Here is a 72,089-nt window from a genome sequence, read left to right as displayed (position 1 = left end):
GCTGTCTTGCTTTTGCTCCCCTCCATACACGTGTATGGAGGGATCTCCCTCTTATGAGGCTTGTCTTGTAAGCTTTACAAGACAAAAAGCTTCTATAAAGAGAGGGGCTCTCTCTTGTTGCTGGGGTTAGAGACTTGAAACACTTGAGAGATATTTAGACAGCCATTTTTAGGGTTTTGAGTTCTAGGGTTAGAATCCATACACCTTCTATCTCTATATCTCCCTCTTGTGTATGTTTTAGTGTGTTTAGTCCATACTATTGCACACAAACACATAGTGTTTCACCTTCCTCTAGCTACTGAGGTTCTGAGAGGTTGTTCTTGGTGTTCTTGAGTGGTTTTTAGCTTGAAAAACCAGCTGGTCCATCATTTGTGAAGAAAGTCTTCAAGGGTAACGATTTCGACTTTATATTCCCCATTTTTGCATTGATTTTCTACCTATCTTAGAGTGGTTTTTGTGCTTATTTTATAACATAAAAAAGTTCTGTTTTTAAGCCCTCTTGACTGTTTATTAAGAGTGTTTTGTGGTTTGGAGGTGTTTGACCCCTCCTAGGCCTTGAAAGGCCTCATTTTGTGCTATTTTGTGCTAGTTTCGAGACTTTGGTGTTTGGGCCTCTTCACCACTGAAATCTTGAGGGATTTCAGTGGTGAAGATGGTGCCTTGAAGTCTCCAAAAGGAGAGGGCCACCCCCTCCCTTTGTTGTCCTTGAAATGGACCATTTTTGGCCTCTTGAGGGAGCCTATGTTTGAGTGTGTGTTGAGCATGTATAGACTGTTTTTCATGCTTATATTTCCATAATATAATATGATTTTAAATTGGTTTTGGTACACCATGCATGTTTAGCATACCTACCTTGTAACGCCATGTTTATGCCTTAATGTGCCTTAGGTTGTTAGCCTTTGTTCAAGCATGTTTTAGGCCTAATCTTGTGAAGGTTTTGTGCATATTTTGCCATGTTTTAGGTCTGTCCATGGTTGTTTGGGCCGGATTTGGCATGCTTAGTATAGCCCCTTTGCATTCCGGCTTGTTGGCCTTGAGTATATGCATGTATAGCATGACATTCTTGTCTTGATTTAGTGGTTTAGAGTCATCCACCATGTCATTTCAGACCTTATAGTATGCTTGTATGCTTGCTTTAGTTACCCCTTTGATGCTTTGAAAGCATGTGTTGCATGCTCCGTGTTTTGACCATTGTGCATGCCTCTAAATTGGAGCCACTTAGATGCCATCTAAGTAGTCCTTTAGCCTTGTTTTAACATGCTAAAAATCTGTTTTTAGTTGTTTAATGCATGCCGTGATTGTTATGCTAAATGTGTTTCAAAGCTTCATGACTTGCCTCGAGTATTTGGACCATGCTTGCATGCATTTGCCTATCTTGTTTAACATGATTTGGCATCATTTGACATGATTTTCAATGCTTATGTCGCATGCTATATGTCCATGATTACCTTCTTTCAAATGTGTTTGAGAGTTGTCCAATTTGTGCCTAAGTGTTGGCCTTTCAACATGTACATGTGTGTATGTGTTTTGGTCTTTTGTTTTGGTCGTTTTAGCCACTGTCTTAGGCCTTATTAGAGCTGCCTAAACCATGCCTAAGTCCACCTTGACATTGATTGGCATTGCCTCATGTTTGCTTGTATGCTTGCATAAGTTTGTTGCCATGCCATGTTGCATCCTTAGCTTGTATGCCTAGGTTGCATAACATCTTGCATGCATGCCTTATTCCTTGACTTGGTGATAGGAATTGGGTCTTGTTTGTTTGATTGGTTTGCATTTCATTTGACATGAAAATTGCATACTTGATTCCTTGGGCCATCATGCATGAAAATGCGTGATCGGTGGTCCGAGAATCGAGGCACATGTCCTTTTGAGTCACAAACATGATAAGGGGCATGAGTGGTGTATATATGCCTTGAATTGTGCTGCCATGCTTTGCTTTGCCCTCTGTTGCTGTGAGTTACAGATTCTGCAGGAATACTCTGCCGACCGGCAGTGTTAAGTGCCGACCGGCAATAATTTCCCTGCCGACAGCGTCATTTTGTGCCGGTGGCCACACCACACTGCCGGTGGAAATTCCATTCAGCCGGTGGCACTCCCCGATGTCCAAGGATGCAATCCTGAGGTTTTGGCAACCTCCAGAAGAGTAAAAGAAGGAAAACAGAGGCAGCCTATGCATGGCGGCGCATTTCCGAGCGGGACCGGGCATGCATTGCATCGAGCCCTCCTCCCGAGGCGGTTTACTGTTTTTCTAACTTTAGTTAATTGCTTAGTTGATTAGGCAATTTGTAATATTTAATTAGCTTGCGTAGTTAATTATTTGTAATATTTATTTGGTCCCTCCGAGTGAGGGAAAATCTGTAATAAGTGTGTGTGAGTGGTGTGTATGTCTTCCAATCCCCACTTCTTTCTTCCCTTGTATTTACCTGCTTACGATGGTAGATTAGGGCACGTTTAATTTAGCATACCTTATGCTATGCATGCGTGCATCCATGCATTGGTATTGCATGCATTAGGTTCGGTACATCACGCTAATTGCATTTGTACTTCAATTCAAAAATTGAATATGTGATAGTTGATCGCATTTCATATACCATGCTTAGGTTAGCCGAGTCTATCTAATTGCATCCTGTATGTGTTATATTAGGCAATTTAACATGAACTAGGACACGCATGTTTGCTAACTAGTTTCTTGTTTTGGCACGGAGTACTATGTAAGTATTTCCGCTTTAGCATATCGCATGAGTGTGAATGTTGCCATGATAGCATGCTTAACATGTGGCTAGATGCTTATGTGTTATAAACTGTTTGGATGCCTGTGGGTGATGGTTGGATTGTTTGAGTTGGAAAGACTCGTTGAAATCCATATTTTAGCCTACTTGTGAGTAGCAAATTCCAAAGCACTTTTCAAAACAAACGGATATACAATGCTTATTTCCAAATTAGGCAATCTAGTCTATACTTGTTTGTTGCGCGCATAACATAGTAATTCTAGGCTAACAATTGGTATAAGAACACATAACGTTTTCCAAAATGGATATCACGGTTAGTAGAGGCCGGTCTTCGGACCGGGCGAAAGGGGGTGCTCATAGCTGACCTTCCCCGATCGTACCCAAGCTCCCGAGCCGAGACAACTCCGGTGATGACGGACATGTGGCCTTCGGCACCGAGTCAGGGTTTCCTAAATTCTCCCATTTTAAAATATTTAGGTGGCGACTCTGTATCTGGCAAAGCAGTCCATGTTTGGCACTACTTTTTCAAAAATCTGTTTCTCAAAACGATTTGCTAGATTTGGACTCTTTGGTTCAGATTTAGAACCGTGACACAAATCGAGTCCGAACTGTAGTGACCCCCAGATGAACGGAACGGGACTCACCCTCCCGGAAGCGTTCGGGGGACGTCTACACATTCCATATTAACATTCATATCGAGTGTTGGTTAGTTTGTAGGTGGACACACCCCACCTATAGGTTTTAATGAAGCTTTGATTTCTTATGATTCAAAAAACTATGTACTAACAAATCTCGTAGTCCACACCATTCTGAACTAGTGAGGTTGCCCACAATTTCTTCATGGTATATGTGCGCCCGCATGATGTAACATACTGCAGGTCCGCAGTCCACTTTGTAAATGTGAAATGGTTTTGATTAGCAGTTGACATGTATGTTTGCATAATGGTTATGGAGGATTTGTAAAAAATGTAGTGAGGCTTATGAGTCGTCGCCTTGCTGAGGACAGACATCAACTGCTGTGATTGGTTGTGATGGATTTTGGCCTGTTAACTTAGTGCATAGTGGTGATGACTCGCCAATAACGCGCACAATATGTTCGGTGTACTTCCTCTGTGTAGGAAATTTCAAATTAGGCACCAACAAACATATGTGTGTGTACAGTCATTTAATGCATGAGAACAAGTCATACTTGTGTTTAAAAATAGCCACTTACAACTTCCTGTACTTGGTCAATATGCGGGTCATGTTTGCCTGTCCTTAGGCGCAATGAGTTGTAATGCCTACACAAATTGTCTTTAGCATCATACACAACTATCGTCCAGTGGTACTCATGATACAATGAGAATAGTAGGTATCTCTCTCCTTGGTAGTTTTTGACATGTGCATCAATGTGTTTACTCCTTTTGCGAGGATGGTACTCTCATATCACTTTCTGTACACATTGAACAAATAATTGATGGATTGTGAAGTTTCACATTCACATTAGAAATACCGGAATGATAGATTTTACCAAACACATGCTCGTGAAGATGAATGACGCTTCATCCGAAGTTGGGTTGATCACCTCTTGTTGTTCATGTAATAGTTCGGCATATGCATCTATGAGCTATACAAACATGGGGTCATATTATATTATTTGTGGTGGGTGAATAATGTGTGTCTGTAGCTGTGGGTGTGTGTGTGTCTCTGTGCGTATATGCATGAAGAGTGAATCATCTTTGTAATGGCATACATTGCTGTGTATCGATTCCTCCTTGATAAGGTTGACAATGTCATCAAAATACACATGTGTAGCCTTTGAATCTCCTTTCCACACCAGCAGCCTGTGCATTATGAACAAACCAATGTGAATATTTACATTGCACAGATCTGAACAAACCAAAAAAATAAGCACAGTGATGAATATTGACAATTATGGAATGTGAATGCTAACATTAGGTGTTTGTACAGTCACTTACTCATCGCCTTCACTCTTTTGTAAAGCTTGGACCTTTTGCTTGTCTTGTTTGGACATCTTGCTCCAGACTTTGAACTTGTTGCTAAAGGTTAATTTTTTTGGCTGCTTTGCTGGTGGGTGTTTCTCCACATTTTCAACCATTTCAACTGTATGGAGCTGCTTTTGGCCAGGTAAGTCTGGGTACTGGAAGTCAGGTAAGCGATGTTCTTTTTGATCTTTTTCCTTTATACACTTCACCCTAGAAGGTGGGCTGATATTGTGTTGCATTGGGCTAGGGGGTTGCTTCTGTGCCACAACCTGTGTGACAATGTGGATTGACTGGTCATCGTAAAGGTCCTGAAGAATTATTTTCTCGCATTCTAAGTCGATGACCAGCTGCGTTAAGCATTTTATTTCTTCATCCTTTTGCTCCATGCACTTTTTTTTATTTCGGTATTCATGTTAGGTAGGTTGGACTTGTTGAACAATTTATGTTCAAGATCAGCTATGACTCTTGCCCTTAACTCCCATGAAAATTGAAGGTGTTTGTACTTTGCTTCCCATTGCCTTATGACGCCCCAAGCCTTCCGATTTTCTTTGATAAGCACATCAATAAAATCAGGTTGGTTTGTGTTTGGAATGACAATAGCTCTGTCATCATGTGGGATGCTAAATGGAATGTGAATGTCCTCATTACTGTCCTTTAGCTCCACTTCATCCCCAGAAAAGTGGGAGTTGCTGCCATTGTGTTGTTCTTCCTTGATGTCAGATAGGTTGGGAGATGTTGTGGCTGGTTCATAAATTTCAGGCTCCACCTTCAATGTTTTACGCTTGAACTTTTGTAATTCTGTTGGGATTGCAAAGAGTTTACCAGCATTAACCTGAAAATGAAAAAATTATGTTACTTAACGTATATATTTGGGTGGTGTTATAATGTGAATGTTTTGATCAGTAGTTGAAGGCCCTACCTCATTAAAATCCAAATCGGCCAAAGAGGTGGTTTTCATCTTCTTTTGTAAAGTAGTCAGATCCCACTTCACACAACGAGGAAAAGCATTGGGCTTGTGAGGTTGTAGGATGATTGTGTGCTCACGCAACCAATACTTCAATAAAACAACAAACACATATTGTTATTTAGCATTTGCATAGTAATGTCAACATATGTGAACATTAATAACAGTGGCATTGTTGTGAACATCACAGTAGTATATTATGAGTGAATGTGAACATTCACATCAATGGTTCAGATGTGAACATTCACATCTGTGAAACATAAGTGCCTATGGACATTCACATCAGTGGCACTGTTGTGAACATTCACAGTAGTATATTACGAGTGAATGTGAACTTTCGCATCAGTGGTTCAGATGTGAACATTCACATCTGTGAAACATAAGTGCCTATGGACATTCACGTCAGTGGCACTGTTGTGAACATTCATAGTAGTATATTATGAGTGAATGTGAACATTCGCATCAGTGATTCCGATGTGAACATTCATATCTGTGAAACATAATTGCCTATGGACATTCACATCAGTGGTACAGATGTGAATGTTCACAGTTGGCTTAGATGAATAACACTGAAGGACATGTGAATGTTATTATTTGACAACATGGGTACTTACCATCAATAACATGACACAGCCGATGACTTTTGCTGGCTTTTTGTCATTTTGGGAAATGGACGATGTCAACATTGTTCTAATTTGCTTGGCCCAATCATATTCTTGCATGCTTTCCAATGGGACCATATGTGCGTAGTAGCCCCATCCTATTGTCTCTCTGCTTGTTGAGAAAAAAAGCTTTTGGCAAGCATACATGCACACTAGTCGAGCGACTTTTTCGTTGTCATCTTTCCTTTTGCCTTTCAATGCCTCGGTCAAAAGGGTGCGTATCCATTTTGAAGTCAACCGGCTGATATTTTTGCATCTTTTGTTTATAATGCCAGTCTTTGGTTTCGCACCATATGATATGTCCATCGGCTTGCTGCCACAGCCCATACCAAAAATTAGCTTGATGTCGCTGTTATGTATGTTCAACTTCTTCTCCCCAATGCAGAAGGCATCTTTTGAAGCTTTGTACATTTGTAGGACATGCACAACAACATCATCATACTTCATGCATTTGTCAAGGTCGATCTCATTGTTTCTCAATGCATCAAACAAATTCCAAAAAGGTGTTTGTTGCAGGCAGCCAAGCTGTGCTTGTGTGAACTTGGTGCTTTTCATTAATTTCACCAGTCCGGTCATGTTAGATCTGTAGTTCACATGGCGCATGTCGACATTGGTGCTAGTATTTGTTTGTGGGGTTTCTTCCTTGACGTGATACTCATCTCTCTCTTTCTCTTTGAGGTTTTCTTTTGTGCAAGATCTGCAAAATGAAGCATTTTAAAAAAATTAAGTCAAGGCTCATGTGATTAGCATAGTGGAACAGATGTGAACATTCATAGCATTGCCACTGATGTGCATGTTCACAGTTGTGTGCATGGGTGTGAATGACCAGAGTTTGTGTATGGATGTTCACATCTGTACATGGATGCGTATGTTGACTGTGTTAGCACAAACACAATGTACATATTGTGTGACTGTGTGAAATACAATATATTTTTATATAACCATGAACACCATTGAAGAACATGTGAATGTTAACACAAACATATAAAATGATGGATCAACTTATTGGATCACCATTAACAATCAACAATACCAACAAGGCAAACATTCACAATAGAGGGAAAAAAATCTAAATATCTTTATTCATTGGCCCAACATTTTCAATCCATGTGAATGTTCACAGCATAGAACAACAGTACCAATAATATCTGATTATCCAAAAGATTTCAGTCAATGTGAATGTATCTTTCAACAACGAGAACAACAACAGAATTGGCCAAACATTTTCAATCTATGTGAATGTTCACAGCATAAAATAACAACACCATTAATACCTGATTACCCAAACATTTTCACTCAATGTGAATGTTTACATCTTTTATCAACAACAATAAAAACAGAATTGGCCAAAACATTTTCAAACCATGTGAATGTTCACAGCATTGAACAACAACCGAATAACATCTGGAATAATTTGATTATCTAACCATTTTCAATCAATGTGAATGTTCATAGCTTTCAACAACAACAACTACAACAGAAACATTTTGGAATGTTCACAGTTGTGAATACAATGTAATGGCAACTGTAATGTTTTTGACTGAAAAAATATAATTAGGGATTACGATTGAGGGGTTCAGATTAAATGTTAGGGTATGAACAATATGGACTCCTATATATTGTATGCATAGAAACAGGGGATATTTGTAAAAGTTCACAATGTTGGTTGTTGATAAAGAGGTTTAGGGTTTAAATACACGAATGAGTAGAATGCTTATGTTTTTTGCCCATTTCGACGAAAAAGATGATGAGACGATGGGACAATGCGACGAAAGAACGAAGACAGTCTTCTGGGCGTTGGGACGACGAAGAAGATGATGAGACGATGCGACAATGGAACGAAGACAGTCTTTTCGGCGTATGGACGACGGAGAAGATAATGAGACGATGCGATGATGAAACGAAGACAGCCTTCTGGGCGTTGAGGCGATGTGGAATATGGATTTGGATTTTTGAACTATAGAGATACTGTGCGTGACTTCCTGCGCAAGAATAGAGAGGGGAAGAGAGACGGTTATTAGATTTAAAGAGAGAGAGGCGCATGTTTGTTTGAGGTTTTTTTTTGGTCTTTTTGTATGAAATGGACCTAATGGAATATTATAAAACACTATGGGTCTTATGGAATAACATTCTTAGATAATGAATTTACTGAAAAAGCACCCATTTTTCTTTATTCACTTTAATTTTTTTTAAATTTTTTTTTAATTAAAATATAATGTGAAAGAATTAACATATTTAGAATAATTTTTTTAATTTTTATAAAAAAATATGTAAAAAATAAATAAAAAGATAATTTTGACTTTTTTTTTTGTTGTTATTGTTGTTGTTGTATAGGGTCTAGGATGCTTGCTGTGCTAGGTACATAGCAGGCTTTACGGGTTCATTTTGGGGTTCGATTTGATAATTTGAACCGTTCACATTTTAAAGTATGTCAATTAGAACATGCATATAAAAAATCAAGTTAATCGGATATCGTTAACTCTTTTATCTACTCACATTTGTATTCATTTTAATACTTTAAATCACAATGTCATTTATTTTTGTAAATACAAATGTGAATAGATGAAAGGGTTAATGATATCAGATTAACTTGATTTTTTATAGGTATGTTTTACTTGATATACTTTAAAATATGAATGGTTTGGATTATCAAACCAGATCCCGAAACGAGCTCATAAGGCAGCATAGCAGGCACTCCAGATCCTATTGTATAGCTTGTTAATTTTTGTCAATTTAGTAATTTTTTTTGAATCCTAGGCTATTTTGTTAACTTCCCAAACAAGTCCTCTCAAAAAAAAAAAAAAAATGAAAAAAAGAAAAAATCATTAAAGGCAAGTTTGGATACCTATTTAAGTTGTTAAAAAGTCCCTATAAAAAGTTATTTTTTTATTACTTTTCTACACGTGTTTTTGTAAAAAACAAAATAATTAGTTTTCAAAAAAATCATTAATTAATAATTAGTAGGAAGAATAAGGAAGTGAGAATTATTTGTTTATTTATTTTTACGCATTTTGATAGTGTATGGACAAAATACACATGTATGTAGTTCATTTAGGTTGGAATTTAAAAAAAATTTAATACCGAATCAAATCTTTTAATTTTGTTAGTTGAAGAAGTGAAACTGACTTTGTCATCATTTCGATTTTGGTTAAATAGGGGTGTAACAACCCTCATACTGTTTACCGACTTATGACTGATTGATTACCGATAACCATCGATTACCGTTAAACTGAATTGAATATGACTGATAATTGAACTGATTAAAGTACTGAACTGACTGACCGAACTTTAAACTGAATTAAATGAATACATCTGTTTGAATTGCATTCTATCTGTTTGACTGTATGATTATCTGTTCATGCTTCTATGTTTAAACTGCTAATTGAAGGCCCTATCGGCGGCCGAATCCGGAATTGATTAATGTTTTATGACCGTCATAATTAATGTAATTTTATGGTATAATTATCTGAAAACCGATTAGGTATGCTTACATTAGATTAAATAAGCTAATTTAAGAGTTGGACTTATTTACCAAACTAGCCTTGTAGTGGGCCACTACCTCGAACCTTTTGAGGCTTATTACACTTAATGCGTTTGATTAAAACCAACATTTCATCAGCCTTTGTGTTGCCTCTAACCGACCAAGAAGAGAGTTAGAGAGAGAGGGAATTGTTCTTGTTGATTTAGCTTGAGAATCTTGAAGAATTGAAGGAGTTTTGTACAATTGAGCTTCCCTATCCTAAATACAAGACTTAAGGTAGCTCCATTGTCTTCTTGTTCATGTTTTGAGTGGATTCTTGCATGGTTCATGTCATATTGATGGAGTTTAGAGCCAATCATGGGTTAGATGTTGAATTGTAGCTTGATTGTTGCATGCATGTTGCCATTCTTGAGCTTTGAGGTTGTAAGTTCATGTTTCCTCACAAGCATGTCCATAATTTTGTAATGGTCCATGATTTCATCATGTTTTGGAAACAATTAGCTGCTTAGAGTATCAAATTGAAGCTTTGAATTGATTTGAATTCATGCATGTTTGCATGTTCATATTGTTCATGAAATTGGTTTGAATTGAGTTTGAATTAAACACCCTTGGGCTTTGATTTCTTAAAATTGAGCTTTGAAACATGTTATTCTATGTGTTTATAAGAGTTTTCCAGAAAAATGAGCCCAGGAGGATCGGTTTTGAGTTGTTAACAACTTGGTTTTGAGCTTGGAGGTGCAACCTGGAATTTCCAGATTCTGCACTTCCGCTCGAGCGGGGGAAATGCCGCTCGAGCGTGGAATGCGAGCATCCAGCATCTCTCTGCACTGTTTTACAGTACGCTCGAGCGGAGGATTAGGCGCTCGAGCGGAGTCATGTCTCAAGCTCGAGCGGGCGTCGAGCGGGGATTTCACCCATCCAGTACTTTTACAGTACGCTCGAGCGGGAAAGTTTACGCTCGAGCGTGTACCTTTGTTTGCCTGTACGCTCGAGCGGGGAAACCTGCGCTCGAGCGGGACTCTGTTTTTCTGAAAATCCTGAAAATGCTTTTAAATGTGCATCTTTGCATCCTCATCCCATTCTAGGCATTATTAGGCCTAGTTTAAGGCATCTTGTTGAGGATATAGATGTAGAACACACCGAGGCAAATTAGGGATTAAGTTATGTTATTCCCAACTGTGTAGCTTAGTGTGTTCAATCTGTTAACTGTGTAGGGTTGGCGACTGGAGAGACACGCTCTAGCTTACTGTAGCCCGAACTCTGTGAGTAACAATTGTGTAAAGATATGTTCAACTGATATCTTTTGAAAACTGAATTGAACTGTTTACTGAACTGGTATTACTGAATGAATGTATGTCTTTTATTTCTGAACTGTACTGTGGCATCCTTAGTACCTACTGTTTACTGTTACTGTTACAGTTACAGAGATCTCTGTCGGTTCCCTCGTGGAACCACTACTGTTTACTGACTGATGGCCATCATTACTGTTCGGTCTTTTCAGACCTACTGTTACTGTTATGCTAATGGATGTACCACATATGACTGTTTACTGTACTAAACAACTGAAATACTGATTGAATTGAACTGTTTTCATTACTGTAAGGACATTCATTCTAAACCCCTTTACGCTTTATGTTATTCACTGGGCTTTAGCTCACTGCTCATATATATATGTAGGTGTACAGGCACCAGATCGGAGCTAGGAGCGTCAGGGTAACTCCAGTTTTGTCAAGCCAGCCTTTGTGCCTCACTGCGAGGTTCCGAGCCTATCTGCTAAGGCTTAGGGGTGTTTTAAGAATTCCCCCTTCTGTACTGTTTCACTGTTCTGTATAGGCTGACTGTTCACTGTACCGCTATCTAGGGTTGAGTCCCTAGTTTGAATGAATGTAAATATTATGCATACTGTTCTGTACTGTTTATGTATGAATGCATGAAAAATCTTTTTGGCATACAGACTGTCACAGCTCATTGGACATTGTTTAATTACTGTATTGGCTTCCGCCAGGCCCTGTACTCTGTTTTACCGTATTACTGTTCTGCAGGCCTTCGGTAATCTCAGATTACTGGCCGGTTACGGTGCTAAACCCATAGGGCCGGGTTTGGGTCGTGACAGAGTGGTATCAGAGCGATACTTACCACGAGTTATACCGCACACACGTGTCCAAATGAGCTATAGGGTGTCCTAGAAAAGTTATTAGGGCATCTCATGAGCATGATAAGTGTGTGGTTATGTTATGACTGATATGACTGAATACATACTGATGTGGTAAACTGTTAAACAAATGACTGCTTATGTTTAAAACTGTTATAACTGCTTATAGTGAAATGGACAATGCAAATGAACCTGAGTCCTCATCTACTGAGGCAAGAATGGAAAGAATGGAAAGAATGATAGAACTGATAACTGCTAGACTTGAACAACAACAGAACCAACCGCCCCCACTTCCTCCTCCTCCGGTACAGCCGGAACCTAATGTTAATGTGAATGATGGGGATATTATTGCTCTGACCCAGAGGTTCAGCAAAATGAAACCGCCATCCTTTCAGGGAGGCCTTGAACCGTTAAAAGCTGAAGCTTGGGTTCTGGAAACAGAGAAATTATTTGAAGTGTTTCCGTGCTCGGAAGCGAACAAGGTATTGTTAGCTACCTTCACCCTCCAAGAAGAAGCTAGAAGGTGGTGGATGTTGATCCGCGATACAAGCACTATTATGACTTGGGCTCAGTTAAAGGAGTCCTTCTTTGAAAAGTACTTCCCTCAGTGTGTCAGGGATAGAAAAGTGACTGAATTCGAACAGCTGAAGTAGGGAACAATGTCCGTTGCCGAATATGAAACGAAAATTACTGAACTTGCCCGTTATGCACCGCATATGGTGGATACTGAGTCTAAGAAGGCCAGGAAATTTGAAGGTGGCCTTAATGTTGCAATTCTTGACCGGATAAATGTGTTGAAACTACCGACTTTTGTGGGTGTTCTCGACCGGGCATTGATGGCCGAGTCAAACATTGCAGCAGTAAAACAATTTGAAACACCAACAACTGAATGGCATGGTAAAAGGCAGGGTTTTAAATTCAAGAAAGGCAAGCACAACCCAGCCAACAAGAAACAGAATACGGGGTCGACAACTAGCCCCAGCCAAGGGAGTGGGTTCATACCACCCTGTCCTGAGTGTGGCAAGAAGCACAAGGGGGTCTGCTACAGAATATCTGGAGCCTGTTACAGGTGTGGCAAGGTGGGCCACATGGTTAAAGACTGCCCCTCTGCTCCACAAGGCAATAGCAAAGCTGCAGCCAGCGGCGTAGCATCAAACGCTCCACCAAAACCGAACCCTAAGGCTACCGGGAAAGAGCCTGTGAGGCAAGGCCGAGTGTTCGCACTAGTACCGGGAGATGTGTAGAATACCGAGACCGTTGTGTCAGGTATTCTCTCTATTTGTACACAAAATGCATATGTATTGATCGATTCGGGGTCTACGCATTCTTATGTATTGCATGCTTTCTCACGGAAATTGAATAGACCCTTAGAACCCATGAACTATCTGCTAGCCGTATCATCACCCATAGGGGGATCCATGACATGTGCTTATATGTACCCCGCATGTGAAATTATTGTTGGGGATATGCATCTGTTTATTGATTTACTGCCATTGAACATTGATCATTTTGATGTTATATTGGGAATGGACTGGTTAACAAAATATCATGCCACTATTGACTGTGTGACCAAGCAAGTTGTTTTCCGTCCACCTGGTCTGCCTGAATTTGTGTTTAATGGGGTTGGAGTAATACCTCCCCCGTATCTGATTTCATCTGTGAAGGCTGTTAAACTGATTAGAAAGGGCTGTAAGGGATATTTGTGTTTTGTACTGACTGTATCTACTGATGATAATGTTAATGTGAACTGCATTCCTATAGTCAGAGAATTCCCAGATGTTTTTCCAGATGATCTGCCAGGGGATTTGACTGACAGGGAGATTGAATTTACTGTTGATGTGATTCTCGGAACACAGCCGGTTTCTAAAGCTCCTTACCGAATGGCTCCAACTGAACTGAAAGAACTGAAAGTACAACTGCAGGAACTGCTGGATAAGAAGTTTATCAGGCCCAGTACTTCACCATGGGGTGCACCTGTCTTGTTCGTAAAGAAGAAAGACGGCTCACTGAGACTGTGTATAGACTATCGTGAACTGAATAAGGTAACTGTAAAGAATAAATACCCATTACCGCGCATTGATGATTTATTTGATCAGTTACAGGGTGCACAAGTGTTTTCTAAGATTGATCTCAGATCAGGGTATCATCAACTGAAGGTTAAACCGGAAGACATTGATAAAACTACTTTTAGAACGAGGTATGGCCATTATGAATTTTTAGTTATGCCTTTTGGAGTCACGAATGCCCCTGCTGCATTTATGGACCTTATGAACAGAATCTTTAAACCGTACCTTGATGACTTCATTGTAGTGTTTATTGATGACATATTGATTTACTCCAAGAGTAAAGAAGAACATGAACATCATCTGAGACTTGCCCTGCAGACCCTAAGAGAACAGAAACTATATGCTAAACTGTCTAAATGTGAATTTTGGCTTGACCATGTTATGTTTTTAGGGCATGTTGTTAGCAAAAATGGAATTTCTGTTGATCCGCAGAAAATTGAAGCTGTAGTGAACTGGCCTAGACCGACAAATGTGACTGAAGTCCGAAGCTTTTTGGGACTGGCTGGATATTACAGAAGATTTGTCAAAGATTTCTCCAAAATTGCCCTACCACTGACACAGTTAACACAAAAGGGGACATCATTTGACTGGACTGACCAAAGGGAATCTGCCTTCCAGGAGTTGAAAACTCGATTAGTGACTGCACCAGTTCTTACCTTACCTTCAGGTACGGATGGTTATACTGTATTTAGTGATGCTTCTCATAAGGGTCTGGGGTGTGTTTTAATGCAGAATGGGAAAGTAATTGCCTATGCTTCCCGTCAACTGAGACCGTATGAAAAGAACTACCCGACCCATGATCTGGAACTTGCTGCAGTAGTATTTGCACTGAAAATCTGGCGTCACTACCTGTACGGGGTGACATGTGAAGTATACACCGACCACAAGAGTTTGAAATATTTCTTCACACAGAAAGAACTGAACATGAGACAGCGGAGATGGCTAGAACTGATTAAGGATTATGACCTACAGATATTGTACCATCCGGGAAAAGCCAATACTGTTGCCGATGCATTGAGCCGGAAATCGATTGGAAACTTAGCCTGTTTGCTTACAGGACAGAAAGAGTTGCTTTGTGACCTTGAAAAATCTGAAATCGAAATTGTTTTACGAGAACAAGGTGGAATCTTAGCTGCTATTTCTGCTCAACCGGCGCTGATTGAGGAGATTAAAGAGAAACAGCAACCGGATGACTTCTTGAAAAAGATCATCGAAGAAAGAGAATCTAAGCCGAGACCGGGATTCAAATTTGAGAATAATGTACTGAAATTTCAAGAAAGACTGTGTGTACCAAATGATACTGAACTGAAAAGAAGAGTTCTGCAAGAAGGCCACAATTCGAAATTGTCTATCCATCCGGGGAATACGAAAATGTACCAAGATCTAAAACAAAATCTCTGGTGGCCGGGAATGAAGAAAGAGATTGCCGACTTTGTGTCCAAATGTCTTCATTGCCAACAGGTCAAAGCTGAACATCAACGACCTGCCGGATTACTGCAACCCTTACCCATACCTGAATAGAAATGGGAGCATATCACGATGGATTTCATTGTGGGATTGCCTCGCTCCAGAAAAGGTATGGATTCAATTTGGGTTATTGTTGATAGACTAACCAAATCTGCTCACTTCTTACCTGTCAAGACGATTTATAATGCGGACAAATTGGCTGTCATCTATATTGATGAAATTGTTAGACTGCATGGAGTGCCTGTGTCTATTGTTTCTGACAGGGATTCGAAGTTTACATCGAGGTTTTGGCAAAGCCTACAAACTGCACTGGGTACTGAACTGAGACTGAGTAGTGCCTATCATCCTCAGACAGATGGCCAATCAGAAAGGACCATCCAAACTCTGGAGGATTTACTGAGAATGTGTGTCCTTGATTTTCAGGGAAACTGGGAAAGTCATTTACCATTGGCTGAATTCGCCTACAACAATAGCTACCATTCGAGTATTGGTATGGCGCCTTTCGAGGCATTGTATGGCAGAAAATGTAGATCTCCGATTTGTTGGGCAGAAATTGGAGATGGCCCTTTGCTTGGGCCCGAAATTGTATATGAAACGACTGAGAAAGTGAAACTGATACAACAGAGATTGAAAACTGCACAGAGCAGACAGAAAAACTATGCAGATGTTAGAAGACGAGACAGAGAGTATGAAGTGGGTGATCACGTGTTTGTGAAAGTGACACCAATGAAAGGCCAGACTCGTTTTGGAGTCAAAGGCAAGTTAGCACCAAGATACGTCGGACCGTATGAGATTATTGAGAAAATTAATCCGGTGGCGTATCAAGTTGCGCTCCCTCCTGAAATGGAGCATATGCATAACGTCTTCCACATTTCCATGTTGAGAGACTACCTCCGGGATCCCTTCCATGTGATTGAGCCTACTCGGATAGTGTTGAGTGATGACTACACTTACGAGGAACGGCCTATACAGATCGTAAACCGACGGATCAAGAAACTGAGGAACAAAGAGATCCCATTGGTGAAAGTCGACTGGCAGAACCATGGTGGCGTGTATGCCACTTGGGAAAGGGAAGATGACATGGCTAAACGATATCCTGAACTGTTCCCACTGAACCCCGTTTTCTTCCTGAATGAAGGTAACTCGAGTTTAGAGGACTAAACTCTTTATAAGGAGGGGAGACTGTAACAACCCTCATACTGTTTACTGACTTATGACTGATTGATTACCGATAACCATCGATTACCGTTAAACTGAATTGAATATGACTGATAATTGAACTGATTAAAGTACTAAACTGACTGACCGAACTTTAAACTGAATTAAATGAATACATCTGTTTGAATTGCATTCTATCTGTTTGACTGTATGATTATCTGTTCATGCTTCTATGTTTAAACTGCTAATTGAAGGCCCTATCGGCGGCCGAATCCGGAATTGATTAATGTTTTATGACCGTCATAATTAATGTAATTTTATGGTATAATTATCTGAAAACCGATTAGGTATGCTTACATTAGATTAAATAAGCTAATTTAAGAGTTGGACTTATTTACCAAACTAGCCTTGTAGTGGGCCACTACCTCGAACCTTTTGAGGCTTATTACACTTAATGCGTTTGATTAAAACCAACATTTCATCAGCCTTTGTGTTGCCTCTAACCGACCAAGAAGAGAGTTAGAGAGAGAGGGAATTGTTCTTGTTGATTTAGCTTGAGAATCTTGAAGAATTGAAGGAGTTTTGTACAATTGAGCTTCCCTATCCTAAATACAAGACTTAAGGTAGCTCCATTGTCTTCTTGTTCATGTTTTGAGTGGATTCTTGCATGGTTCATGTCATATTGATGGAGTTTAGAGCCAATCATGGGTTAGATGTTGAATTGTAGCTTGATTGTTGCATGCATGTTGCCATTCTTGAGCTTTGAGGTTGTAAGTTCATGTTTCCTCACATGCATGTCCATAATTTTGTAATGGTCCATGATTTCATCATGTTTTGGAAACAATTAGCTCCTTAGAGCATCAAATTGAAGCTTTGAATTGATTTGAATTCATGCATGTTTGCATGTTCATATTGTTCATGAAATTGGTTTGAATTGAGTTTGAATTAAACACCCTTGGGCTTTGATTTCTTAAAATTGAGCTTTGAAACATGTTATTCTATGTGTTTATAAGAGTTTTCCAGAAAAATGAGCCCAGGAGGATCGGTTTTGAGTTGTTAACAACTTGGTTTTGAGCTTGGAGGTGCAACCTGGAATTTCCAGATTCTGCACTTCCGCTCGAGCGGGGGAAATGCCGCTCGAGCGTGGAATGCGAGCATCCAGCATCTCTCTACACTGTTTTACAGTACGCTCGAGCGGAGGATTAGGCGCTCGAGCGGAGTCATGTCTCAAGCTCGAGCGGGCGTCGAGCGGGGATTTCACCCATCCAGTACTTTTACAGTACGCTCGAGCGGGAAAGTTTACGCTCGAGCGTGTACCTTTGTTTGCCTGTACGCTCGAGCGGGGAAACCTCCGCTCGAGCGGGACTCTGTTTTTCTGAAAATCCTGAAAATGCTTTTAAATGTGCATCTTTGCATCCTCATCCCATTCTAGGCATTCTTAGGCCTAGTTTAAGGCATCTTGTTGAGGATATAGATGTAGAACACACCAAGGCAAATTAGGGATTAAGTTATGTTATTCCCAACTGTGTAGCTTAGTGTGTTCAATCTGTTAACTGTGTAGGGTTGGCGACTGGAGAGACACGCTCTAGCTTACTGTAGCCCGAACTCTGTGAGTAACAATTGTGTAAAGATATGTTCAACTGATATCTTTTGAAAACTGAATTGAACTGTTTACTGAACTGGTATTACTGAATGAATGTATGTCTTTATTTCTGAACTGTACTGTGGCATCCTTAGTACCTACTGTTTACTGTTACTGTTACAGTTACAGAGATCTCTGTCGGTTCCCTCGTGGAACCACTACTGTTTACTGACTGATGGCCATCATTACTGTTCGGTCTTTTCAGACCTACTGTTACTGTTATGCTAATGGATGTACCACATATGACTGTTTACTGTACTAAACAACTGAAAAACTGATTGAATTGAACTGTTTTCATTACTGTAAGGACATTCATTCTAAACCCCTTTACGCTTTATGTTATTCACTGGGCTTTAGCTCACTGCTCATATATATATGTAGGTGTACAGGCACCAGATCGGAGCTAGGAGCGTCAGGGTAACTCCAGTTTTGTCAAGCCAGCCTTTGTGCCTCACTGCGAGGTTCCGAGCCTATCTGCTAAGGCTTAGGGGTGTTTTAAGAATTCCCCCTTCTGTACTGTTTCACTGTTCTGTATAGGCTGACTGTTCACTGTACCGCTATCTAGGGTTGAGTCCCTAGTTTGAATGAATGTAAATATTATGCATACTGTTCTGTACTGTTTATGTATGAATGCATGAAAAATCTTTTTGGCATACAGACTGTCACAGCTCATTGGACATTGTTTAATTACTGTATTGGCTTCCGCCAGGCCCTGTACTCTGTTTTACCGTATTACTGTTCTGCAGGCCTTCGGTAATCTCAGATTACTGGCCGGTTACGGTGCTAAACCCATAGGGCCGGGTTTGGGTCGTGACAAGGGGATAAGAGTTTTTTTTTTTTTGAATTATTTATAAAAATATATAAAGTTCACTTTGGCAATAAATGAAAAAGGTGGTGGGGAAATACTTTGCAAGTGTTTCTCTTTCTAATAATTTTTATTGCTAAATGTGTAACATTTGTTATTTATTTTTAAAATCAAAAAATTAATATATCAAATTATTTACATATAATATTTCGGTTAGTTTGGTTGGTATCACTGTAAAGTTTTTCAAAACTAACCAAAAATCGACCAAAAATTAAAATTTCAATTTGGGTGTTTGTGTAAATTTTGATGAGTCTCTCTCGGGTATTTGCACAGAACGGTCCTGCTGAGCAGGAGAGACCCCCAGCACCCCCACCTCCACGTGGGGGGCTGGTAATGGCCGAAAATAAATAAAAAAAAAAAAACAGTTTTTTGGGCCAATAGGAGAAGACCCCAGCACCCCCAGCTGGGGGTCTAAGGCATTTTTCTTGCACAGAATTAGTCAATTCCGTTGAGAGGTCCACAGTTAAGATTTTATTATTATATGTTATTTTTTCAATTGTCTTTAGTGTAAATTTATATATTTAATTAATGAAATTTATTAATAATATATGATTTTTTTATTTGTATTTTACTTATAATTTTCTCTTTATTTGCAATAAGCAAATTAATTTTTTTAAAAAATTCTTTAATAATTGACTCAATTGAGTTGAGTTAAACCGAACTCAAGTTTTTCAAATATATTTGTGAAGGTGAACTTGACTAATCCTAGTAGACGAGTTCGAATATCCAAAAGCTCACTCAACTCGACCTATTAGAATATCTAATTTTGGTGCATCATGCCCCACAATTCTAGCATTTAGATTCAAATACAAAGAAAATCTTGCCCTTTACTAAATAATGTGTAAAGGAAAATACTTCGTAGCTCGAAATAGATGGCTCGAATAGTGGCTCGACGTTGTTTTGGGTATTTTTTTTTCTTTTTTTCTTTTTGCTTCTCTTTCAAACACAGAGAAAAGGGAAGGGAATGGAAGGGAAGGGAAGGGAAGAGGAGAGAGAGAAGAGAAGACGAAGAGAAGCAAAAAGATCAAGGAGACAAACAGAAAGGTAGGAGGCCCTCTTTCGAAGAGAAGCAAAAAGATCAAGGAGGCCCTCTTTCGAACACAGAGGCGATGGCGGTGATGCCGATGGCGACTTAAAGGTAGGACTGGTTCCATTTGCTCCCTTGCCTACTCTAGATCGAGAGAGGGCAGCAGCTCTTCCTTCTGCTAAGCCCAATCGAGTGAGTTGTTGTTGATAAGATGTTGATGAAGTTGTTGATAAGATGATGAAGTTGTTGATACAAACCGACCCGATCTCTCTGTGCATCTGGATCTGAATGAAAAAAAAAATTGTTTATGTTGATGAAGATGCTTGAAACTCTGTTTCGATCTCTCTGTGTTCTCTTTTTTTTTTCTATGTAGATCTGGATCTAAATGGAAAAAAAAAATGTTGTTGATAAGATGTTGATGAAGTTGTTGATAAGATGATGAAGTTGTTGATACAAACCCACCGGATCTCTCTGTGTATCTGAAGTTGTTGATAATGTTAGCTTTCCCAAATTTTTAATTTGGTTTTGATTTGTTAGCTCTCTAATTGGTTATTTTGTTGATCAACAGTTTGTTGATAAATGATTCCGATAGAAAACAAATCTGTTGATTTATTTTGTTAGCTCTAAACAGTAGAAGAACAAATTGGTTTTGATTTGTTTTGTTGATTTATTTTGTTTTATTGATTTTGATTTGTTAGAAGAACAAATATATTTATTTTGTTGATTTATTTTGTTAACTTTTGATCAACAGATTTGTTCATCTCTCTCCATTGATTTATTTTGTTAGCTCTAAACAGTAGAGGATAGAAAGAGAAATGAGACAAAGGGTTGTTGATACTAAACACGCAGAGTTCTCCATTGATTTATTTTGTTATCAACGTTTTTCATATTTTGTTGATGAAGGAATCTTTCATGAAACAGAGCAAGGAGACAAAGGGAGAAACGCCCGCAGAGGATAGAAAACAGCATTCGGGCCACTCTCGAGTCACAACATTCGAGCTACCTAGCGGGGTCGATGTGTAAAATTGGATGCAAATATGAGATTTTTATTATTTTTTTCTTGGAAAATGAATTGGTTTTCATGATTCTACTTACCACTTAAATTGATTTTGTAGTTTCTCAAAACGCGAAAAATATGAATTTCACTATGGTATATGTAAAAATTTTATACTTCCTTTTATGATTTTTTTCACAATTTATATAAGATATGCCTACGATCATATCATTTCCCCAATATTCTATAGCATATTCTAGAGAGCTTTTTTGATAAATCCTTTTTCTAAGAGTTTTATTCCATCCAACCCATATTCTTTTTGACTATTCCATTAGGTCCTATTTGAGGTAAGAAGACCAAAATACCATTTTCATCTACTTATGTTCCATTTAGTCCACATTATTTTCTTTTATTTCAATAAGTCCTATGGGTGACATAATTACTAAAATACCCCTAATGTGAATGTTCACATCGTCAATGTGAATGTTCACACCGTCAATGTGAATGTTCATATTTGAGATAAGAAGACCAAAATACCCTTTTCATCTACTTATGTTCCATTTAGTCCACATTATTTTCTTATGTTTCAATAAGTCCTATGGGTGACATAATTACCAAAATACCCCCAATGTGAATGTTCACACTGTCAATGTAAATGTTCACACCGTCAATGTGAATGTTCTTATTTGAGGTAAGAAGACCAAAATACCATTTTCATCTACTTATGTTCCATTTAGTCCACATTATTTTCTTATGTTTCACTAAGTCCTATGGGTGACATAATTACCAAAATACCCCTAATGTGAATATTCACATCCTATGGGTGACATAATTATCAAAATACCCCTAATGTGAATGTTCACATCGTCAATGTAAATGTTTACACTGTCAATGTAAATGTTCACACCGTCAATGTGAATGTTCATATCATCAATGTGTAGGGGCTCAGCCCAGCCTGGGTCGGGGCCAACCCATGTAAAGCCTCGTGGGTGCTTGCCAAAATTCGGGCAGGGCCGGACCGGCCCACGGGCCAAAAAATTAGGCCTAGGCCCTAGCCCTGGCACAAAGGTATTCAGGTTTTGGGTGCCCTGGTGGGTCGAGCCAAGGGGCTTGGATCTATACTTGGGCTTGGGTCAGGCTTGGGTGAGTCTCGCCATTTTTTTTAATTTTTTTTTAATTTTTTCTCCCAAAATTTTATTATTTTTCACAAAAAAGACACCGGGCCTCTAGCCAAGCCTTAAATGGGCCTTATGCTGGCTGAGCTTCAAAGTGATGGCCCAGGTCCTAGCCCAAGTTCTCGGGCTGGGCTCGGGCCCGGGCCCAAACGAGCTTGCCTCGGGCCGCGGGCCAATTTTATACTCCTATCAATGTGAATATTAACATGTCAATGTGAATATTCACATTGTCAACAGGTCGAACCCGCTCCGGGATGCGGGCCAAGTTTACACTCCTATCAATGTTAATGTTAACATGTCAATGTGAATATTCACATTGTAAACGGGCCGGGCCAGGCCCGCGGGCGAGTTTCGGGCCGCCTACGGGCCGCGAGTCAATTTTACACTCCTATCAACGTGAATGTTAATATATTAATGTGAATATTCACATTGTCAATGGGCCGGGCCGGGCCCGCCCCGGCAGCCCACGGGCCATGGGCGGGTTTCAGGCTGCCTACGGGCCGCGGGCCAATTTTACACTTCTATCAATGTGAATGTTAACATGTCAATGTGAATATTCACATTGTCAACGGACCGGGCCCGCCCTGGCTCGGGGGCGAGCTTCGGACCGCCCACGGCCCATGGCCAATTTTACATTCTTACCAATGTGAATGTTAAAATATGAATATTTACAGCCTGCCCCGCCCCGGGCAACTCGCTGGCTTCGGGCCGCGGGCCAATTTTATATTTCTATCAATGTGAATGTTAACATGTCAATGTGAATATTCACATTGTAAACTGGCCGGGCCGGGCCCGCAGGTGGGTTTCGGGCCACTTACGGGCCGCGGGTCAATTTTACACTCCTATCAACGTGAATGTTAATGTGTTAATGTGAATATTCACATTGTCAACGGGCCGGGTCGGGCCCGCCCCGGGCAGCCCACGGGCCACAGGCGGGTTTTGGGCCGCCCACGGGCCGCGGGCCGATTTTACACTTCTATCAATGTGAATGTTAACATGTCAATGTGAATATTCACATTGTCAACGGACCGGGCCCGCCCCGGGGGAAATTTTCGGACCGCCCATGGGTCACGGGCCAATTTTATATTCTTACCAATGTGAATGTTAAAATATGAATATTTACATCATAAAATTGCTAACCATTTAAAAAATATTTGTAAAGGTATCAAAATTAAATATAAGGGCATAAGAGTCTAAAAAAAGAGTGTAAATCAAGAAAAAGGATTTTATAGAATAAACTATACATACATGGGACTAAATGAGTTAATAAATTTCTTCATGGACTTTTTGAGTTAAAACACTTCTAAATGGGATTTATCAATAAAAATCCCTTTAATGTATATACATATATATATTTGCCTTATTTGTGTAGTACAGTATATTCTCTATATATACTTATCTTCGCTCCTATATAAAGGAGTTTGTACTATTCATTGATTATTGAATTGAATACAAGAGTTTTTTCTTTTCACTTCATTCCTCTCTCTTTAATGTCATATCAATTACATACACAATGAACAAATTGGATGCAAAATGTAAGAACAGTTCTTCTACTAACACCAAAACTTAAAAAAAAAAATCCAACACAACCTTCTTACATAGATTTAGAGACTCACCTCATGCGAGAGGGTTGTCTCCGAGTCTGTGATCTATTTGTGGAAAAAAAGCCACTAAATTGGCCAAAAAAAAAAACTAACAGCAGCAGCAACCCTGCTTATTTTCAGCATACGGCGTCACAGCTCCTTCAACTTCAGGTGCTTCCTCGCCATCATCGTCTGCACATCCCCTATATGAAAACCATGTTGCTACCAAAACATACACCACAAGATTCACAGCACTCAACACTGCCAGTGTCCAATAGTACTTGTCCAATCGACTCATATTCAACGTATCCTTTAACCAACTCGGCTTCAGCTTTCCCACCACATATACAAAAACGACATTACCCATCATTCCCAATCCAATCACTCCTCTTGTGAATAACACGAAATAGTCCCTCATCGATGGCGGACCCTGATCTTTGAAAAAACTCATAATCCCATTCTCAGCAACCCCATCAAGCGCCCCAAGGAGTAAAAACTGTGGAAGCAACCAAAACATGCTCATTGGGATTTTCTCATCAGGCTTGTCGAGTAAACTGTGTTTTCTAATCACACTTAGCCTTCGCGTTTCCACACTTGCAGCAGTAATGCAAGTTAGGATCGCAAATGTTATTGATGCTGCAATGCCAATTGGGGGAGCGTAGTGTTTGAGTCCTGCTTCGCGGAGGTATTTTGTTAAAGTGAAGTATAATTTGGCGAATTGAGATTTTGAAAAGTCGTAGAACATTAGGAGGATTGGGAGAGGGAGGTTTAAACGTCCAAGCTTGCGGTTCATGTGGTTTGCTTGCTCAAGAAAGAAGGTGTTTCCTATGGAAGTTATGATACCGCAGGCGATGAAAGTTAGCCACATTGGGATTATTCGAATGACGATTTTGGTTTCTTCAACTTCTGTGACTCTACAGAGTCTCCATCTGGTTCTCTCTTGTTCTTCTCGAGTTTTGTTTGCCAATATGATCGCTGCCTTGTCTAAGCACCTGGTCCAAATCATGAAGACAATTCATCAAGAATTTAGTGCCTTTCCAATAAAAAAAATAAGTCAGTATACAAATTTGATGAATTAGCAATTTTGAAGTTGGTGTTCTTTTCTGAAGTTCAATGACAAAAGATTAAGATAGAAAAGGAAAGGGGTAATTTACACTTTGCCCTTTATGGTTGACCATTTTTTTTATTTTGACTTTTCATGTTTCAAATTTTTTTCAATTTACTTTAAAAGTTAATTTATATTCAACATTAAACAGAAAATGACACATTAACAATCATGCGTCATAAAAATATTTGTTATATATAACTCTTATCTCTTTCACAAACACAAACTCTAATATAATAATATATTTTTATGTCATTTGACAGTTATTGTATCATTTTTTTAAATCTAATTTTGAATAAAATTTAACTTTAAGAGTAAATTGAGAAAAAAAGTGGAGAACAAAATTTCAAGAGCCAAAATTAAAAAAAGAAGAAATAACTAAACAAAAAGGGGTATAGTGTAATTTAGCCAAAGGAAAAGTCTCAAAACCTGAGGCTACCAGTGTGAGGCATCAACTTAGCATCAGTGCCATCTTTCTCATAAAGCTCATTTCCATCACTAGGAAGTGGTTGACACATCTTACAAACAGAGGCTACAAAAACTCTGAACACAGTTGTTAATGGACTCCCCTGTGGCTTATCATACTTATATGAACAGGACCCACTCAAGAACAATAGTGTTGCAACCAAACTACATATTGCTGGAATTCCAAACCTAACAGACCATTGCTTTATATATGGAAGTGCAATGCCTCCAATTATGGGCACGAGGATGATGCCGAAGATGCCCACAATTTGCCATAGAAGTTTTCGTCCCGTGTCTCTGTCATTGCTAGCTGTTGTTTGTGCTGTGAAAAATGGTGGTAGAGAGACCGTGTGGCCAGAGATTCCCACGGCTATGAGAGATAAGGCAGTGTAGAAGAGGGCTTTTTGTGTGTGACCTATGCATTCTGGTTTGTAAGCACTGCAAGTGTCTGTGGATTTAGAGAGGACTGGTGGTGTTGACATGGATAGAAAGCCCAACCCCTGCACTCAATCATGTTATTATAATTATTTTGCATAAAATCTACCTATAAAATCATGTGTTCTATATAGCTTTGGCACAGTTTAAGTTGTTTCAATTACGGTTGTATGTAGCTATTTATTTTTTCTCAAAAGTTTATGCTTGGTGACTGTTGGCTTTCTAATTATTATTGAACTTTAACTGTCCAAATTGATGTAATACTTGTCATATTTGTGCCAATTTTTTTGTTTGAAATTTCTAATTTAGGTGAAATTGTTTCAATTAGAGAACATTTAAATCGTTAAACCAAATAATTATAAAATTCACTTATGGTTCTTGAAATATGCATTTGTGTCACTTTGGTCCATAAAATTTCAAATTCTCAATATTTGTCTTCTTCATCAGTGCTTGGGGACCAAAGTAACAAATTTAAAATTTTTGGGGACCAAAGTGACACGAATTCATATTTTAGGGACTATATATGAATTTGATTATAACTACCTATACAATTTTGACAATCCATTTGAAATTTAACCACACTACAAGAAAAGTGGGTTTATGAGACGGAACTATTTGCGACGGCACACTTGCCGTCTAAAAAAGTCACTTTTTGCGACGGCAGAAAATGCCGTCTCAAAAAAACAGAGTATTTGCGACGGCACCATTTGCCGTCTCAAAAAAGCAGAGCATTTGCGACGGCACCATTTGCCGTCTCAAAAAATGAGAGCATTTGCGACGGTATTTTCTGCCGTCGCAAATGCTCTCATTTTTTGAGACGGCAAATGGTGCCGTTGCAAATACTCTGCTTTTTTGAGACGGCATTTTCTACTGTCGCAAAAAGTGACTTTCGTGTTTTTTTTTTTAGTGAATATTTTTAAAATTTTAAATATTTTTTTTAGATGCACCTTACTTAGATGTATCTAAAAAAAAAATTATGAAAAAATATTTTTAAAAATTAATAAATACATAAAAATAAAAAAAAATGTATTGAATTATTGTATTTTTGGTATTTAGTGAATTTTTAAAAGATTTTTTTTACAATTTTTTTAATTTTTAGGTGTATTTATGTTAGGTGTGTCTAAAAATTTTAAAAAATATACTTAAAATATTAAAAAAATTTAGTAAAAACAATATAACACAGAAAACAAGAAAGTATAATTTTCTCAAAAGAGTTTTTGGAAAACTCTAATCTAGCATAGTGATTGTGGTTTTGAGACAACTTCATATATATACAGTCACAAAATGGTTTGAATAAATTCAACGATATTTTTTTGTCGCAAAGAAAAATTAAAAAAAACAATGTCGTCTTACTCTTTTGATATAACATTTCTCTTTTCATTCATTTTTTCATATTCCTGTCTCTCTGTCTTTATCTCTCTCTCTCTTCTCTTTATCTCTTTCACTCATCACTCTTCTTTCTCTGTCTTTCTGTTTCTCTCTGTGCCTCTCGCCTATCTCTCTCCTCTCTATCTCTCTCATCTGTTTTCTCTCTCTGTCTCTCTCGCTCATCGCTCTTCTCTCTATCTCTCTCGTTTCTTCTCTCTCTCTCTTATCTTTCTATCTCTCTCTATCTCTCTCGCTCATTTCTCTTCTCTCTCTGTCTCTCTCTTTTTCTGTGTCTCTCTCTCGCTCATCTCTTTTCGCTCTATTTCTCTCTTTTTTTTGTTTATCTCTCGCTCATCTCTTGTTTCTCTCTCTCTATCTCTTTTTCTGTCTATGTCTCTCTCACTGTCTCTCTCTCACTCATCATTTTTCTCTTTCTCTCTCTCTCTCTCTCTCTCTCCCTATATCTACTTGTCTATTTGTCTATTTCTCCCTCACTATGTTCACCTTGCTCACTCTCTTACTCTCATCTTCTCTATTTATCGAGCTCCTTCTCGATTTATCGATCCACTATAAACGACGTCGTCTTACTCTTTTGAACATTTCTCTTTTCACCAATTTTTTCATCTTCCTATCTCTCTGTCTCTGTCTCTCTTCTCTTTCTCTTTCTTACTCATCACTCTTCTTTGTCTGTCTGTCTGTCTCTCCCTTTCTCTATGTATCTCCTTCGCCATCACTACCACCACCACCACCACCACCATCATCTCTTATCCACCACCTTCACTACTACTGCCGTTTCCTCTCCTCTACCACAAAATATTACCTCTCATCTCTCTCTCACTCATCACTCTTCTCTGTCTGTCAGTCTTTGTCTCTGTCTCTGTCTCTTTCTCTCTTTGTCTCTCGCTCATCTCTCTTCTCTTTATCTCTCTCATCTCTCTCGCTCATTTATTTTCTCTCTATCTCTCTCTCTGTCTCTCTCGCTCATCTTTCTTCTCTCTTTGTCTCTCTCTTTTTCTATGTCTTTCTCTCGATCATCTCTTTTCGCTCTCTTTCTCTCTCTCTTTGTTTATCTCTCGCTCATCTCTTGTTTCTCTATATTTTTCTATATGTCTCTCCCTCTCTATAGCTCTTTCTCTCTTTGTCTCTCTCTCACTTATCACTCTTCTCTTTCTCTTTCTCTCTCTGTGTTTGTTTGTCTGTCTCTCACTCTTCTCTTTCTCTCTATGTGTCTGTCTGTCTGTTTGTCTCTCTCCCCCAGTGTGTTCACCTTGCTCACTCTCTCCATCATCTCTTCTCTATTTACCGAGCTCTCCATTACAAGAAAATGCACTTTTAGCGACCACTTTGTCTCTCTCTCGCTCATCACTTTGTCTCTGTCTGTCTGTCTGTCTGCCTATCTATCTCTCTCTTTCTCTCTATCTCTCTTCTCTATCTGTCTCTCACTCATCTCTCTCTCACCACTCATCTTCTCTACCACATTCACCACTACTGCAAATGCAATTCCACTACTACCACTGTTGTCACTCAACCTCTACAACTATCATTACTACCACCATCGCTACCACTCCACTACCACCACTGCTACTACCATTATCTCTCATCCACAATCGCTATTTTATCTCCTCTACAACTACCACAACTTCACCACTTATCTCCTTCACCACCACTACCACCACCACTATCACCTCTTATCCACCACTTTCACCACTACTGCCACTTCCCATCTTCTACCACAAAAAATTAGTTCTTGATTTTTAGTACTCCATCCGTCCCAAAATATTGGTCCATTTTGGGGAATCTAACTTTTTTTGGTAGTACACTTATTGCATTTGAAAAAAGTTGGTTTTCCAAAATTACCCTTTTGATAGTACATTTTTTGGGAATATCAATGTCATAATTGTACTTTTTAAATTGTTTATTAGTTTAAAAGAAGGGCAAAATAGGAAATTTACATTATTTTTGTACTTGATTTATAAAGAGGGACTAATATTTTGGGACAATGAAAAATGGAATAAGGGACTAATATTTTGGGACGGAGGGAGTAACAAAAAAAAAAAAAATGGGTCGCAAAAATTTTTTTTTCATTGACCACAAAAAATTAACTCTATTTTAATAGAAAATATTATCCCTACTTCTACCAAATAAAAAAATAATAATAATTTTTTATTCATTAAAATAATATATGAAACTAATAAATTTTCAACCTTATTAAATGAAAAAAAAAAAATTATTAACTATAAAAAAAATTATTTTAATAAAAAATAATTTTTTTTGACAACGGCATCCTCCGTTGCAAAAAAAAAAAAAAAAGTCATTTTATTATTTAAATATTCATTTGTAATGAAAATAAAAAAAAAAATTCATTTGTAATCTCTTCCAATATTCATTTCTAATGAAAATCAAAAAAAAATTCATTTGTAATCTATCTCCCCCCCTTCCATATTCCCGCTTGGGTTTCCCCCACCCCAAACCCAAATTCCCCAATCTCTTGAACCAAAATCCCCAATCTCAAAACCCCCCCTTTCCATATTCCCGCTCGGGTTTCCCCCCACCCCAAACCCAAATTCCCCAATCTCTTGAACCAAAATCCCCAATCTCAAAATCGATGCTGATTCGGATGATTCACGGTCTAGGAGGAAGAGGAAGAGCACGAGTTCTAGGCGTAGAAGTAAGAAATCGATGGCTTCATCTACGGATTCCATGGACAACACTTTCAGAGCTCGAGTCCAGAAGATCTTCGGGTCTCTCTCCTCATCATCATCATCATCATCGCTAAGCCCTCTGTGGTCTTTCACCGACGGCGAGGTCGAGAAGAGAGAGTGGCAACGACCCTCCTCCGCCAAAGACGACGACCAAACCCCCATTTCTTTCTCTTTCGATGGCCTTGCTTGTAGGGTTGTAGGGTTCCACCATGAAAGGAGGTAGATCGAAAACGGAGACCAAAAGGACCGATAGCAAGTAAGTTTTGTTTGCCTTGTTGTTTTTGGAGTTTTTAGATCTGAGATCTATTATGCGTGTGATTCAGAGTGTGTTTTTTTGGTATTCAAGAGCAATTTTTTTGTTGTTAGGCTTTCGGTGAAGAGAGGTGCACCGAGCGAGAGTGTTTTTGTAGCCGCCGTGAGTGTTTTCACCTCATTTGTTTTACAGATTTTTGATTTGTGGATTTTGTTCAAGTTTGATTTCGGGTTGGCTCTGGTTGCCCTCCTCTGTCTCTGAACTGGACCGAAACTGATTCAGGCTGGTGAATTTCTTCCTAAGCTTGACCCAAAGACTTGAAAATTTTGTCCAGTCCCAATTTTTTTTTAGGTTGTGCTCAACCTACCCAAGTTGCAATCGTATTTAGCACAAAATGTATGCAAAAGATGTGTGGATCCAAGTTAGGGATGTTATGTTTTTAAACCACTAATGAAGAAAGATGATAGTTAGAAGGAGAGAGAAAAGGGAAAAAAGTAGAGAATAAAAAAGAAAAAGGGGGAAGGCATGAAGGAAATTTGGTCAAAAGTCACTTCTTCCACAGCCCACACATACACACACATACAAAAAAAAAAAAAAAAAAAAAAAAGGAGCTTTGTAATTGTTGGAGCATAACATAATGTGGTAAATACCTCCCCTGTTACCTTGAGAATGACAATTGCACCTGTACTCTTAATGCAATGTATGTAAGAATGCCATTCTATAATTTTTCTTTTTGAATAGATAGAATACTATTCTATAAATAATTTTGATAAATAGCTCGGGTTATGTTATATTCTGTACTCTCTAGTCCATGAAGCATTGGTAGCTAAATGTTTAAATATAATTTCTTGAAAACACATCCAGTTTATATTGAGTTATTAGTATTCTTATCTAGTGCATGTTTCCCTTCATTTAATTGTTTTGCAATAATATAGAGGTATATTGAAGATGACAAGAATGCTTTTTATTTCCGTATCTCACGAAGAATGGAATTTATGACTTTTGGAATTGGTTGGATGATCGGACCTGGTAATTGTGACCCTAGTGGTGGTTTTCATATAGCAAAACTCTTGTTTATTTCTCTACTATAGGTTGTTATGTAATGAATGCAAAGTGACACTGTATATTTGATCTGTTCTAAGGTATCCTCTTGGATGTGTGATTGGTGGAGCTGTTTACCCTGGAATGACATTGACTGCTGGCACCATGTGGTGGTGTGTATTTGAGATTGAGACTAGAGATTAAGAACATTAATTTTCTGTGTTCCTTGTTACCAGATTAGTGAACTCTGTATATCTGGTTTTCCTTTATTATAAAACAATCAGAAGGGTGAATTTGAGTGAGTCCTGCTGCATTAGTTATTGCTGAGACTTTACTTTCTGATGGCAGGATACTGAATTCTTTGAATATTCCTGTCTGTGGAAACTGTTTGTGTATTTACGGCTCCAGTATTCTCTGCTATTGCTGTATGGGCAACCTACCTTCTCACAAAGGTTCATGTTCTATTTTTATTTTTGTTTTGGAACATGTATTTCTAGAACCTAGGACTCGTTATGTATTATGTTTAATGTGAGTTTTCTGCAAACTGAGATTTCTCAATCTTGTCCAATACCCCAACACGCAGGAAGTTAAGGGTGCCGGTGCTAGACTGACTGCAGCAGTTCTTTTAGCCATGGTAAATTATATACAGGGTAGTTGTTCCTTTATTTTCTATTCATTTTATGAAATTTTGAAACTTTGAGCAACATTCTAACATGTAAAATGCAACTTCTGTTATATCGAATCACGTGGTTATGTTTCATTAGTTCAGACTTTGATTTGATAAAAAACAATTTATCATTATTTCACCAGGACTGTCTTTCTTTTTCCTTTCTTAACTTTTTTTATTATTGCTTTCTAAAATAGATATTTTTTGTCACACTTCTTTCCTAATATATAGAATGTGGAAAATATTTTCTTATTATTTTGATATAATAAATTATAGATGAATTGGTAACATAATAAATGAAGAAATTGTTAATTTTTCCATGCATAATAAAGAAACACACACATACATATACTTGTTGCTGCATTCCTGCCATATTGGGTCTTCAATTTTGAAAATTGTCGTGAAACATGTCTGTATCTTTATATATTTTCTTGAATGTGCATGTTTTTTTGAGTGTCTAGCATTGTCAAATTATAGACATATTTGAAATTTGAACTTGATATTTTTCTCAGCTTCTAGTGATATTTAGTAGGCTTTTTCCATTTCAGTCAGAAGCAGAGAAGATGCTGCAAAACTCATAATTGGCTTTATTGTTCCTAGTCCAATTTGATTCGTTTCCACTATAATTGTCTAGTAGTTACATTATAATCACATCTGATCAAGCACAGTTTTGAGTGTTGTGTTCTTGTTTTGTTCCATATGATATAATATAATATTTGAAGATGTGGTGTGGTGGTATTTGGCAATATTGCAGACAGGACAAGCATGTAGACCAGTGGTAAAGGGTTTGGGAATGTGGGGTTCGGTCAAAGCTCTAGGAAGAGGATACAAGTACATAATGGGGGTTGTCATCTTTGTACCTATTGCTGTGTTGGCGTGGTTCCCATTAGTCACTGAATTCCAGACCAGGTTGCTATTCAACCAAGCTTTCAGCCGAGGGCTTCAGATTCAACGCATTCTCGCTGGTGGGAAGAAGCAGAAGTAATTAAGTACAAGTAAAATACTTTCTACACACAATTTGATTTGTGGAGAGAAAGAGAGAGAGAGTTGCATGATTTGGGTGAATTTTATAATTTAAATATGCTTTTATGAACATGTACAGTTTAATTATTCTTTGTAAAATATTGAATTTGATGGTTTGATCAATTTTTATTTTTATTTTCTGTTATGATGTTTTTGTGAATGGAATGTAAATAATCAGCTCTTAGAGAGTGAAAGACGGCACCACCGTCGGAAAAAATAGAAAATTTTAATATTTTTATTAATTTTGTTATAGGTTTTACTTTTTGCGACGACATTATACTGTCGCAAAAAATAGAAATTTTATTATTTAAAATAAAAATTTTATTATTTTTTAATATTTTTTGCGACGGCATTACACTGTCGCAAAAAATAGAAAATTTCATATTTTTTATACTTTCTGCGACGGCACCACACCGTCGCAAAAAATAGTTTTTTTAAAAAAAAAAGATTATTAGCGACGGTGTGGTGCCGTCTCAAATAACATTTTTAGCGACGGCAAAATAGGGCCGTCGCAAAAAAGTCAAAAAATTTCAAACGTTATTAGCGACTGCACGGTGCCGTCGCAAAAAGGTGAAAAATGCCGTCGCAAAACATTAGCGACGGCATTTACCGTCGCAAAAACTCTTTTGCAACCCCTCCAGTTGCGACCCCCCTCTTGCCGTCGCAAAAAGTAATTTTGCCGTCGCAAAAAGTATTAGCGACGGCATTAGGAGTATTAGCGACGGTATTTTACCGTCGCAAAAAGTCAATTTTTTTGTAGTGCCAATTTCACTCAAACTAAATTTTTTAAGAATGAAGTTGATAAAATTAAAACTTGGATGACCAAAGTGAAACAAAACATATACTTTACTAACTGCATATGCATTTTATCCTGTTACTTTATATATATATATATATATATATATATTATCTGAAAAGAATTGTTGCAAGTTTCATAACGACCAAATCTTGAAGCTATCCAAACAATTCTGAGCATTAGCTGCTGCACAAAATTAATCTAGTATGGAATTGGCCTTAATGTAGTCCATGCTATTGTCTTATAGGTTTGATGGTTGGCCTTTGAGATTCAAAATTTCTCAGTTATAATGAAAATTAAAAATCTATTATATCTACCAGCTTAATAAAGCCTTAGGTGGTGTGTCAATCACAAGAGCTAAAAAGAGCAGTCGCAAATAATTTCAACTCAAATGCAACATCAAACTCAGAAACAAGCCAAAAAAACAGAGAAATTTCACAGAGATATTACTCACAATACAATAGGCGATGCTGGAGAACAGGAGCATTGCATAGTGTCCCATGAACATATCGACAAGGAAGGCAAAGCCTAGCGGCATTATGGAAGCTATGCCTCCCCAAATGTTTATAATTCCAGTAGCATGCGTCAAATTGATCTTCCAAACATTCGTTAAGTAAGTCATCATCACCCACATCGCGTACCCAGCCAATATGTCAGCCCATATTAACACTATCATTGTTTTAAATAAGAGGATAACCGCAAAATTATATAAAGTAAAAGAAAAATGACATACATAAATGGATTTTTTACTTGATTACCTAAAAGTATATGCACTTTGTTGCACTGTAATGACCAATTTTTATTTATTTATTATTTTTTATATCAATTTATTAGTCATGAAACTATAAAATGTGAATTTAAATGGTTTCTAGTATCCATATGGTCTAAATTGATTAAAAGGAGTTGGGGTATTTTTTGAATATTACCCTTTTTTAATTTTTATTTTTTTAAGATTGGGGAGAAAAATGCAATAATATGTATACTTTGAGGAGAAAATGCAATAAAGTGCATATTTTGGAGGTGAAAATGCATAATTTGTGGACTATGTGTGCATATATATATATATATGTATGTATATTTTGTGAACAGAGGACTATGTTTTGAAAATACCCAACTCGCATTAATCAATTTTGACTCTGTGAGCTTTTGGACTATTTAAAATCGCATTTTATAATTTGCAAATTAAATAGATAAAATTTTAAAATTAAAGATTAAAGTGTGATAAAATGCATAATTTCGGAACTAACGTAATTTGTCCTAATAATAATATATAACATGTACTTGCTATTTTTATAGAGGAAAATGATATACAATACTACTTTTCTAGACCCACTTTCTAAATTAGAGAAGATATAAGAGACAAAGTTGTCTTAGATAATTTAATTGAGATCAATGCTACATCTATATAAATTCTTATTAATAATTTTATTAAAAACATACATGTCCAAACATCATCAGATGCTTAAATGTCACTGGTTTTTTGATAACCACTCACATTTGGCCTATTGTATTTTTAGTAAGATTGTTAGTGTATCTAATTTTTGGACTAGAATACCTTCTTATAGGTTATTGATTTGGACAAAATACAATTCAATTTAATTCTCTAAAATTAATGATAAACTTTATAAATATTAATAAAACATTATTATAAATTTTTACATACATGTGAATTTTTTTGTTGAAAAATCCACCGGACTGCAAATTCCCACCCTTTTTTTCCAGCAATGGTAGAGAGCCCGAAATTCAATGGCTCGAATGGCTTGAAATTGTCAAAACGACGTCGTTTTGGGCACAAAACAACACAAAACGACATCGTTTTAACAAATTCGAGCCATTTGTGCCGCGGAAATTGTAGCCACCAAATATTTTTCTTCTTTTTCAGCACTAAATGCCAAACAGTTGTAATAAACAAAGACTCGTCTAACCGATCCTTATTAAAAAAAGAAAAAAAAAAGAAAAGAAAAAAAAAGAGTTATGTATGCCAATTGGTTGGGGTTTTGAAGTTTTAAGACGTTTTCATTAAAGGCTGTTTGGGTAGCTGGAAAAGGGAGTTCATAAGGGAAAATGAGGGAAAATTATAGTCAAGACTCGGATGGAAGACAGTCTACACATACGAAAATTATATGAGCTTTATCTTTAAACAGAGCTAACAACAATTGATAATACTTTGGATCTAGAACTAGAAGTCAAAGACCAGGTCAATTACCTGTAATCCTCACAAAGGTTGCCATTTATGCGTTGTCTTTTTCTCTCTCACTTTCTGCAAAAGCAGGTTTAGAAGAAGAAAAAGAACAGTTCAAGGGAAGCCCAAAAGCAAAATTTCTAAAGAAACTAGTGTGCAATTTGAAGAACAGAGTAAATTGAGTTAAACAGAGCTTTTCTAGTGCATATGCAGAGTCAAGAACTAGAAGAATTCTCAGAGTAATCTTGTTTAAATTCAGTAACTAATCAACAATAATACAATCTTACCTCCACAAATAGCCAAGCACACTAATTTGAGGAAGAGAGAACTTTTTGCTCCTCAGTATGTGTAAGACAAGAGACACGTATGTGTGAGACGGGGGACTGCATGGACAGAGATTGATGTAAAACTTTGGATACGCTCATTACCCCTCCCCCCAAACAAAAGAAAAAAAAAAAAAATTTGTGGATATTACTGCATATAGTATATAGTTGAATGACAATTTTCTGAGCAGCCAGCCAACTTCAAAGAAAACATGTCTCTTCTTCCAAGTGATTTCAAAGAAACCTCCCCATCAGCCGCGTTTACTTTCTTTCTTTTTAGTCTTTTGTTTGTTTGTTTATATGCAAATAATATAATGAAAGACCATTGACTTCATTTGGTCCATACGTTTTACAAGAAGCAACTCTTTTTCATCGTTTGAATTTTTTTTTTTGTGCAGTCCATTTCTTGTGGGCCTGTCATAAGTTTTATTTTGATGATGAGTTTGGTTAGTAGTCACATATTTTATCAAAATTTTCTTAAAAAATGTGAAAGGGATATTTTCAAAGTTATACTCTGTCTTCCATTGCTTTCCACACAAATATGATGAAATCATATTGCTATTATTAAAAGATTAATTTAATTGTTTTCCATTAATGATCTTTGCATAAAATTGAAAAATCAACAATTCAAATTATTAATTTAGCCTCCGTTTGGGAAGTGGGTTGGCTTTTTGGCTTTTTGGCTTTTTGGCTATTTTAGCCTGGGCTATTTTAGCCTGGTTTGGGAAGGGCTTTTTGGCTTTTTGGCTTTTTTGACTTTTTTTATGAGAGAGGATTGTAATGATTATGGGTTGGATTTGATGTTTTGTTTTTTGTGGCTAAAATAGCCTATTTTGTTTTTTGTGGCTATTTTAGCCCCAAACCAAGTTCCCAAGTTCCACTCTACCAATATACCTGATCACATGTTATTGTAATCTCCAATTACAATCAAATTACCAACTGACTAAATAGTCAAAAATTTTACATATACAATCGAGATTTATTCAACTATCAATGTTCACAGAATTCTATGACATCATATAAATCCTGTAACACTCACATTAATTTTCACACTGCAAATATGATAATTAACAGAAAACAATATACGTGACCTAATAAATTTTGAGAACAGAAAATTCCGTGCCACCTAACAACAACATTGAGCATTGTCTTCAAAAGGTGCATTCGTGTTCTGGTAATTGGGAGCATCCTCATCTTCCCATTCTGATTGAGGATCTTCCAATTCTGATTTTCTAAAACGGTAAAAAAGTGCCGTCACAATGTATAAACCAAGATTCACAGCACTCAACCAAGCCAGTGTCCAATAATACTTATCAAGCCGACTATGGTTCAATGTGTCTTGAAACCAACTCTGTTTTCCTCCTCTTTCACTCACCTTCCCTGCTACATACACTGATAGAACACTCCCTATACTCCCCAACCCCCCCCCCCCCCCCCCCCCCCAACACCGATACCAAAATGGATCACGTATGCTCTCATTGATGGCCCAACCTATTCAAAAGAATAGATGATAACTTATAAGTAAACATGGAGAGAAGGTAAATCCTTAAACCCCCCCCCCCCCCCCCCCCCCCCCCCCCCCCCCACACCGATACCAAAATGGATCACGTATGCTCTCATTGATGGCCCAACCTATTCAAAAGAATAGATGATAACTTATAAGTAAACATGGAGAGAAGGTAAATCCTTAAAAAAACACACGACACTTATTGAAGAGACAAGTATATAGTCACTGTCTGATAGATTTTTATTTTGAAATAAACTTGAAATTCTAACCCAACCTGATCAATCAAGATTGCGACAATGCTGTTTTCAAGAATCCCATTAAGGGCACCGATGAGTACAAACTGTGGAAGCAACCAGAACACGCTCATTGGAATTCTATCCTCTGGCTTGTCGATTAAACCGTGCGTCCTCACCACATTTAGCCTTCTTGTCTCAACTTTGGCAGCAGTAATGCAACATAGAATTGCAAAAACCATTGACACAGCGATGCCTATAAGAGGAGCATAGTGTCGCGCCCCTGACCCACCTAGCTTGTTGGCAAGCTTGTAGTAGAGATTGGCGAATTGTTGTTTGCCTTGGTCGTGGAACCATAGGAGAATGACGATGGGGATAGAGATTTTGCCGAGCTTGTGGTTCATGTGATTTGCTTGCTCGATGAAGTATGTGTTGCCGATGGAAGATACAACGCCGCAGAAAATGAAAGTCATGCACAAGGGGATCATTCGTATGGTGAGTTTAGTTTCTTCTACGTCCGTGACTCTACAGAGTTTCCATCTCTTCTTCTGTTGTTCTTCTAGAGGTTTTGTTGGTAATATAATTGCAGCCTTGTCTAGACACCTGCATTTCAAACATAATATGGATCAGAAAGGTGATTCTAGGTTTTAAATATTAGTGTCGGCTTATGTCAAGCTCAAAGTTAGGGTTCGTGCAACTACGATTCATTTTATAATTTTTCATATATATTATTTATGAAAAAAATTAGGTATATTCATTAATTGTAGCAATTTTATTTATCAAATTTGTTTATGAAAAATGAATGACAAGGTTGTTTTTCAAAACAAGCGTGATAAAATAAACAACAATGATTCATCCCCCCTTTTCCTCCCACCCCCTTTGACCCCCTCTCTCTCTCATTGGTTACCTTTTCTTTTTCTTTTTCTTTTTTTTCCTGCTCTCCCAATCACCACCCGCCACGTGGCAAAGGGGGGGTGAGGGGGTGACCCCCAAAAGGGGGTCCCAAGCATTATTCTAAAATAAAAATGTTATGATTAACACTGTCATTTTGGTAACTTTGATGGAGAGAATGAAGCATAGCTTTACAATATTTAGGGACGAAATAGACGAAACTAAAATTTTAAAAACAAAAATAAGACACATGCCATATTTAGAGAAGACATTGCACAACTTTAAAGTAGGGATGACAATGGATAACTTATCATGTGGGTATCTATGGAGACCCAACCCAAATACATGGGTTTTCCCCCCATGTTTTTTATCTATTGGGTAGGGTAAGTGATATTCTTTAAATATCCACAAGGGATGGGTCGTGGATGGGTACCCACTATTTTCCCTATATGTTTTTTTTTTTTTTTTTAAGATCCACAACCAAAGCTAAATATACATCCAATCTTTTTATTATTTTTATTATTTTTTGTTTTATTTTTAAGGTTCACAACCATTTTTTTTTTAAAATTTTTAACCAAAGCTAAATATACGTTCAATCTTTTTCTTTTTGTTTTTTTTTTAAATTTTTTTTTAAGGTTCACAACCATTTTTTTTTTAAAGATTCACAACCAAAGCTAAATATACATTCAATATTATTTTATTTTATTTGGCTCAACAATAAAATCAAATACGCATTAATTAATATTGTCACATTATTCTTGTCAAATTTTATGTATATCTAGAATTTTTTAAATTTATTTAAAAAAATTAAGGATACTGTCTAGTGCATGTTTCGGTTTGCTTTTCTATGTTATTTTATTTTGTTGTGTACTGTAATTTTTAGAATGGTTTGCTTGTTCTAAAATTTCAATTAACGAGTATGAATCTATTTGTTTTATGTTATCACACAATTTAAGGAAATTGGAGAGAATTGGAACAAGCATGAGTCGTGATTGGTTAGAAAGCATGGGTACAAAGATTTATTTGCTGAAAAAACAAAAAGGGGATACAAAGTCTTACTAAATAATTTTTTTTTAAAATAAAAGAATTTTTCTTAGTTATGAATAGATTTAATTGAAATCAACTTGTTTCACAATGTTATGTTTCATTTATTTAGATAGAAAATATTTTTTAATGAAAAATATTTTTTATAAAAAAATTAAAAAAATATATATTTTTATATTTGGTGGTGGTGGTGGTGGTGGTGGAACGAAGGTGAAAGTAGAGATTGTGACATAGTGGTGGGGTGATGGCAGCAGTGATGATGGTAGTGGCTATGGTGATGGTAGTGTGATAGTGAAGGTGAGAATAGTGGTGATAGTGTTGTGAAATTAGTAAAAATTTAATTGAAAAAACATTTTTTTGTTTTTTAAAAGTAACAAACAACAAAATTCGTAGGGGACTAAACGAAGAAGATGGAGGATGGATTGGGTGTGGTAAGGCATAGATATCTTAAAATGAGTGGTTCAAATTTGTTAAAAGGTATAATTAGATTTTGGATAAATTAAAATGAATGGTTCGAATTTGCTAAGAGAAAGATGGTTTAATGTCTAAAATGTTCGTGGCTAAGAGATCAACAATTAAACAATTCCTTATTTATACCCTGATGCAATTAAATATGGGTCTTATAACACTTTCTTCATACAGGTTCTTTCACATTTTATTTCTTCAAACAGGCTCTTATAACATTGTAAACAGGCTCTTATAACATGTAGGGGAGAGAGTGAGAGTGAGAGATAGAGAGATGGTTGTAATTTTTTTTTTAATCTTCCATGTTCTTCCACATTTTTTTTTCAATTACTAAAACTTATTTGATTGTCTCAAAATTATATATTTGATTATTATAAAACAAACTTTTTAATTAATTAATTAATGTGTATTTGATTTTGTTGTTGAACCAAATAAAATAAAATAAGATTGAATGTATATTTAGCTTTTGTTGTGAACCTTAAAAAAAGTAAAAAAAAAAAAAAAAAAAGTTGTTAACATTAAATATATTAAAAAAGAAAGAAAAAAAAAGTGAAGATATATTTAGCTAAAACCTTAAAAAAAAAAAAAGAAAAAAACAAAAAAAAAAAAAGTTGTTAACATTAAATATATTAAAAAAGAAAGAAAAAAGATTGAAGGTATATTTAGCTTTTGTTGTGAACCTTAAAAAAAGTAAAAATAATAAAAAAAAAAGTTGTTAACATTAAATATATTAAAAAAGAAAGAAAAAAAAAAGTGAAGATATATTTAGCTAAAACCTTTAAAAAAAAAAGAAAAAAACAAAAAAAAGAAAAGTTGTTAACATTAAATATATTAAAAAAGAAAGAAAAAAGATTGAAGGTATATTTAGCTTTTGTTGTGAACCTTAAAAAAAAAAAAAAAAAAAAAAAAAGAAGAAGAAGAAGTTGTTAACATTAAATATATTAAAAAAAAAAAAAGAAAAAAGATTGAAGGTATATTTAGCTTTTGTTGTGAACCTTAAACCAAAAAAAAAAAAAAAAAAAAAAGTGGTTGTTAACATTAAATAGAAAAAATAAAAATAAAATAAAAATGGGGATTAAAGTGGGTTGGGGAAAATCCAAACCCATTAAGAAATGGGGAGAGTGACACCCATGGGGAATGGAGAATGGAGAATGGGAAAAATTTATTATAGGGAAATGGGATGGGGAATTAATATCCACCCCATTAACTCCAGTTGCCATCCATACTTTAAAATATTTAGGAAAAAAATTGATAAAAATGAAACTTTTGAAATTAAATTACACGAAATGCATATTTCTTGAAATAAAAAGAAGAAATTCAAAAAGTTGGAAACCAAAGTAACACATGCCATCATGTAGGAATTAGAAATGAATCTTATTAATATCTCGCTAGTGATTTAGATCAAATCAAAATTAAAAAATGAAATTGTTAAATTATAAATTTAGATAATGGATGTGACATGGAAAGGTTGGTTTAAAAAAACAAAAAATGGCACCGAATACCTTAAACACAAATAACATATACAAAATCATGTGATTTTTTTTTGTAATTTTTTTAATTTCAAATTAAAATATTCACTATTTAAACTCATAATTTTAAAAACGACATTCCCACATCATTTTTAAAAAAATTTTTTATTAATAAATCATTTCTCATAAATAATTAAATAATTGAAATTGTAAATGTAACGGTTGAATATTTTAATTTGAACAAGTAGAGAGAGAGAGAGACCTTAGGCGACGGGAATGAGGCACCAAATCAACATCATCAACATTATCATCACCGGTTTCATAGAGCCCATCAGCCTCTTCTGGGCAATTACAAAACATCTTAGAGGTTGCAGCCACAAGCACTCTAAACACAGTAGTCAGCGAGCTCCCGCGTGGTTTAACACAATTATACGAACCCGAACCACTCAAGAATATCAGTGTCGCCACCACCGTACAAATAGCGGGTATGCCAAACCGAATTGACCATATCCTTATATATGAAATCGCCACAACTCCGCCTATAACGACAAAGATTGCCATGTATGAGGCCACAAACATGGTGATGCACGAGCGCGTACTGATGTTTTCAACGACCTCTTCTGTGACTTGCTCGGTCATGAATGTGGTTAGTGAAATTAGGTGACCAGATAGTCCCAGAGCTATTAGAACTAGTGCTGTGTAGAAGAGTATTTTTTGTCCCTCGCCAATGCATTCGGGCTCGTATAGCCTGCAGGTGCCTGTGGCCTTGGCGAGCACTGGAGGTGTTGACATTGTTAGGAATCCAAAACCCTGCATGCAAAAAAAAAGTTGTGTGTGTGTTTGCCTCTTATAGAAGATTTTGTTTGGTACAAAAAAGGGTTTTTAGGTATCATGCCTAAAACTGCTCCATATCATTAGATTTGGATATGTAAAAATTCCAGTCATTATTGTTGGTAATGGTTAAAATCGGCTACAAAAATTTAAATGGGCTTTTGGAAAAATAAACTAATTTTCGTGGTTTTATTTATTATTAGAATTGATATTGGGGGTGTTTGTTTTCGCTTTTCAGAGCCAACTTATGACTTTTAACTTTGAAAAAGTTATTTTGGACTGTTTGGTTAAACTTATTTCAAACAGCTTCTGATTCTAACAGCTTATTTTAACTCAAAAAGTTGATTTTGAGAAGCTGCTCACCCCTTACTTCTAATTATCAGCTTCTGCTGTGGACATGTTAATTTATGGTTATACTCTTAAATTTTTTTATTTTTTATTTTTTTAAAAATAGAAAAAGACTCAAATGGACTATAGATTATTATTATTATTTTTTATGAGAAATGTAGACAAACAAAAAATAAAAATTGATTGAAAAAGCTATTTCACAGCTTATTTAACAAACACTACTCAGCAACTTAAATCTATAATCCAACAGCTAAATCAAACAGATTAACAACTTTTGATTAAAGTCATAATTTATAATCTGTTAAGCTATAATTTATAAGCTGTTTTAACAGTTGCACCAAACGAGGCCATAACTTAGGACTAAAATGGATCTCATTTATCTTATAATATAAATATCTATTTATTATTGAAACTTACATTACTTATCACTGAAATTGATCCTATTTACCACATAACGTGACTGTATTTATTTACCTTTTTTTTAAAATTATTACTTCTAAAAAATTGAAGATTTGCATGTAAATCTTAATAGGTGAACTTATTGTTCAATAAGTTCTATAATAATTAATGGTATTTTTCGTCAAATATCATTAAAAAAAAGTAACTAATTGTTAATTTTCAACAGCAGTTTAAAAATTGTCACAAAAAATTTCACTTAATAAGTTTTAGCGACAGTTTAACAAAATCGTCATAAAAAAAATTACTAATTTTTAACTTTCAGCAACAGTTTGAAAATTTCGTTACAGAAAAACGTCACTAACTATAAGTTTTAGTGATAATTTATAAAAATCGTGACAAAAAAAGTCATTAATTATTAATTTTTAGTAGTGCATGTAAAAAATTTTTACAAAAATTATTTTTAATGACTATTTATTAAGACTTATTTTTAATAAGATTTTATCAGAATTAAATTCAACTATTAAGACTTATAGATAGTTATATCTTCAAAAATTATGAGTTTAAGTCTCATCAGCAATTATGGATGGGTCACGTGATTCAATCTCTGGTCACTAACACCTTTAACAGTATGCCCACGGTTGGGTTGAGGTTAGGCTATGATTTAGCCCATCTTAACAGAGTGTGTTAGGATCCCCACAAAGCAATGTCTTAATCGCTCCCTTCTACCCTTTTTGGACTAACCAAAAAAAGAAAGAAAAAAACATCACAATAGGGAGGAAGAAGAGACACTCACAGCACTATAGGAAAAGCTGGAGATGAGAAGCATCCATTAGTTACCCATGAAGGCATCAACAAGGAATTGTATGGGCAAGACCATAATTGCCATCAAACCCCAAAACACATTGATAATTGCAGCAGCATGAGTGAAGTTGAGCTTCCAAACATTTGTTAAGTATTAGCATCATCATCCACATGGCGTACATGGCTAGTATGTCAGCCCATATCAGAACTAGCATACCACTGATAAACATAACAACACAAACCACCAAGACTTAGCACTCCATATATGATGTAGGAGACAATAGAAATAATAGTACATCAAAATTGATTAAGGAATTTGATAAATGTACTAATTACACAAAATTCTCACAAATGGCACCATTTTTTTACGGTTAATTATGTTCTTCCTTTCGCTTCCTGTGAAAGATATGAACAATTAACAATAAGATGAACACCCTGTCTAAAAAAAAATAAAACGAACACACAACGAAATTGTGCATTTGATAAATTAGCTTTAATGCTATAGAATTAAAATTGTTGGAGGACTTTAGACCTATTTGGTGTAATTTTTAGCAAGCACGACAATTGATAATAAAAAAAATTAAGTTAAAAGCATGTTTTCTTCTTAATAATCAATATTTTTTTAGCTTATTTATTTATTTCAGTCTCAAAAACTAAAATCAGAAATTATACTAAACATTTTAGTACAAACTTTCAGGGAAAAAATTAGAGAAAATTATATTGGTAGTCCATGTATTTTGATTTGTGTAATTTTAATTGACTAGATTTTGATTATGAATTTATGATTTTGTTTCAATTTAGTCAAATTAAATACAATTGTTAATATTTTTTAATAAAAAAATACGTATATAAGTAATTTACTTAACTCAGTGAGTTAATGTTAACTAATTTTGTGATAATTTTTTGTCAAAAACACTAACGGTATTATCAATTGGACCGAATTGACGTAAAAGTTAAAATTAAGGATCAAAATTAAACAAATTAAAAATTGTGGGCCAAAATAACGGAAGGGGTAAAATATAAAAATTACCCATGTAATTTACCCAGTTTTTTATTTTATTTTATAAGTAACAGCATAAGTGATAGTAAATAGTTCTAATACCACAGACCTCAGGTATATAATATATTCATATAAATTGGCACCCAAAAAAAAAAAAAAAAAATAGAATGAATGAAAAGAAAAAGATGGTACTCACAATCAAATATATCTTTCTAAAGCTTGAAGTAATCCAAACTGTGATAGTGCATATATAAATATAAAAGATATATTGCTGAAGAAGATGAGAGAATGGTGGTGGAATTTAAGAGTATATGTATATATATATATATACACAAACATATATAAAAGAAAAAATGAACACGGAATTTCAAAGGGAGAGAGAGAGCCTGCCAGCCGCGTTGCTCCCTATAAAATATTATTTTTTACAAAATAAACAAATAAAAACACCCATGATTTGTACAAATTTTTAATTAAATAATATTATATTTCACTTTTTCTTTTTTAGTTTTATATTATTCGGGCATATAAGAAGATATTATTTACTTTCGTTACCTTTTTAGTGATATAAGAATCCATCACAAAAATTCATGTAAAAAATTTGATTAAATATGGGTAATATTACAATTGTTTTAGTAAGCAAAGCAATATATCAATTTATTTTAATTTTAGTGTGAACTCACCAATATACTCCAAGTTAAATTTATATCGTATTAGGCTTCAAGTTGCCTTGTTTTTTTTTGTTTTTTGAACGAGTTCAAGTTGCCTTGTCTGTACCTATTCATTCTTTGACGTTATAATTGGCAGCCAACTAAGGCCAAGTTTGGGTACTTTTAAAAAAGTCAAAAAGTTAAAAAGTTACTCAAAAAATTAAAAAGTTAACACTATTCACCAAAAGTTAACAATTACGGCTGCACAACTCTCAATTCAAATTTTTCCCTACAAATCAATTTTTACATTTTTTTATTACACATTCTTCAATAAAAAGTCAAAAAGTTAACCCAAACATCCATATTTTCAACCTCAATTTTTTATTCTAAAAAGACAAAAAATGCACTTTTTTAATCTTCCCAAACTTGGCCTAAATTACTTGAAGTCCAAAGACAAGTGGACGACTTTCTCTTTCTCATGAATATGTTTAAAAAATTATAAATATTCTTTATCAGGATTTTTTACTTAATATAATTAATTAAATAAATAAAATTTATAACTGCTTTTCTATATAATAATAAAATTATTCAAATTATTGATTAAGATAAATTTTTGATATCATTAAAAAAATTATTAATTGATTTGATTATTTATTAATAAAATAAACTATGTGTTATGAAATTAAAAAATTCAGGAAATGAAATGTAATTTTCAAAATAACATGAGACAATTCGTATTTTAATAAAATCTTAGGGGATGTATTTGTGATTTACTCTAATTTTTATTATTTATATTTTTAGGGGGAATTTCTTAGTAAAAAATGGTAAATTTATAAATTAATATAAAAACTGTGATGTTTTTATTTGAACAAATGAACACGGTATTTTGATCCCCATGTTATTTTGATTACTGTAGTCTTAATTAGTTTGATTTTAATCATAAATTTATAAATTTATCTCTATGTGATCAATTAGACTAAATTGACACAAAATCATAAATTCATAATTAAAATTGAGTTAATTGAAAATATAGAAACCATAATGACACAATGAGTAAAATATAGAAACTATCAGTGTAATTCATTCTTTTTGTTTTTAATTCTTTAGGCAAATTGTACTGATAGTCCCTATATTTTGATTTTCATCCCTATAATTTAAAATAACTCGATTTTGATTCTAAATTTATGACTTTGTCTCAATTTAGTCCAATTGAATACAATTGCTAACATTTTTAATAATAATAAAAAAAAATACACAAGTAGCATGGGTCATGATTTTAAGGGAAATATAAATTTGCTAAACTTAGTGAGTAATATTAATCAATTCGGTGATAATTTTTTGTCAAAAACACGAACAATATTATTAATTAGAGTAAATTGACACAAAATTTAAAATTAAAATTGAATCAGTTAAAAATGTAAGGACTAAAATGATACAAAAGATAAAATGTAAAATAATTTACCCTAATTATTTTATATATAGTTGACGAGAAAATCTTGGTGTCTATTTCATAGTGGCTCGCATTTTTCACATTGGATCTAACCACATAAAAAAAGAGGGAATTTATAATCTACTGACACATTTATAAAATAATTATACATATATAAAAAAAATTATAATTATAATTATTAAAATTTATAATAATTATCATTAATTTGTAATTTTTTTTAAAAGATTGCACGAATTGTGATATCCCTAAAAACAATGCTGAGTTTGCATGAAGTTTAAGGCTATGAATTTGTTGGCTTTTTGGCTTTTCGAAGGGTATTTTTGTAAATGTGAGCGTGCCAGCAAGGATCAATCAGTCCTTACAGAAATTGTGATTGCCAACCAATTATCAGACGATTGTGTTTTAGTTCTTTTCAGCCTCAATGAAGAGGACTTTTACTGGTGGCTTGACTTAGGAGAAATTAAGAGAAATAACAGTAATATGAAGAACAATTGAAGTATTTCATAAAAATGAACACTTACAATGGTCCGAACTCAGCCTCGGAGAGGTTTACAACAGCAATCTACTTGAATCTACTTGAAGCTACTCCTATGAATCGAAGTGCAGTGCGGGTATTTAAAGTGCAGGTATTTAAAGAACAGGTATTTAAAGACTGGAAATGTAAAAGACTGGAAAAGAAAATATATGAAGTAAATGACTGATTTGTATGATCTGAGTCGCCTTTTTTTCTGGGGGCTGCTCTGTTATTTATACTCGTCAGTGATGACCTTCAAACTGCACTTCGAACCGTCGAACTGCTCCTCCATGATCGCTGATCATGCTTCCTTACAAGTAGCTCCATTACGCCATTACTGGCAGTTGAGCTTCCCTCTTGTACTTGAATTTGAATATGAGTAACCGTTGAGGCTATGTCATCTTGCATCCCGTTATTGATCTAGTGTTACTCAGATCATGTGAGAACCCATATTTATTGCCACGTGTACGATCAGGATTGAAGGCTTGAATAACCTTCCTTTATTACCCTTACTCTGCCACGTGTCGAACTGTAACTGGCTTTTACAAAATATGTAGCCAACATTACCCCCCGCACTAATATACCCAATACTTGGCGATATTAGTGGATTACAATTTTCCCGCGCCTCTAGAACGTGTATTGAGTCCAAATTCTGGAAACACAACCGTCATCCATTTGGTGATCATTTGCCTTAGCTCGTCGAACATCCCAATACCTTAGTATTCGAACAGGCTATGGCTGCATCAACTTCCCTTTCTACTGATCAAGCATATGAAGAGCCTTTGAGTGATGTTGTTCCCCCTCGAAAGAACCTCCACGCATTCATTAGCCACCTTTACCCGCCCTTCTCTATTCAGGTAATGGAGGCTTTTGCAGATTATAAACCTTTGGACTACGAACACATTGCCTTTAATCCCTTGGTTTACAAACTTACAGATACAAGGAGTTCTTCCCCTAAGCTCCCTTTGTATTTTGACCGAACTACTCTCAAGCCTTTGCTTCGACAAGTTGCAAATATGGACTTAGGAAACTCTTCTTCACAGACCTCTGCATGGGATGAAGCTGTAACCTCTTCACCCTCTGGGGGTTCTGGCTGGACAAGCTGGTCAACTCCTGAGACTTATGATTTAAGGGAGCGAATTAATCACCATTTTGTTGAGTTCACTGACCCCTTGGAGTTTCCCTCCTACGCTCGAAGCTCAGTGGTCTACCCTTACGTGCCCATTGACCTTCGACGTAGCTTGGAAGAGACTCTTCTTGTGGCTTGGTATACTTCTTCCATGCCTACAAAGATAATGCACCCTGCCCAGCGTCCAGAAGAAGCACAAGGGTACACCTCTTCATTCTTAGCCAAGAAGGCGAAGATTTGTTCTTCTGATTGGCTTGATTACATTAATGCCTTTGTTCCTTCTGCTCCCGTGCCATCTCCCATGATAGAGGCATCCACACCCTCTTCTGCATCTTCTGAGATAGAAACATCTACTCCTTCCCCTTTGTCTTCTGAAGCAGAGCCATCTACTCTCTTCCCATCTTCCGAAGCAGGACCATCTTCTCCTTCTCCTTCTCCCATTCTTTCCTGGACAGAGAAATTAAGACTTGCCCTTCCAATGGACAAAGTTTTTCCACCTTACCAACCTCCGTCACCCCCTTCTCCAGCCGAGCGAAAGCAAGCTCAACTTTTGCTCGCGGCTTTCTCCCACCTGCCCTTTAATGTTCTTGAGGATGACATTCCTCTTAAGAACTTTCAATGGGCTTGTGATGTCCTGACTAGGGGTTATGTCCTCAACCCTCTTGCCCAAGCAGAGCTTCATTTGTTTTTGGACCAACTCCCAGTACTCCTCTACTGGCATCGGAATTCAAAGATCACCATCCAATCTCTGGATCAACTTTTATCTCTCCGAATTCATGCCCAGTATGAAGCAGAGAATTTTATCGAAGAGTTCGATAACTTCAAGAATAAAGATTCTGCGTACTGGGATGATTTGGTTGTAGATGAATTGGAACAAAAATCGAGGGAAGAGGCTTTCGAAACAAAGGCTGAAGAACTCTATTATGAAGTGAGAGCTCATCAGCTTATGCAACCAACTTTAGAAGAGATAGAAGAAATAATAAAGAAAGAACAGAAATTTATTGACCATTGCTGGACAAAATTTCATGACCTTGTTATTTATTCTATTCCTTATTTTTATGAACTTGAATTTGTACCCAGATAGGGTTACTTAATGTAATCATCTTGGCTTTAATATAAACAAAGTCTTTCTGTACTTAACACTGTTTTGACTCTGTTTCCTTTCATCTCTAAAAGCTAACTCATAACTTCGAATTGAACAATCTCATCCTTCGAGTCAATTGTTTAATGAAGTACTAAAAGAACCAACATGTCTTATTCCAATTTGTGGAGTAAAATTGACAATTCTGGCCGATATCGTCTGGAATTAATGCTTTAAATTTTAACAATATTACCCCTCAAAACCAATTACAACCAACATATGGTCATGGTTAATATAATCAATCAATTTCAAATTGACCATTTTTTCTTTCGAAGAGTAATATGTATAAAAAACCAACAATTGGTTTTGATGCTTTGAACAGTGTTTCTCATACTCAGAGAATACTAGGGTTTGCTCCGAAGGTCGTTACTTTGATTCGTAATCCCTAAACAGGTCTTTAAACCCTTTGAAATAGACCAATAATCAAGCAATTTAGCACCTTTACGCATATAATGGGCTTCGAAGCCGGCTTATGTATTTCGAAGCCGTTGTTATTTGATTTTTTGGCGCCAACATCTTGTCTTCGAAGCCAAATATTTCATTTCGAAGCTGGCCCCAATCCCGGAATAAGCTCTTTCCTCCAAAACTATCAATATTGGAAGAGATTCCTCGTATTCGTACTTTTAGTACTTAATGACTCATGGGGTATAATTTCGGACACAGATTTTAAAACCCTCTCGTTTCGTGTTCCGAAATCTCTTGCCTTTTACAAACCCTTCTCTCTACTGGTTCCTCTTTGCTTCGGTCTTCTTCTTCTGAAGAGTGTATCATCAATGGCTTCTTCTTCACAAAAAGTGCCAGCCCCAGAGCGCGTAGGCTCATCTTTAGCTTTGAAGAGGCTTATTGACGCAGAATGTGAGAAGTACAAGGCTGGAGAGAAAAGCGCTATCGATGGGCGTATCTTCGTCTCTCGTCATCATGAGCAGCAGAACTACGTGCTCGGACCAATTTTCAAGGAAGTCCTTACTGAGCTCCCAACCTTTTATCCGCGTCTGGTGGACCACCGTCTCCTTTATGAAGGTGGCCTTGACTGGAAGAACTGGAAAAGCAATCGTCCTCATCGATGCTGGCCCACGATAAGACCGGAATGGCAAGAATGGTATGATCGGATCATTCCTGCTAAGACACTGGATCTCCAAGAGCTCTGCCTTCTCGATGCTCTTCGACTATCTAGGGTAACTATCTCAGAGGACCCTTTCCTAGTTCCTACTGCTTTGTGCTTTTGGAACCCCGTCTTCAATTTCTTTCAATTCAGATGTGGGATGATGGCCCCCACTGTTCTTGATATTTGCCATCTATTAGGAGTATCCCCCATTGGTACCCCCATCACACCAGATTTTCTTGACTTAGCAGTCCCTTTCTCCCTCCCTTCTCTTAATTCATCTTACAGTGATTTTGTTAGAGCCGAGAACAAAAAAGTGGGTCCAGTAACTGATAGGGAATTCTTTTCCTTTTTATTATATTGGCTTTGCAAATTTCTTTTCTGCACCTCCTCCCAAAGAATCATGCCTGAATTTGCTCCTCTTGCCAAAGCCTTGGTTTTGCAGAAAAGAGTAGCCTTAGCCCCATACATTCTGGGTCATGTATATAGAGTTTGTTCCCTCTTTTGTGAGAAACCCTTAGATGCTAATCAAGGGGGACCATTTTGGATCCTTCAGCTTTGGCTCTTTGCCTATTTTACTGAACTACAATCCAAATGTCTTAAATTTTCTGGGCTACACTCTCTTACTCATGGCATAAAACTAGCCAATGCTTCACTTTATCCAGCTACTTTTGCCTTTTATTTCTCCTTCTTTCATCAACTACCAGCTGCTCTACCTGATCACCGTTTCCGTCCCTTCGAAGCTAGCATAGGTCCAGCCTGGTTGAGCCACTTCCTCAGTGACAGGCTCTGTGCCTTGCCTATTCACAAAGATATGTGAGCTTCCCTACTGATCCCTAGAGAACTGTTTATTGGGACCACCAACCCCAGAGCCTATAAATGCATAGCTGAGCCTTATTGTCCTGCTCAATTTGCTAGACAATTTGGCCTCACACAAGGAGTTCCAATACCTCTCTGCAGCAACACCAACCTAACTCTGACCAAGAGAGATTTGAAGGTTCGAAAGTCAAGACTAGAAGAGGCAACCTTCAAGTTTATGGATGATCTGGCCACTTTTGAGTACATCCCTTTCATTCCTCAAGGCACCTTTTTGAAGAGATATCAGAGTTGGTGGGTGAGTAATATGGAAGTTTATTTAGTTGAAGGTGATCAGAAACAAAAGAAGCAGAGACTGCTTGAGCCTGAGAAGAAAACAATTGAGGTGCAAGAAGAAGAAAAAGAAGATGCAAAAGATCAAGAGCATGAGTCACCCTTGATGAGGAGGAAAAGGGTGATTGACTTGTCCCAAGAAGAGACAACCACTAGGGAAGTAGAGGAGGAGGTTATTTTTAAAGAATCCGAACCTCAGGCTGAAGGAGCTGAGAAAACAATTGAGGAGCAGACAACGCCAATTCAAAGAAAAAAGAGAAGAAAGATTACTGTCTCTTCTTCTGAGTTTGATATCTCCCCTTCCAACTTTGATGAGGATTCTGATTCTGAGACCATTGCCCAAGCAATAGGAAAGAGAAGGAAAATGACTGCTTCAACTACTGCCTTGATTGAAGATCCCCTTCATGAGGCAGCCGCCAAGGCCGTGGAACAAGAACATTCCAAAGCCATAGTCGTCTTTGAAAGGGCTGAGAAAAGACGGCAACAACAAAGTTTAAGAGAGAGAGCTGCTGCTGCTGATGCATTGCAAAGGGAACTAGCCAGAAAACAACGGACTGTTGGACACTATTCTCTCCGCAGTTCTCCCATCAGTACCAGTGCCTCTGGAACAAGTAATTTCTTTCATACCTCTGCTGTTTTTTACTTTGTCAGCTTGTGGTATTGAAGTTTAACATTGTTCTGCATTTCTTCCTTTTGCAGCGACAACTACTGCACTCACCTTTCCAATAAGGCCTTCCTCAATTTCGGTTGAGGTTGATCAAATGCAGAATGTCAGGGTTGTTCGAATCGTACTTCCACTTCCAAAGCCTATATTTGACGTACCTTCCTTAAGTCCCAGTATTCCTGCATCTCCTTTTCTTGGATTAAAGCCATACCTCCCTTTTTTGGCTCGTGACCTACCTCAGTCTACTTTTCCTTCGAGCCTTGCTCTTTTTCCGTCCTTTACAGAAACTCCAACTGTTGCTCCATTCCCAGTGGCAATTGATTCTTCCACAGAGGACACTGGTAGCTTTTCAATTCATGGCTCATCACCAATGCCCACTTCCAGCCCCTCTTCACTTGATTTGCTGGTGGCCAAGACCATAGAGGCTGCCAAAGATGCTCCATCCGTTTCTCCCATCCCCATGCAGCCCTTTGTGTCCTCCACCACAACACTCTCTATGCCCTTCATGTCAAGGGACGAGGTAGACATCTTTGAAGGAAGACTAGCTAGTCTCTTTGACATACCTTCTACCTCTCCCACCTCTACTGCTGAAGCTGAGCCATTAGCCTTGGCTGACTCCCTACAGGAAATCTTCAAGAGTTCTCCTTCCTCCAGCAACGAGCCTTTTGCACCTTCAGTAGATTTAGACATATGCTTGCAACTGTTGACTTCTTTTTCAAGGATCCCCTTCGAGGCTCTACAAAGGCCTATCATCAGGAATGGGTTCCTTCAATGCTGTAACATTGCTGAGCGGTCTGCCATGAGTGTCTCAAGTCATCTATCACAGGCTGCAGCTACTATTGATTTTTATCTCAACATTTGCCATGCTGCTAAAACTGCGGATGAGAAGCTGGCTAAGGACCAGAGTTTTGTTTCTCAAGTGCATACTGAAGTATCAACTTTGAAAGAACAACACTCTTCTGCCTCCCACTTTCGAGTCCAACTTCTGGAGAAGAAAGCTCAGCTTGAAGAGGAGTTAGCCGCAGTAAACCAAGCCTTGGTTCGAACTGATAAGAAACTGCACATCACCAATCAAAGGCTGGCTGATCGAAAAGAAAACATGGCTGCAGCTATTCAATTATTTCCTTCCCTTAGCAATAGGAAAGCTATTGTACAAAAACAATTAAAGCATTGTAATGATTTTTGGGCCAATTTGTGGCACAATGTACTTGATTCTTTATGAAAGCACAATATTTTGTATATCATTTGAGCAAGCTTGTGTTTTTGCATATGGTATTCACTCTATCCCTTGTGTTTCCCACATGGTTGGAAAATAAGGTTTGAAATATCTGCCATTAATCTTTTTGGGATGTACATAACCATTCAAATTTCTTAAATGGTATGCTCCAAAAGGCAGAACCCTATGAATTTGATATGGTCCTTCCCAGTTAGGTGACCATTTGCCAAACTTATGGCTTTTAATCCCAATTAGGAGTATTGTCTTCCATACCAAATCACCTTCGTCAAAGCCAATGTGTTTGACTTTCTTATTATAATTCTTGGCTGCTTTCTTCTTTTGGAAAAGAATGCTATTTAATGCCAAAATTCTGGCTTCATCTATGCCTTCTAATTCTAAGCACATACTTTGATGGTATTGTTCAGGATTCAATTGATCTTGACATCTTACTCTCAAAGATTTAACATTAATCTCTACTGGTATGACTGCATCATGTCCATACACCAAGGCATAGGGAGTGACTCCTGTGCTTGACCTCGGTGAGGTTCTATATGCCCACAGAACATCCAATAATAGGTTATGCCAATCCCTGGGATTGTCATCCACAACCTTTTGTATTCCTTTTTTCAAGGACTTATTGGATGACTCAGCTTGACCATTAGCTTGTGCATAATAGGGTGTGGAATTAACAAGACAAATTCCAAATTCTGCCACAAAAGACTTCACCATCTTCCCATCAAACACAGTTCCATTATCAACTGTTATGGTTTGCGGGATGCCAAATCTATGGATCAAATCTTTAATAAAACCAATAACCTCTGTTTGGTCTACAGCCTTGTATGGTTTAGCTTCGACCCACTTAGTGAAGTAGTCAGTGGCCACTAGAATGAAACAATGATGTTTTGAAGAAGGTGGGTGTATTTTTCCCATCATATCCATGGCCCACCCTCTGAATGGCCAAGGCTTCACTACTGCATGTAGATCAGTTATGGGCACGTGCCTTATTGTGCCATGCTTTTGACATGCCTGACACCCCCTTGCATATTCGATGCAGTCTTTTTAAGGATGGTTGGCCAATAATAGGAATGCCTTCGAAGCAACCACCTCATTTTTACACCAGGTTGATGAGCACCACAGATGCCTTCATGAACCTCAGCCATGGCTGTTAATGCTTCTTTCGGGCCTAGACATTCTAACAATAAGCCATCTCCCCCCCTTTTGTAGAGAGCATTACCATATATCATATATTGCATAGACTGCAATTTGACTTTTCTACTGGCCTTCGAAGATGAACCAGCCAAGTACTGCATTATTGGATGCCTCCAATCTTGTTCTTGTAAGTCATTATGATTGACTTCCAAAATCACATTCCTTTTATTCAAAGGTTGTATTAATCTCTGATATGTTGTTTGGCTTATGTCCCTTTGGGTATTATCCCTTCTCTTGAAGTTCGAAGCTCTCTGAGCCACATCATTGGCTCTATTGTTCAAGAATCTTGGAACATGGGTTACATTTGCTATTTGAAACTGAGAAAGCAAATGTAATGCAACAACATAATATGGCAAGATACTTATGCTTTGACACTTGAAAATTCCTTTCACTTGGTTAACCACCAATTGAGAATCTCTGAATATGTCAACTGCATGTACTTGTAATCCAATAAGAATCTCTAGTCCCACAATTAAGGCTTCATATTCAGCCTGGTTATTGGAACAGGTAGCTTCATCCACTCTAAAACCATGGGTAGTTTCTGTCCCCTGTGGAGACTTGATTACAATACCAATTCCAATTAACCCATTTGCTTTCGACCCATCGAACCACATTTTCCATGGCTCAACACTGGCCATACCAAGTTCCATTATCTTCTGGCTTTCTGTTTGAGATGGATGATCTGCCAAGAAATTGGCTAAAACCTGCCCTTTTACTGCCCTTTGAGGGACATATTCTAGATGAAATTCTGATAAGGCAAGTATCCATTTGCCAATTCTTCCCCTCAACATTGGTCTAGATAACATATATTTAACCAAATCTGTGGTTGCAATTACCAAGACAGTTGTAGGCAAAAGATAATATCTTAATTTTATTGCAGCAAAATACAAAGCAAGACACATCTTTTCAACAGCTGAATATTTACATTCACAAGAATTTAAAAACCTACTAAGGTAATAAATAGCTTGCTGCTTGCCTTCTTCATTGTCTTGGGCTAAGAAAGCTCCCAATGAATCCTCTGCTGCAGCTATGTACAACTTCAAGGGCTTGTTCCCCTTTGGTGGCATCAGCACTGGAGGGTTAGCCAAGTAGGCTTTGATACCTTCGAAAGCAATTTGATGCTCTGCTGACCACACGAATTCTTCTTCAGCTTTCAGCCTTAACAAGGAAGAAAATACTTTAGTTTTTCTTGCAATGTTAGAAATAAACCTTCGAAGAAAGTTAACCTGTCCAAGGAACTTCTGCAATTCTTTCTTACTTGATGGAGGCCTGGCTGCAATGATGGCTTTGGCTTTGTTCTGGTCAATCTGTATTCCTTTCTTGTGTACCACATAACCCAAGAAGTTTCCAGATGATACGCCAAAGGCACATTTAAGAGGGTTGAGCTTTAATTTGAACCTTCTCATTCTTTCAAAGGCTGCTTCTAAGTGAAACAAGTGCTCTTCCATGGACTGGGATTTAACCACAATGTCATCAATATAACATTCCAAATACCCTCCAATGAGGTCATGAAAGATAGTGTTCATGGCTCTTTGATATGTAGCTCCAGCATTCTTTAGACCAAATGGCATTTTAACCCATTCAAAGGTGCCAATATTCCCAGGACATCTGAATGCTGTCTTGTGGATATCTTCCTCTGCAATGCAGATTTGGTTATAGCCGGAATGCCCATCCATCATTGACAAGACTTGGTGACCTGCTGAACTGTCTACCAGCAAGTCCACTATAGGCATAGGGTACTCATCTTTGGGAGTTGCCAGATTTAAGTTTCTGAAATCGATGCATACCCACATTTTGCCATTCTTCTTGACTACAGGCACAATATTAGATAGCCACTCGACATACCTGGCTGTTCTAATAAAACCTGCCTTGAGGAGTCTAAGGATCTCTTCCTTGACCTTCTGAATTACTTCTGGACTCATCCTCCTTGGTTTCTGCTTGTAAGGCTTGAAATTAGGCTTCATGGGGAGCCTATGTTCCACTAATGATCTATCCAATCCTGGTAGTTCATTATAAGACCATGCAAAGCAATCTTTGTATTTCTTCAGAACAACCAATAGCTGGTTTCTGTCCAGAGCATTCAAACAAGCACTTATATAAGTGGGCTGTTGTACAGAACCTTCCCCTAGATTTACTTCTTCTAAAGGGTCTTGTGCCTGAGGACTTACCAAAGCTTCTTCCTTGATTCCTTCAACCTTCGAAGTAGCCCTCTTGCTTTGTTCTGCTCCTAGGTTTTTTAGTTCAACATCCTTGCCCTCCTCCTCATAGACAAAATCTGTCCATAAGGCATCCTCCTCCTGTATCTCCTGGACTTTTGTCTCAATGTCCAATGCACAATATTTCCCAAGGGTCAAAATTCTGACCTGTTGCTGTTTCTGCTTACAGCCGAGTATCATGGCCTCCCTTTCTTGCTCCTGCACTCTCTGGACTATAGCTTCTACATCCAATGTTGAGAATTTAATCAGAGCCAAGGATGTGGCTTCTTGCTTTTCACTTCTTTGCCTATAACCAAGCATCATTATCATCCTTTAGAACGACCTCTTCATCAGCACTTTCTTGGACTAAGTGCTTCAAGTGTGCCACTTCCTCATCAGCCGTCACTTCGGCTGAATCATCATCTTTCATCAGTATACTGAGCGGTGTCACTCCCTCAATATACAATTTAGCCTCCGCAAAGTCTGCACAGGCTATGAAGGGTTGAGGATCTGCATCGATTTCCTCTGTCTCTCCATTGCCTAAAGCCATCATGATTTTCTGATGCAAGGAAGAAGGCACACATTTGTTAGTGTGGATCCAGTCCCTTCCAAGTAAAGCATTATATTTAGCATTACTGTCGATTACGAAGAATGCTGTCATGCAATCCCTGGTTCCCACACTTAAATTAATGGGTAGAATCCCCTGAGCCATTTGCTTATCTCCAGCAAAACCAGCGATGGTTGTGCTGGTTGGGATCAACCTGGGATTCCTTTTCCCTAGTTTCTTCAAAGAAGATTTTGGCAACAAGTTTACTGCTGCCCTATTGTCTATTAGGACTCGATTCAGTTGTACCCCATCGAAGAAAGCCTTGATGTACAAAGGCTTAACATGTTGTGTCATGGAATTCGAGAGATACTCGAATGGATACGATAGGTTGATGCTTACCACTTCCTCGCTCTCATATTCATCTTCCATCGGGGTAACCATTTCGAAATTATCTTGCACCATACTTGCTTGTGAGTCTTCACTAGAGATCTGAACTGGATCAGCTTCCTGCCCCTCTTGATTCTCATCTCCAGCTTGGAATTCCTGTGGTAGTATGTGTACCATGTTCACTGATACTAGGGGAAACGAGCCAAACTGGATGGCTGGCTGTACCTGTTTCCCCTCTTGGTCACTTTGATCAACTTCCTCAGAAACATCCTGCATGATGCATTCTGGTATTTCATTGCTAACTGATCCCTTCGAAGGATCTTTCTCAACTGGCTCTTCAGTCAGAAACGTTTGTTCAGCCATGAAGGCTTCGAACATCTCTTATTCCATCATTTCTTTCTTTTGGCTTGTGCCAATCTCTTCTTCTGTCTCACTATCACTCTTCATCAGAGCCTTCTCCAATCCAGCTAAACTAGCCTTCTCTCTGGCTGTTAGTTCGGCATGAACCTTAGCCAATTGTTCTCGGCTGCAGACCACTTTGCTCTGTGGAACCGGCTTTGGAGCATGGTCTGACTTTGGGTTCTTCCTTCCTTCCGTTTTGACTGGTGAAGAATTTTCTCCACCTTCCTTCAGATCTTTCTGGTACTGGGTGTACCTGCGCTGAATTTTTCTCCTCTGTGATCTTGAGATGACTGGGACCATGTCTGGTTCTCTCATCTTTGGATGTTTAAGCAGTACCCAGTTATTCGGAGCCACCATAGGAGGCTTGATCATCCTGCCTTGGTTTACAACACCTCCATAAGCAAGCACTTCCCTAGGTTTGTTTTGCATTACAAACCAGTCTGGGACTCCAGGCACCCACGATCCTACTGATCCAGATGTGGAACTGTTTCTTTCTACCTTTGAAACCACCTTCGAAACTGGCTGTGAAGGTAGATGCTTGTTCCTGACTTCATGTCTCGAGTCTGTTTCTGGCCTTTGATGAAAGTAGCCACTTTCAGTTCTGCGTGAGGTTAGTTTAGGAGGCCAATCCCTGGCTTTAATCCCGTAACCTGAACTCTTCCCCAACCTTTTTTCAGAATGGTTGCTTTCTACTCTGTAATAGTTAGGTGGTCTAGACTCATACAAGGACCTGTTGCCTTTAGCATGCATTCTGTCCACTGCAGGTTCAACCATTGATGGTCGCTGCCTATCACTACCTGGATACGGCCTTTTGTTGTAAGCATTGGTTGGCTTAGAATGTCTTTGAACATCTCTGTAGTATTGTTTTCCATCAATTGGAAGCCCCCTCAACCATTTATGACTCAGTCTGCAATTGGGACACATCCTCTGCATTACAGCTGCTTCCAAGGAATTGTCATCTCGTGCTTCTTCGTCAGATTGCTCCTTCTGATGTGAGAAACCTCGTCCAATAGCTGGTGGGTTTCTAGTCTCCTTCTTAGCAGTTGTCTGGTTGGCAGTATGCATTTGCACGTTGACTTCTTCCAACTCCTGCAGAGATAGATTCTGGAAGTTTGGTACAACCACATTAGCTGTGCCTTCTCCAACTTCTGGAAACGGGTTACTATCAATCCCCATGATCTTTTCTGTTTTGGTTGGGAATTTCAGACTTCCTTTCCGAATCTGCTCCTGGATCCTGTCTCGAAAAACAATGCAGTTTTTAGTCGAGTGAGACCAAGAGTTATGCCATTTACAATATATTTTTCCTTTAAGTTCATCTGGAGATGGCAGTTTTACTCCCTTTGGTAACTTAAGGAAATTGGCCGCGAGCAAATGATCAAAGATGTCATCTGCTTTTGTTAAATCGAAAGAGTATTTTCTGTGAAAGTCTTTCTTTTTAAACTGCTGGTCTATAGTTGTATCCTTATGAATTAATGCTTCACAGATTACAGGTTCTTTGCCTACAATCTCTGCTGCATCTATTTCATAATTAGGATCTCTATAATATGTCTTATATGATGCATTATTTCGATCTTGTTCCTCTTCTAATAATGCTTCATATTGAGACACCTTATAGGTCAGTTCGACCAAATCTCTGAATTCGGTTGAATCAAACTTCTTTCGAAGCCTGAATTCTAAACCATTTTGAGCCAATCTGACAAACTCTGGCTCTGGAATAATGACTCTACATTTATTCCGAGCCCTTTTAAATCTGGCAATAAACTGAGTAGCCTTTTCCTCAGGCCTTTGACTCAATCTAGCCAAGTCTGCCATGGAAACTTCTGGCTCTGATTGGAAGAATTGGGCATGGAATGCCTCTTCCATCTGTTGCCAATTTTGAATGGACCCAGGTGTAAGGTTGATGTACCATACGAATGCTCCTCCAGTCAGAGAATTTGGAAATAATCTCTGTTTCATATAATCATGATTAGTGAATTCACTGCATTGAGCAACAAATCTAGCAATATGCTCTACAGTTGACTGATTTCCAGTTCCATAAAATAGAGTAAAATCTGGTATTCTGAATCCTCTTGGGTATTCATGTACCCTATCTACCCATTCTGGATATGGTTTTCTGTATATAGGAGTCTGGACCCCCCGAGCCATTGGTCCACATATCTCCCTAACAATATCAGCAATCTGGTCTCTAGGGACCATATTTTGTGCCTGCTGAACCACTACTGGAGGGGCAAACACAAGATTTGGTGGACAAACTTGTGCTTGTGGTCCTCTTGGTCCATAAGGTGGTAAATTTGGGGCTGGTTGTCCTTGCGGTGTGGGTTGCTGTTGAGGGTATGGGTAACCCCTTTGAGCTTGACCTGCGAAAGGACCTGCAAAAGGTGCTGGAACAGGTGTTGTGTCTCTGCCATTTGTAGGAAAACCCTCCAACCCCCCGGGTGTAAATTCGAATAAGGGATTAGTGTACCCCCTTGTGCTAGGTATGGCTTCGAACATGGGATTGGTAACCATTCTTATGCCAGTTTCTTGTATTTGGCCAGATCCACCAACTTGTGTAGCTTCATTATTAAGTACTGAGACATTTTGGCCTGCTATAGGCCTTGAAATGGGTTCATACCAAGACTGAGGTGATGGTCTTTCAAAGTTTTGGGTACTAGTTTGACCATTAGAATGTCCATTAACTTGCATAGGCTGTTTTTCTCTAGCCAATCTTTGTTGGGGGACATTTACAACTTCCTCCGTGTGTCTTGTGTTTGTTGGTTGGTGGTTATTCATTCGATCCAAAAAGGATGTTGCCCACCTTTCCATTGTGTTCATTAATTGTTGTCCCATGGCATCTACTAAACCATCCCATAGATTTGTTGGTTGAGTAAATGGCACAGTGGATGGTCCAATTCCTTGGTTTCGTCCAATAATATGAACATATGGTTCTTGTCCAGAAGTACTGGTCTATTCGACCATAGGTTCTGACAATATAGGAGTTTCCACAGGATGTGTTACCACATTATCCTCTGGATTTGGTAATTCTACCTCTCCTTCCACGCCTTCTTCCAAGCGTTCATTTTCTCCTTGTCGTCTTCTTCTAGCCATTTTTAATTAGGTCCCACCGGGCGTGCCAAAAATATATGTTGGCTTTTTGGCTTTTCGAAGGGTATTTTTGTAAATGTGAGCGTGCCAGCAAGGATCAATCAGTCCTTACAAAAATTGTGATTGCCAACCAATTATCAGACGATTGTGTTTTAGTTCTTTTCAGCCTCAATGAAGAGGACTTTTACTGGTGGCTTGACTTAGGAGAAATTAAGAGAAATAACAGTAATATGAAGAACAATTGAAGTATTTCATAAAAATGAACACTTACAATGGTCCGAACTCAGCCTCGGAGAGGTTTACAACAGCAATCTACTTGAATCTACTTGAAGCTACTCCTATGAATCGAAGTGCAGTGCGGGTATTTAAAGTGCAGGTATTTAAAGAACAGGTATTTAAAGACTGGAAATGTAAAATACTGGAAAAGAAAATATATGAAGTAAATGACTGATTTGTATGATCTGAGTCCCCTTTTTTTCTGGGGGCTGACCTGCTATTTATACTCGTCAGTGATGACCTTCGAACAGCACTTCGAACCGTCGAATTGCTCATCCATGATCGCTGATCATGCTTCCTTACAAGTAGCTCCATTACGCCATTACTGGCAGTTGAGCTTCCCTCTTGTACTTGAATTTAAATATGAGTAACCGTTGAGGCTATGTCATCTTGCATCCCGTTATTGATCTAGTGTTACTCAGATCATGTGAGAACCCATATTTATTGCCACGTGTACGATCAGGATTGAAGGCTTGAATAACCTTCCTTTATTACCCTTACTCTGCCACGTGTCGAACTGTAACTGGCTTTTACAAAATATGTAGCCAACAGAATCATACAAAATTATTAGATATTTTCAAAATATTATAGGATTGTAAATGGGGTAATTTGGTCAATGAATTTTTTTAATTTATACTAAGTCATTTCGTGTTCTCCAACTATTTAACAAAATTGAATCATCATATTTTATCCGCATGAATTCCTACTATGTTATTGGTTTAGATTACTAGGTGGATAATGTCACACAATAATTACTTGATATATAAATATGAAACTAATCATAACTTACATACAGAATCACGCAGTAGCCTTGATACTTAATGGGGTTAGTTACACCAAGACCCTCTTAATTATTAGCGAATATCACTTGAGTTTTTTCTTTATCACTATAACATATAAGAGTTTTAAAGACTAAATTTTTTGGTCCCAAAAAATGAAAATTTTGTTGTAAAAAATATTTAGGAATCAATTTCTATCGTCGTAAGAATAGTCGATAAAAGATCATCCCAAAAAGTCAAAAACATGACTTTTAACTAGGGGTGGGCGCGGGTCGGTTGCGGCCACGGAACTTCCAATCCGCCATCCGTCCGCCAAATTGGCGGATTGGAGAAAATTAATCCGCATTCGTCCGCCAATCCAACGAATGTGGATTGAACGGATTGGCGGTTTGGCGGATGGATGCGAATCGGTTTGGCGGTTTGAAATTTTATAAATTTTCAACATAGTTCAACTTGTGCACTTCCTTCAAAAAAAAAAAAAAAAAAGTATTACAGTCAATGACTTAAAAAAGTATTACAATTACTGCATGCCTCATCCAAAGAAAGAAAGTTTGAAACTTTAGAATATCACAATCACTGCATGCCTCAACCACATATTACAATCACAGTATGCATTATTCACATAAAGTATTACAATATGTGGTTCTTAAAATATAAAAATAATTCAAACCACCAAAACTATGAACAGAGCAGTAGTAGAGATTGTATGTCTCTGTACTGTTACATTTATATATTTTTTTGAAAACAAAAACCAACCAACATATTTCATATTTTCTATTTTCTATTTATTCCTTTTAGAGTTAGATTTAAAAACTAAAAAATATAAATAAATAATACTTTTATTTTTTTCAATTCAAAAAATATATTCAAGTTGACAACTTTTTTTCAACAGAATATTTAAACTCTTTTTAAATTGAAAACACAAACAAAATATTTAAACAAATTGAAAACACAAAGTCTTATAACTTATTAAGGGTGCTCGCGGTTTGGCGGTTCGGTTGCGGCCAAAGGAACCTCAAATCCGCCATCCGTCCGCCAAATTGGCGGATTGGAGAAAATCAATCCGCAACCGTCCGCTCATCATCACGCATCCGTCCAAAATGCGGCGGATCGGTTCGGTTCGGTCGGTTTTGACGGATCGATATATCCGCTGCTCACCCCTACTTTTAACGGCAAAATTTTAAAAATGTTACTAATAAATATACGTTTAGGAACAAAATAATTTAGTCTCAAAAAGTTTATTTTTGTAGACAAAAAATTTGGTCCCAAAAAACTAATAATTCATCACTGATTTTTAATTTTCGTTGCTAAAAATATATTAGCGGCACTTTTCAGAACGAAAGTATTTAGTCCCTAAAAAATAATTTTGTTCTTAAATTTTAGTTTTTAAAATCTTAATTTTTGTAGTGTATGAATACGTACATTTTAACCCCATCACCTATAAAAAGTATCATTTTACCCTTGTAGATCACCTTTGAATGAAATCTATTTGTACAATTTTATAGTTGAAATAATTAATATGTACGAATTCATAAATATTAGAGATAAATGCCTATTTTGGGAAGTAGATTAAATGTCTATTTTGAAAAAAATAGATAAGTGATATGATTTAAAAAAGTTTTAAAAAAAAATGACTTTTAACCTAATCAGGCCAAAATAATATTTACTAATAGTTGAATGAATGTTAGTTCAATTAACCATACTCGTTATTTTAAAATAAAATGTCCATTTAAATAACATTCTATTATAGAAATTTACTATCATGTTATTCTTGACGACAAGTTCTATATAAAAATTTTCCATCTAAACAAAATCTATATAAAAATTATATATGAATATAATTTTTCATACTCAATTCTCAAATATAATTCCAATTTCAACCATTCAAACATAATTTCACAATAGGGGTATTACCTGTCAGTGGAAGTCTAACAAAATATTAACAAATTACTCATACACTTTACAAACATAAAATATAAAATGATAAATTTTTTCATTAATTAGTAATGGACAAATTACGTCAGTAGTCCCTGTATTTTGATTCTTGTGTCATTTTAGTCTTTATAATTTTAATTGACTCGATTTTGATCCTAAATTTATGATTTTATCTAGTAAAACGTGTTTTCTAATCACGTTTAGCCTTCGCGTTTCCATGCTTGTAGTAGTAATGCAAGTTAGGATGGCGAATGTCATTGATGCCGCAATGCCAACTGGGGGAGCGTAGTGTTTGAGTCTTGTTAAAGCGAAGTATAATTTGGCAAATTGGGATTTTGAGATGTCTTGGGAGAGGGAGGTTTAAACGCCTGATCTTGCGGTTCATGTGGTTTGCTCAAAACCTGAGGCTACAAGTGTGAGGCATCAACTTAACATCAGTGCCATCTTTCTCATAAAGTTCATTTCCATCACTAGGGAGGAGTTGATGTTAGGATTATGAACACCTAGAAAATAATCAACAAACAATCACACACACAAATGAAACACAAATATTTATGGGGTTCGGCCCAATGCCTACGTCCACGGAACAAAAACGAGAATTTTACTAATACAGAGCAAATACAAAAACAGAGGAGGAAAAATGCTCTCACTCAACTCACAACTGTCTCTCTCTCTCAAATTTCTGATACAATTCACCCTCTACCTCTCGTCTCTATTTATACATAAAGATGAGAGAGAGAGAGAGAGAGAGAGAGAGAGGGAGACAAACCCACCAAAATTTCTACCTTCTGTTGGTGAGAGTCAACAATGGCAAGAACGTGAAGAGAAGGGAGAGCTGGTCTTGCAGATGCCCAGTTCAGACTTCCTTCACTTGCGATGGAAGTCCTCGTATGCCATCCTTTCTTGACTCTTTACTCTGCATGCATGTGGGTTGGATCTAACAATTCTCTCCCTCCACACCCACATGCACGACTAACTTCTCATTTGAAGTCCATCCCGATAATGTCTCTGCAAATTTCGAGTTTGTTTCTTGAGACCACCTTTGTAAGCATGTCAGCTGGATTCTTATCTGTGTGGATTTTGATTAGTTCCAATAATTGTTTCTCTATCACTTCACGTATCCAATGATACCGAACATCAATGTGCTTCATGCGAGAATGGTACATAGAATTCTTGCTCAGGTCTATAGCACTTCGGCTATCACAATGTACCGTGAACTTTTCTTGCTTTAATCCTAACTCTTGGAGAAACTGCTTTGACCACAATATTTCTTTCCCAGCTTCTGCTGCAACAATATACTCTGCCTCAGTTGTGGATAAAGCAACACATTTATATAGCTTGGACTGCCATGACATAGCTCTCCCTACGAAAGTGAACAGAAATCCTGATGTAGATTTTCTACTATCAAGATCACCTACCATATCTGAATCAGTATAGCCTTCCAAGATTGGTTTAGCATCTCTAAAGCGCAAACACATTTGTACCCTTGAGGTACCTCAGAATCCACTTGACTGTTTCCCATTGCTCTTTCTCTGGATTGGAAAGGAATCTGCTTACTACTCTAACAGCATGAGCAATATCTAGTCAGGTGGACACCATTGCATACGTTAAACTCCCTATGGTGGATGAGTAAGGAATAACCTTCATCTCTTCTCTTTCTTTAGTAGAGGAGGGTCAAGACGTCTTGCTTAGCTTGAAATGATTAGCCAGTGGAGTACTGGCTGGCTTGGCATATTTCATGTTGAACTTTTCAATTCCCGTTCAATGTACTTCTCCTATGATAACCACAACTTCTTGGCTTCCCTGTCACGCATAATTTTCATGCCCAAAATTTGTTGTGTAGGGCCTACGTCCTTCATGTCAAAGGACTACGATAACTCCTTCCTTAGTGATTTGATTACGGTGGCATCTTGTCCAACAATCAGCATGTCGTCAACATAGAGCATGAGTATGATGAAGTTTCCACTAGGAAATTTCTCGACATATACACACTGGTCTGCAGCAGTTCTCTTGTACTTATGACCCACCATGAATGAGTCACACTTCTTATACCACTGTCTCGGTGCATGTTTGAAGCTGTAGAGACTTTTCTTCAATCTGCAGACTAAGTTTTCTTTCCCTTTTATTTCAAAACCTTCTAGCCGTTCCATGTAAATTTCTTTCTTCAGAGCATCAAGGAGAAATGCCGTCTTCACATCCATTTGTTCAAGTTCCAAATTCAAACTGGGCACTAGTTCCAAAACTACTCGAATGGATGTCCTTTTCATAACTGGCGAGAAGATTTCATCAAAATCAATTCCTTTCTTTTGGCCAAAACCTTTGACAACCAATTGAGCCTTATAGTTGACTAGCTTTTCGCTGCCATCTTTTTTCAACTTGAACAGCTATTTGTTCTTCAATGTTTTTCGACCTTGGGAAAGTTTACCAAATCATAAGTCTGATTTTTTTGCAAGGACTGCATCTCTTCTTGCCTAGCTTGCTACCAGGTACTCTTCTCCTTATGATTTTGAGTTTTTTGAAAACTTTTTGGCTCCCCTTCATCAGTAAGCAAAATATACTCAGAAGCAGGGTATTTTGTCGATGACTTAGACTCTCTTGTTGATCTTTGTAACTGTAAACCAACAGTCTCTGGCGGAGGGGGTTGTGCCTCTTCCTGTTCAACACCCTCTTCTTCTAGAATTTCTTTTTCTAGAAAACCATCCTGCAACTCTATATCATTAGCTGCATGCTGTGGTAGCTCTTCTTCATCAGTGGCATGTTGTGATGGTGTAGGATTCAGAACAATTTCTAAAACATCATCAACTTTGGGTTTGGCTGGTTGCCCAAAGACTTCTAAGGTCTAGCCTTCTTGAAATACCACATCTCGGCTTCGAATGACTTTTTTGTTTTTCGGATCCCACAATCTGTATCCAAATTCTTCATCTCCATAGCCAATAAAGATGCATGGAGTGGTTTTATCATCCAGCTTCTGCCTGTGCTCTTTGGATACATGTGCAAATGCTTTGCACCCGAACACTCTCAAGTGAGAGTAAGAAACCTCCTTTCTAGACCACACATTTTTTGGAATCTCAAAATTCAATGGAACTGATGGCGACCTGTTCATCAAATAGCAAGCAACAAGAACAGCTTCTCCCCAAAATGACTTTGGCAACTTTGCCATTTTGAGCATACATCTGACCTTCTCCACAGTCGTTTAGTTCATCCTCTTAGCTACACTATTGTGCTATGGGGTTCTAGGAACAGTCTTGTCATGTCGAATGTCGCGAGTAGCATAGTCGGCTTCATACTCTTTTGACGTGTACTCGCTTCCATTGTCTGTTCGGACACACTTCAGCTTCTTTCCTGTCTTCTTTTCCACTATGGCATGGAATGTCTGAAAATGCTGGAACACCTCAGCCTTGGTGTTTAGGACATATACCCATACCTTCCGTGACGCATCATCAATAAATGTCACGAAATACTTTCTACCACCCAAGGATTTCACTTCTATGGGACCGCATACATTAGAGTATACTCCACTCAATAACTCTGATTGTCTTCTGGATGAAGAATGGAAGCGACTCTATGATGCTTTCCAAATAAACAGCTGTCATAAGGATTCAATTTTGTATCTTTGGCAAAGGGAATAAGAGACTTCTTTGCCAAAATTTGTAACCCTTTCTCACTCATGTGACCCAACATTTTGTACCATAAATTTGGTGATGCCTCATCTTCTGCCGCGTTGAGGCTATTTGAATTCACCTCCACACGAGTCTTGTACAGGGTACCGGTTGTCATCTGGCTACCACCAGAGATCCTTTTTTCAGTTTCCACATGCCTTTGTCGAAGTAGTTCTCATAGCCTTGTCGATCTAAGGCTATCCCTGAGATAAGATTCAGCCGTAAATCGGGAACACGCCTGACATGTTTCAACACCATTGTGCACCAAACTTTGGTTTGGATGCAAACATTTCCGTTCCCCATAATCTTTGAAAAACTAGAGTTGCCCATCTTCACTATACCAAAATCACCAGTTTGGTACGTACTAAAGAACTCCTTATGGGGTGTGATATTATAAGAAGCTGCTGTATCTACCACCCACTCAGTATCGTTATTTGACATATGAAGGCATTCTTCTTTTTCAACAGAGAATAATGAAATATCCTCTGTGACAGTAACTACAGTGTTTCCATCTTCGGTCTTTGGTTGTCCATTGTCTTGTTTTTGTTCTTCCTTCAAGGCATAGCACTATTTCTTTATGTGACCCTCCTGGTCACAATGGTAACACTTGAACTTTGGCCGGCTTCTACAATCTCTAGACTTCTCTCTGTCTTGAGATCTTTCTTTGCTACATCCTTTGCTTTTGCTTCTTCCCCTGCCTCTGCCTCTACCTTTATTTTCTGTGATGAGAATATGGGATTGATCTCCACCCATGTCTTTCCTTCTTGCCTCTTCACTGAATAGAGTATCTGTAGCCATGCTTATGGTTAGTTTTCCTTCTGGTGTAGAGTTGCTGAGGGACACCACGAACATCTCCCAACTGTCTGGCAAAGAACTGAGCAGCAATAGGGCCTGTATTTCATAATCTAACTCCATTTTAACGGTTTCCAGTTGGTTCACCAAATTTTGAAACTCACTAGTGTGTTCAACAATAGAGATATCGCCTTTCGACTTCAAATTTACAAGTCTTCTCATTAGGAGGGCTTTGTTCCGAGTAGTTTTTGACTGGTACATGCCTTCTAACTTCGTCCAGAGAGCATAGGCATCAGTTTCCTAGGTGACATAGTGGACGACACTATCATCTATCCATTGTTTGATCTAGCCAATGGTTTTCTGATTCTTTCGCTTCTAGTCTTCGTCGTATTCCATTGTTGGTTTGACTCCTTTAAGTTCAATAGGGTCAAATAAATCTCAACAATACAGGACATTCTCCATTCTGGGCTTCTAGATTACATAGTTTGAAGCATTTAGCTTTATCATAGATCCCGAAGTCAACGTTGATTCCTCCATCTACAATTGTTTCTACAGAAAATGAACTCTGTCTGAAAAATCAGACGTCGTTGTTGAGTCCAGACTGGTCAACTTAGCTCGAAAAACACATCGGATTGCCAAAATAAAGACAGCAAATTTTTGAAATCGTATTTGCAAAATTTGACCATATGGATGTGTCCAGAATATTCCAAATAGTTGGAAAACACTATTAGATCGTCAAAAACAGACTTAGAATGAATCAGATCAAGCCAAAACAGGTTAAACGGTTCAAATCGGCAGAATCTGGAATGGCTGAGAAGCACCGGATCATTTCTCAGGTTTGGCTGGCGTTAGGCTGACGTTAGCGGCTAGATGTGAGGCTTGGTCAACGGCTCGGTCAGTAATGGCTTGGTTAGTGGTGCAGCTTTGGTCAACGGCTCCGGGTTGGCTTCAGTCAATGTGAGTCAGCGTGGTTGAACATGGGTCAGCGTGGGTCGGTGTAGACACCCCATTTTGACTGCCCGCAAGACTTAGGCGTTTGGTTCGACACACTCGATGATGAAAGTTGAATTGTGTCCTTTGAATTCGCAGCGATTCGAATTCAGTCAAGCTCTCGAAATAACTTTAAATCTTTAACATTTACTTTGTTTGAATCTCTGAGTCCCTTTTTTGGACCTTTTTCCACCCTGAGCTGAGTTTGAACCAAAAAAAACAGGGGAGGGCATCAAAGCCCTGCCGGGCACTAATGATGGTCGGTCGATCTCTGGTGGAAAAAAACACTATTTTGGGCAGGAGGCCGCCAACTGTCCATTTGTGAAGATATTTATCGCATTTAGAGCTCAAATTCTATAAAAACGAAGCTGTGTTATTGTTTTGAGGGTTGAACAAAATTTAGAAAACCTATATACACCTTGAGAGCTCCTTCGTCCTCCCTTTTCGTTAGCAAGCAACCTTTGAGCTAACCTAACTTCCTTGTGTCATCTCCATACACCATACACAACCTTGTCTCACCATCTTAGAGCCTTGGTTGATCTTTAAGAAGCATAATTCAAGTTTGAGAGTGTGTTGGAGCTTAGTTTGATCACAAACAACAAGCTTACTCCTTTGAGAGGTATATGCTTGTTATCTTCCTTCTTGCTTTCATTTCTTTCATTTACTACTTAGTTCTTATTGTTTTATGTTGTTTTAATTCTATTTGAAGTGTTTAAGATTGGGTTTGAAGAGGTACCAAAAAGGTAGAGAGAGTTTGCTCTTTCTACACCTTTACCTATAGCTCAAACCTCTATTTTACACTCATTTTCTTTGCTCCTTGCACTGATTTTCAAAGGTAAAAAGGAGCTAAAAATCATGTTTTGAAGTTTCAAAAGTGAAGGGATTAGGCACCCCTCCTTGTTTTTGCTTCCTAGCCTTGTTTCATCACTTTGTTGTTTTTCATGCATTTTTAACCTCTGTTTTTCCTGTATTAAGAGTTGTTTTAGGGTTGTCCAAGCCTTTTAAATTGGTTCATGCTTTGGTTAATTCATTTGTTGTCTCATAAGTTGGCATACATAACTTGTTACATGTTGTTCCAAGCTTTTCTTTGGTTATTTTTCATGTTCAGAGTCTAATTTTAACAATTAATCCACCATCTATCCCTTTCATTCTTGAGAATGATTTTAACTGATTGAGGTTGTACAAAACATGTAAGAGAGACTTCTACTTAATGGCTTAATCTTTTCGAAGATTCATTGCCAACAGTATAGTCTTTCTCTCATGCTTTAGAAGAACCTCTCATTGGACATTACTTCTTGTTTAGAGAACTTTAATATCACCATGGAAAAATGGACTAAAGAATGGCAAGGCTTCATAAAATTAGCTTAAAACTTGGAACAACCCATATAAAGAAAACGGTTAGAATCGCTTGAACTTGGCCAAATGTTATGCCAAGTTCCTTGTGTCAAGAGTCATCACATGCTAATTCATGGCATTTTGATGATTCTTGAAGCGTTGCAACCTCCCGCTTTGAGCTCATTCCAT

The 72,089-nt window shown here is 37.4% G+C and overlaps 2 protein-coding genes and 1 long non-coding RNA gene across 3 annotated transcripts; 1 reads left to right on the top strand and 2 right to left on the bottom strand.

Annotated features, from left to right (window-relative positions):
- Positions 1–23,903: 23,903 nt before the first annotated feature.
- Positions 23,904–36,421, bottom strand: LOC145801094 (protein NRT1/ PTR FAMILY 5.5-like). Its single transcript, XM_082891334.1, has 5 exons — positions 36,275–36,421; positions 36,012–36,065; positions 34,260–34,474; positions 25,485–26,020; positions 23,904–24,942 (listed from the first exon to the last, which is right to left on the bottom strand). Exons 2-5 carry the CDS (start codon positions 36,034–36,036, stop codon positions 24,060–24,062), a joined length of 1,659 nt encoding a protein of 552 aa, XP_082747460.1. The 5' UTR covers positions 36,037–36,065; positions 36,275–36,421; the 3' UTR covers positions 23,904–24,059.
- On the top strand, positions 29,747–33,181 carry LOC145801093 (uncharacterized). The gene is made up of 4 exons (XR_014341989.1): positions 29,747–30,281; positions 31,421–31,771; positions 31,903–31,953; positions 32,741–33,181. It is a non-coding gene; the product is annotated as an uncharacterized LOC145801093 (long non-coding RNA).
- Positions 36,422–37,436: 1,015 nt separating the features above from the next.
- Positions 37,437–44,440, bottom strand: LOC145800367 (protein NRT1/ PTR FAMILY 5.5-like). The gene is made up of 5 exons (XM_082890029.1): positions 44,291–44,440; positions 42,182–42,729; positions 38,092–38,653; positions 37,900–37,942; positions 37,437–37,801 (listed from the first exon to the last, which is right to left on the bottom strand). The coding sequence occupies exons 1-5, from the start codon at positions 44,321–44,323 to the stop codon at positions 37,437–37,439; spliced, it is 1,551 nt and encodes a 516-aa protein (XP_082746155.1). The 5' UTR covers positions 44,324–44,440.
- Between the last annotated feature and the right edge of the window lie 27,649 nt (positions 44,441–72,089).

This window comes from Camellia sinensis, chromosome 10 (assembly GCF_055761805.1).
Source record: "Camellia sinensis isolate YWXY chromosome 10, ASM5576180v1, whole genome shotgun sequence".
NCBI lineage: Eukaryota > Viridiplantae > Streptophyta > Magnoliopsida > Ericales > Theaceae > Camellia > Camellia sinensis.
This window is presented reverse-complemented; position numbering and strand designations above follow the sequence as displayed.

Coding starts and splice junctions, on each gene's coding strand:
- LOC145801094 (XM_082891334.1), bottom strand. CDS start 36,036: ATGGCAACCTTTGTGAGGATTACAG. Junction 26,021..34,259: donor CCAGCATCGCCTATTGTATT/GTGAGTAATATC, acceptor GATTGAGTGCAG/GGGTTGGGCTTTCTATCCAT. Junction 24,943..25,484: donor CCTCACACTGGTAGCCTCAG/GTTTTGAGACTT, acceptor GATTTGGACCAG/GTGCTTAGACAAGGCAGCGA.
- LOC145800367 (XM_082890029.1), bottom strand. CDS start 44,323: ATGCTTCTCATCTCCAGCTTTTCCTATAGTGCT. Junction 42,730..44,290: donor CCAGCTTTTCCTATAGTGCT/GTGAGTGTCTCT, acceptor TTTTGCATGCAG/GGTTTTGGATTCCTAACAAT. Junction 37,943..38,091: donor TCGCAATCTTGATTGATCAG/GTTGGGTTAGAA, acceptor TCTTTTGAATAG/GTTGGGCCATCAATGAGAGC.